At 37.8% G+C, this 72089-nt stretch overlaps 1 protein-coding gene across 3 annotated transcripts; it reads left to right on the forward strand.

Moving 5' to 3' along the window:
- Positions 1-6506: 6506 nt before the first annotated feature.
- Positions 6507-51512, forward strand: LOC131151780 (protein THYLAKOID ASSEMBLY 8-like, chloroplastic). Of its 3 annotated transcripts, none has more exons than XR_009135764.1 (4): positions 6507-7290; positions 16761-17151; positions 43885-44023; positions 51342-51512. XR_009135764.1 is itself a non-coding variant. In XM_058103196.1 (3 exons), exons 1-2 carry the CDS (start codon positions 6922-6924, stop codon positions 17148-17150), a joined length of 759 nt encoding a protein of 252 aa, XP_057959179.1. In that variant the 5' UTR covers positions 6507-6921; the 3' UTR covers position 17151; positions 43885-44417. The 3 variants fall into 3 exon arrangements, 1 of the variants encoding a protein (XP_057959179.1); XR_009135765.1 differs by lacking the exon at positions 51342-51512 and adding an exon at positions 45718-46219; XM_058103196.1 differs by lacking the exon at positions 51342-51512 and having other exon boundaries at positions 43885-44417.
- The last annotated feature ends 20577 nt before the right edge of the window (positions 51513-72089 follow it).

The following is a 72089-nucleotide window of genomic DNA, read 5'->3' on the forward strand; positions in this document are numbered from 1 at the left end:
TCAGGTAGATCTACGAGCTCCCATGTGTTGTTCTTCTCCATTGTTGCAATTTCTTCATCCATGGCCTTTATCCAAATTTCTTCATTTGCTGCTTCATCAAAGAACTGTAGCTCACAGGCAAAAAATGCAACGTCACAAGTTTCATAAATTTCTCTTAAAGAACGTACCCTTCTTGTTAGAGTCTGTGACTCTGAATAACTATGCCTTGAAGTGCTTGACAGTGAGCCTGTAGTTCCTGGAGAACTAGGAGACATAGATGGACTTGGACTTGCTTTTAGGCTGCTGCTTGATTTAGAATTTTGATTATTTAATATTGTGTATGGACTGGGCATATTAAATACTATTGTTTTTTCTGTAGAAATTTCTTCCCAATTCCACGATGCCATTTTGTCAAAAATAATATCTTGAGAAAATATAAGATCATTAGTTTTTGGGTTAAGTAAACGATATCCTTTAGACTTGTTACTATGCCCAAGAAAGATGTATTTTTCGCCTTTCTCGTCAAACTTTTCTCATTGTTGAGAAGGTATATGTGAGTAAGCTATGCATCTAAAAATCTTCAAAAGATTAACCTATGGCTTCCATCTGTGTCATGCTTCATATGGAGTCTTGTTTTGAACCGCCTTTGTAGGAGAACGATTTAGTATATAAATAGTAGTGTTAACTACTTCTGCCCATAAACTATTTGGAAGTTTTTTACCCTTTAGCATGTTTCGGGCCATTTTGACAACTAAGTGATTCTTTCGTTCGACTACTCCATTTTGTTGTGGAGAATATCACAATGTAAGTTTCCTTCTTATGCCTTCCTTTTTTACAGTAATCATTGAATGTTGTTAAAAGAAATTCTCCACCTTAATTTGTTCTCAAGATCTTTAATTTCCTGTCACTTTGTTTTTCTGCAAATACTTTAAACTGAAGAAAAGTGGAGAAGGCTTTTGATTTTTGCCTTAAAAAATATACCCATATCATCATCTACATATAATCATTAACAAATAAAATAAAGTATTTGTTGTTATTAAGAGATGGAGTCCTCGTGGGTCCACAAATGTCAGCATGGATTAATTCTAATGGTGCTCTAGCTCTCCAAGATGTCTTTAGGAATGGTAATTGGTGCATTTTTCCATAAATGCAGTCTTCACAAATTTTTTCTTGCTTAGAAATATTGGACAATCCAAGCACCATATGTTTATCCTTAAATAATTTTAAGCCTTTAAAATTTAAATGTCCATATCTCAAATGCCATAAATGTGAGTCATCATTGGTAAGACTTTGAAGGGCAATTTTCTCTTCCTATGGCATAGCTAAAGGAAAAACTTTGTTTATGTTCATTTTTACTCTAACCACAGTAAAATTTTTCTTCTTATCAATGATGACACATTCTCCATTGTCAAAATTGAGCTTATATCCTTTTTGTAGTAATTTCCCAATACTTAATAAATTATGAGTTACGTTAGGGACGTAAAGCACATCAGATATAAATTTAGAGTTACCTCCAATTGTGTGGACTGCAATTACTCATTTTCCAGCAATTTTATGTAACTTGCCATCTCCAAGTTTTACTTCAGAAGAGAATTTGTCAACAAACTTCACGAACAAATCCTTTTTTCCTGTCATATGATTACTACAGGGACTATTCACATGCCAAATGTTCTCGAACTCTTGTTGAGCATTCATACATGAATAAAATACTTGTCTTGCTTCTTTTTCTTCACTTTCTTCTGAATAATTGGGTTCTTTGTTTTCTCGTTGGTCTTTGTACTAACAATCACTTTGAGAATGATTTGAAATTCTACATTTTCTATACCGAAATTTGCAAACTTTTGTTTCATGCTCATATTTTTTGCAAATTAGGAACCAAAGGTTAGAATTGCTTTTTTTTTTGCTTTTTCTTGAGCTTGAAAATTTGGTTTTTACCACGTCCCCTTCCACGTGAAATTCTTTTAGATGAATCATGTTTATCAAGTTCATATGAAGACTTTCCAATTCTAACAAGTGGCATCCAAGCGGATGGTTCTTAACTTTGGAATAAAAAAAAACCAATGGATGTGTACAAGTAAATTCTTTTGATGTGCTCACACTTGGAGAACTAAGTGTATCATTGAGGCCAATTAAGATCAACTCAGTTAGGTAGATGGATTCAAATATGTCAAAATGTGGGAGGTAGAATTGGTTTGAAGGCACATGGAATGTATGTAATAACCCAAAAAAAAAAAAAGAATAATAATAATTGTCATTTAGTTAGTATCAAAACGAAAGTATTTTTCTGTTAGGATCCTTGATTTCATGTTTGATGCCTAAGAAATACCTTGTCTAAGTAAGTGCTCAGAGACCATTGCGGTTCAGTCGCTCCCTGGAGGTCGGTCTGAGCAAAATGGAATTTCATACGATAAAACATGGTAGACACTGTTTGTATATGTAAATAAGTGCATAAAATAATGTTTTGACTGATATAATTTGTAAAAATATATGATAAAATAATAATAATATAGATATTCTATGCAGGACCTACAAGATCGTGTGGGATCCATATGAGTCCTGAAACCATGTGGGGGTCCACATGAGTCTCGAAATTGTGTAGAGCTCACCGTATGAAGACTATGAGAGTTATGTAGGACCCACTTGGGTCTCGAAATTGTGTGGGGCGCACAAGACCATGTGGGACTCACATGAGTTTTTGAAATTCAAATTTAATTCTTAAAAAAAAAAACTAAAACATGGCTTAAAAATAATTATAATGATAATAATAATAATAATAATAATAATAATAATGATTTTAGAAAAAATAAAAAAATAAAATAAATAATTAATTAAGTAATTAATTAATTAAAAATTAATTAAATGAGAGTGGTGGCAAACACTCCCACATGACCTCCATCCTTATCCCATACTCAACCCATATCTAACCTATCCCTTGCTCATTCTTTAATTTTTTAAAAAATTATAATTTCACCCCTCTCCCCACATTTTTACAAATTTCATTTTTTTTCCAAAATTTTCCTATAAATAGAAAGCTTTCAACCTTCATTTTTCACAAAAAATTTCAAAGAAAAAGAAGTATTAGTGAGTAAAAGAATTAGTGGTGGAAAGAAAATTTTTGAGTAAGTTCTCACTTACCTACTCATTCCGATCTCATTTCTTAGAGATATTCAGTGTGTTCGTAGCACAAGGTAAAAGAAGAGGTAAGTAAATTTGATTATGTTAGATTTTTATTTAAAATTTATACCCGAATTTTTTTTTGTAAAGTAAATTTCGATTATATTAGTTAGTTTCTTAAAATTCTCCTGAGTTTATTTTTATGTATATTTAATTATACCAGATTTATTTTTAATATATTTGCATTTATTTTTTAATTAAGAAATGTTCTACACCTCTCGGGTATTTTACATTCTTAATTTCTATTCAAGAAAATATTTTTAACACGAAAATTGTGTGGCATGAGTTTATTTATATGTTGCATATTTTACGAAAATATGAGTAAAGATTACATGAGTTGATTTTTTTTACATTGAGTACTTCATGAAAATATGAGTAAAAATGAGATTTTCATGATATTATTTTAATTGTATAAATTATATAATAAGATGATTTTTAAAATCCCTTATGGCAAAGGAAGTTCAAAGTTACAGATGTTCGGTACCGCAGCTTAAAGTTTAAACGGATCAAAGTGCACTCATACTATTTACAGAGTGATTATTTATGTTAGTGGATTTTTCCTGAGTGTACACCTGGTTCCGGACCAGAACTTAATAAGGAAAATCTTACTTAATGTTTACGTACGTTGATTTAGTTTGGTCGGCAAACAAGCTAAGTCCAGCCTTCGGACCGCACAACCCAGTCATGGGGGTAAACATAACTTACGGCAAACAGACCTAATGGTGGTTTTTACAATATATGTTTATATATATTTAATTACGTGTATAGAGTTATTGGATTTGAAAGAAAAATATATGTTTATGTAAAAATAGACATTCTTGTGCCTAAATGACGATCTAAAGGAAACGTATAAGGAAAAGTATATATATGTAAATAATTAAATATTTTTACAGTTTTAAAGTTAAAAGTTTAATTTAACAGTTATTATATATGATTATAAAATTTTACTGTTATAGTTGATGATAAAAGTTTTATACAGAAATTTTTAAATTTACATTTATTTTTGGAGCAGTTTTGAAGTTGTAGTATTAAATATTATTTTGCGAAATTTTAAAAGCTCATTTTGGCTACACTCTAATAATAATCTTATTTACTTATTGAGTGTCGTCTCATCTCAATCATATTTTTATATTTCAGATAACTCTGAAGGATATATTGGAAATCAGACATAGCAAGCATGCGGGTGGGAATAAAATAGAAAAATAAAGTTTGATTATAAATATTAGTATGGTGTTAGATATTTATACTTATGTAATTTTTCTTCTTTTGAAATAAATGATTGGAATATGAATAATTAGCGTTCTGGTTTAATAATAATTGAGTTTATTTACTTCTACTGTAAATCAATGGTAAAAAGTAAATATCCCAGACCCTTCGGCGTTGAGGTATTACAATGTATCTAAGGAATGTAAGAAGCAGTGGTAAAGCCTAATTGAGCAATTGTTGAAAAATTGAACTTGTGAAAGTTGTTCCACATTGAAAAATTAAGTGGAAGATGTGCGACTTATATTCATAGATGGATTCAAGACCTAATAACTTAATCTTTTGAGTCAAATTGATGCTTAATTATGTATTTCAAGCTTGCATGAAAACTTCCAATGCTAATATTGTGGGTCAATTAAAAGTAATCCTACCTATTATAGGCAATACTAACATTGCAATATTTGTCAACATAACCTAGATGGCCACACACAAACACCGTATTAAGATTCATGGGGGGAGGCCCGTGTTATATGACTAATGAGAGACAAATGCATAGGTTCGAGTGGAATCAAAGAGCAAATATTATGACAATAAAAGAAAAAGTATACAATATTTTTAAATATCTTATTTGTCTATTTCAAAGCCTATGGTATCTAATTAGAAATATATGATTTACAAAACAAAGCAAACATAAGAAAATCTTTGCAAACCTTAGCTTTCTAGGTTAATTGAGGCTCCTAGGAGCTTGGAGATTTTGAGGCTTTTTTTTTTTTTTTGTTAAAGAAAAGAAATTTAGTGTCAAATATCATCTATACTTTCAAAGAACTATTACATTGCCTTAAATTAAATCTTTAATTTTAGACAAATTGAATTTGCCAAGAATTTTTAGGCATTGCTTTGTGAGAAAATGAAAAGAAAATGATCCTACCCTCTTAAAAATGTTGAAACCTCCAAATTTTTTTTTTTTTAATAGTTGAGATGGCAAAATAAAAATAAATAAACAAATAAATAAATAAAGAAGGCTTCATTAAACTCAACCTAATAAAATTCAAAAGATCCTACTTTCTTTTCTTATCTTCTAGTCTCTAATCAACCAAACATAATTAGAGAGAATTTGTATTCTAAAGATAAAGCTAATATAATGCAAAACAACTTGATAATAGAAAGCACATTTTGGGTTTCATTTTGTGAAACATAATTAGGGTTCCTTGCTATTGTTTGGTTCGACCTATTTTTCTCGCAAACAATTGACTAGTGATTTTAGTTGAGAGAGGAAATCCAACTTTTGAGTTAGTGTTGATAGTATCTATTTATTAGGAGAGGAGAATGAGAGCAGATATGAGTAGACCTAGAAAGAGGATCTGCTTGACAAAGAGAATAGAAGTGGAGATGAGTTATAAACCTAAAATGAGCTCTTGAGCGCTTGTAGAGAAGCATGACTGGAGTTTGGGAGAGAAGGGAGCTATTAAGAGAGAAGGAGGGAAAATGGGCATAGGCCAAACTTGTCATCTATTGGGCTGTTCCATATATAGGACTATAATAAGGTAATTTATAAAAGAATTTTTTTTTTTGAAAAAAGAAGAGAAGGAGTGAAACAAAAATTTGAATTGAAACATAATGAAATCAACAAATTTTATTCTATTTCCCTCGAATCCATTTCATTTTTATGTACCAAACATTTAGTAACGTGGAACGTCCATTCCTTTGATTAATGGGGAATAAGTGTTCCTTCAATATTATATTATGTAATCAAATAGCGTAAAGAAATTGATAATGAAATCACTATTTCATTTTAACATCCATTCATCATCAATTTATATGAACTAATATATGTCATAAAAATTTTATAATATCTAACCGTTTATAGTAGTTTAGGGATATACATGTATTTTTACTAAAAACATTTTAAGAATTTGGGTCATTTTAAAAGTATGTACGATCAAGATAGACTTCTGCGCTTGTACAAATAACCTGCTGATAACATTTTGTTCTTTGAAAAATTTGTTAGGACTATTAATTCAGCAAATATGTGGTTATTTTATTTTGCTCAAATACTAACAAGTGTATTTTCAGTTCCATATTTTTTGACCAACTGTAAAAACGAAAAAGAAAAAATCAACTAATATATGTGAGCCCAATGTTTACGAGTCACTTACAGTCCTAGAGCTGGCGTGCTGTCTACTCACAATTTTCTCTTTCTTTCTTCTATAATTCTTCCGCTGGTATTCGTCTTTCCAAAGGAGGGATCCTCATGAATCCTTTTTCAGCTGCTGGTCCTGTTCTTCTATCTCTGCCTCTTCCTTCCTCCTCCAGTCCTCCTCCTCGCTTGCTTGCTTGCTAGCTTCTTTTAATCTCGAATCAATGGGGAGAAATTAAGAACAAAGATTGAACTTGATTGTGGGTCACTGTGTCTGCCACAGGGAAAAAAAAAAAATTCTAGGAAACAGCAAATCTGAAAGTTAGTGCGCGAATTCTGTAATCGCCTCCTCTCTCTCGGATTAACTGTCTTAGTTTAGGGGAGCCCAACGGCCGCCTGCATCCAAGTTGATGTCAAGTTGATGTCTAATGGCAGCAAGAGTCTTTTCGAAACTGAAAATCCCTATTTTCACTTCAACACTCCTGATTAGAGTACCCACTAAAGGGCCTTCAGCGAATGTAATATCCAAAGTTCCTGCTCTGGACTTCGACTCACATAAACCCTTCAATGGGTTTAGGGATTACCATGACGGAAGGCCGAGAGGATCCCTTTGGAGAGGGAAGAAGCTGATAGGCAAAGAAGCTCTTTTTGTGATTTTGGGATTGAAGAGATTTAAGGATGATGAAGAGAGGCTCAACAAGTTCATCAAGACTCATGTGTTGAGGCTTTTGAAGATGGATCTGGTTGCTGTTGTCCTCGAGCTAGAGCGCCAGCAGGAGGTCGCTTTGGCTGTCAAGGTTTTTTTGCCATTTCATACCTCAATCTTCTGTTTTGTTGATTATTCTCTCTCTCTCTCTCTCTCTCTCTCTCTCTCTCTCTCTCTCTCTCTCTCTCTCTCGTTATTTGAACTGTAAATCTGGTTATGAGTTTTTGAGCAAGGTGAGTCCTTGAAATGGTGTGAGAAGCTGCATTGCTGCATAACAATATACTTGTGTTAGTGTTGGCTATTCTGCACGTCGAAATGATGGATCTTTGTCCATTCTTTTAATTTAAACACGCCCCCCATTTTAATTCTTTTTTGGACTATGAGAAATAAGTTGGACAGGGCTTATGGTATGCAAATTACGTGAGGGAAATCGCTTACCAGTATCATGCATTCCCACCAACAATAATGCACTGCACTGTCAATAGCGTTAACTTCACATCACAATAAATAAGCCTTAGTGTTGCGTATCAGTTTTAGAAAATAATTTGTAAACTGCAGAAGTGCTGATGCTTAACAAATAGATTAGTTTGATTACTCTTCATTTTCTTGTTCTTCCAAACTGACAATTTTGTTAGGATGAAATTCGTAGAGCAAGTTTTTTTAGATGGAGTTCTAAATTGATAAGGAGTGTTTAGTGTCATGTTTCAAAAGCACATACATGAAATCCCCAAAAAATCAAGAAATGGAGATGGAAGAAATGTGGAGAATTGGTTGTTTATGTTCTTTTGGAACACAAAATGATATATATATATATATATATATATATCTATGTATGTATGTATGTATGTATATATATATTTTTAAGATCAGAAAAATTAGAAGGGGAGCCTTGACGCAATGAGAGAGTTGTCACTATGTGACTTGGAGGTCACGAATTTGAGATGTAGAATAGCCTCTTGCAAAAATGTAAGGTAAGACTGCATAAATATAGATCCATTGTGGTCCTCCCTTTCCCCAGACCTTGCATATGCAGGAGTTTTGTGCAGTGGATTGCCCCTTTTAAAAATTTTCATCAAATATAAATGACAAAAATAAAATTTGTGGGAACAAAACATCCTTCAGGGGTCCACTAGAAACGATTGTAAAAGTGGTGGTCTCAAATCCCATTGGAGATAAAAAAAATTGAAATCCCCCACAAAATCCACAAAGAGTGTGCCCAGAAAGAAGTGAGGATGACAATTCTATCCCATAACAAGTGGAAAGATGTTGTTTTGACATTGAAAATCCTTGCATTTGTCTTGAGCGAAAAAAGTTCAAAGAATAGCATGCAGTGCACAAGTGCATAAGACCATTCTTTTTTTTATTTTTATTTTTTTTATTTTTTAACTTTTAACGTTTCCCAAAACACCTAGGCCTCATGAATAAGATGTGGTCCACATTTTGTGATACTATCCACGTTTCAAAAAAAAAAAATTTAAAAATAAAAAAATGGTGAAATGATCCAAAGTTGGCTTGCCATCCAACAATGTAGAAAGAGATGTGCGTTAGTTTATTAGACTCTGGAGACACGTCGTGCAAATATCTAGTCTCCTTAAAATGACTCATTTGTAGTAATCCTGTTAAGAGTCAAAATCCAGATGCATGCCTTGATCTCTTAAGGAAAAGGACAACATGTTGAATTTCTCAATAAGTAAAGGAAGAAAGACTGAAGAAAAAAACTTGATGAATTCTCTAACAAAATCCTTGAATCACTCCTCATTTGGGGAACAAAAGAATCCAAAAATGCCCAGCAAAGTGGTAGGCTCATAGACGTCTCTTTCATTAAGACTCCTAAAGAAGTGAAAATACTTGGAAAGGGCGACTCCTTTTGAAGAATAGAAGTATTGACTGGAGGCAGTGGGAATAGATGATAATCTAAAAAGGCAAGGCTCCAAAACCTCTAATGAAAACTCTCTCACCCAAAGATCCTCCCAAAACCAAAATTGTTTTACAATATCCACCTTGAACTATGTAAGAGAAAAGAACAAATGAACCACGTGTGAAAAACAAACTTCTTGAAGCTCACATGTGAAAAGATTGCCACTCTCACTAGCATTCTGCCACTCTCTTTAGTATCCTAACCATTTCAATGAACTCCATACTTTTTATAACATTGTGCCATAGGGAATTAGCCTCTAAGGGGAACCTCCATAACCGTTTCCTGACTAACGACATGTTCTTGGATACCAAATTACCAAGCCCTAAACACCCTTTGACTTAGGTCTCCTAACCTCCTACTCATTTCAATGAACTCCATACTTCTTATAACATTGTGCGGAATTAGGCTCAAATGGGAACCTCCATAACCGTTTCCCAACTAGAGAGAATTCTTGGATACCAAATTACCAAGCGCCCTAAACACCCTTTGAATTAGGTCTCCTAACCACATCCCAGCCAACAAGATGTTCCCTTTTATCATCCCATGTACTATACCATAAGAAATCTCTCATAAGCCTCTCAAAAATCTCTGCAACACTCAAGAAAATCTAAAAAGAGATATAAATAAATGGTGAAATTGGAAAGAAAAGCACTAATGAGAGTAGTATAACACAAACCCCTAAGGACAAGTACACCCTCTTCCAGTGGCTGGAAAGTGGTAAGAGGTTCGCTTTTAACTTGAGCTTCTGCAAATGGACCAAGCTAACCGCTCCTAGATCAAATGAATCTCCTTCATGCTCCTTGTCAGGCTGTACCAGTTTTTCGTAGAAGAACCAAAACATGTTCAACGTGGTGGTACTAAAGCGGATGTTCATGAGAAACATCAACAAACATCCTATGCAGGGATTGTTAATGGGCACTAGGGATTGGTTTGGTGTTTCAAGAAGGTTAAGGCAAGGAGATCCTTTATCCCCTTTCTTGTTGACTCTGGTTGTAGATGTTCTTAGTAGGATGATTTCTCATGCCCAGGACCTGGGGGTTATAAGTGGTTTGTCTTAGTTTACAGGAGGGTTGGAGTGGAGGTGTCTCATTATCAGTTTGCTGATAGTACGATATTGTTCCTTGAGAATAATGGTGTGAAATTTCAGAAGGTTCTAACTTTTCTTAGAATCTTTGAGAAAATCTCAGGACTGAAGATAAATCTATGTAAGAGTGGTATAGTTGGTGTTAATTTGAGTAGTAGGGTCCGCAGGGAGCTTGATATTTTTAGATCTTAGCAGTTAGTGAGTTTTTGGCTTGGCCTTTGTCTCATATTGGTCTTCCTTTTGGGGGTAACCCTTAATAGGGAAATGGTTATGGAAGTTTCCCTTAGAATCTAATGCGCTATGGCGTAAGGTAATAAAGAGTAAATACAGAATACATAAGACTAGATGGGAAATGAAGTGGTAATTCTACTCATGTGAGTCCTTGGAAGTATGTTTCCAGGTTGCTAGTCCTAGAGGACATTTGGGTTGGTGAGTCTTCGTTGGAGTTGTTGGTGCCGTGTTTGTTTAGGCTTTCCATTGTTCCCAATGCACCAATTTCAGCTTTTTATTCTGAGGGGGTCTTTCTTTCTTGGGATTTTCATTTCTTTAGAAGTCTCATCGAAAGAGAGGTTGGTGGGTTAACTTTTTGCTAGGTGTGGTGGATTCTTTCTTGCCAAATTCGTGGGAGGCGGTGGGGTGGGGAGCGTACAAGGCTTTGGATGGGGACGCTTCAGGGTATTTCTCTTCAAATTTTACTTTCCCAATCTCATATCCACAAATCCTAGCGCTTTCCTCTTACATTAAGCTGTTTGGAAAGCAAAGATTCCTTTTTAAACCCAGGCCTTCATTTGGACCTTAATTCTTAACAAGATCAACACAGATGATGTGCTACAAATAAGGAAGCATCAAAAAGCCCTTATTCTAGATAGTTGAATGCTGTGCAATGAGTCTAATGAGACTATTAATCATTTGCTCATTCATTATAAGGTAGCAAGATGCATGTGGAACAATTTGTTTTCATAGTCTGGTGAGGTTTGGGTGGCTCCAGCTACAATTCAGGATTTTTTGAAGGTGAAGTTTTAGGGTTTCAGGAAGGAGGAGAGAGAAAGGATAATTTGTACTGCACTCTTTTTGCAATCTTGTGGTTGCTTTGGCTGGAAAGGAATGCTGTAGTTTTTAAAAATCGGAAGACTTCTCCAAGATTGCTTTGGGAGAAAGTTATTTTTCTTGCATGTTGCATCTGTTTGGGCTCATTCTTTTAGGGATTTTTGGGGGTCTTTGCTGTCTGATCTTCAAAGGGATTGAAAGACAGCTATGATGCAATTTGTTTTATATATATATATATATATTTTCTTTTGCACTTTTTATTGGGGGATTTCTTATCCTCATTTCATTGTAATTATGTTTCTTTTTAATAGACTTGTTTTATTATCTGAATAAAAAATTTGAGGCATTTAGAAATTAGCCTGCCACAACTTAAGGCATTTGGAGTTTGGTCCTGTTCACTCAGCCGGCCCACCCAATACCTTTACTGTCTAATATTTGGCCCAAGTCCAACATAATCATTGTTAGAATACCACGTTGCCTAAAAGCTTAAGCTGTTAGGTTGTAGGCCAACAATGTATATCAAGCTTTAACACTTCTCCCCACGTGCAGCCCTACAGCACATGGAGAGATGAACAAACGATAAATGCCCATTACAGGGAATACAATTATTTTTTGAACACCACACAATAAATGCAGGCAAGAAGACTAGAACCCAGTACCTCTTGGTAAGAAGCTCTTGTACCATGTTAAAATACCACTTTATCTAAAAGCTTAAGCTATTAGGTTATGGGCCAACAATGTATATCAAGCTTTAACAATCATCAAACATCCTGGACCAGTCCACCCCATCTTCAATGCACTTCCATCTCCCAATGAAACTCTAGCCTCCTCTGGCATCATTGCTGCTGACAGTGGTCAAGGTTGTTCCTGTGACTGTTGCTGCTGCGTCTGCTGCTTTGTCTGCAACGTACAACCACATTTTTTGCAAATCTCATTCTTCTCCATAGTCAATACCTGGCTCCATGAATAGATGCCTTGCTGTAAACCTTTTCTGGTTTCTTTACTACCATTATTAAAAACCCTAGCCAATGCACATAATTCCATTTCAAACTCTTGTGAGACATTCCCTTTTGATTCACTAGGAATGAACGATGAAATTCTTTGTCCTTTGCATCCCAACCATAGCTTCAAGAATTTCCCAAGTGTTGTTGGTCAAGTCACCCACCAATATCTCACACTATTGACTCTTGACACTTCAAAAACTCTTGCCCGACTTGCCAAACCTGACACCAATCCCTCTGAAAACCGCTTTGCTGTCATCAAAGAAAGTCTAATCCACCCGTTGCATTTTGGATTACATTTGAGAACAAACAAAAAATCACCCTTGCCTACTTTATAGAGTCTAAGATTGAAGGTTTAATCCCATCCTTTCATTGTGTGCAGTATCCATAGTTTTTTCATGTGTTTTCTTGCTTTGATCCCTCATCAAGAGTTAAAGTTTTTATGTCTAAAAAGAAAAGTATGCCCTCTTTCACCCCTCAATCTTCCACTCAACTCTCTTAACCACTGGATCCCAACAAGCAATGGAAGTAGGGTCATCCCCTAAAGGAAAAACTAGGAGATATAGGCCAAGCCAAAGAAATACAACCAGCTAAAGCCATGAACCTTTCTAAGTCACCATAATTCATGTTTGTACCTCCCACTCCACTCTTGGACATGTTGATCTTCAATTCCAAAATCTTCTAAATTTTTTTTGTTAAAATCTTGTAAAGATTAGTAGGTTGATAGACCTAGAGTCTCTCCTTGGGAATGAGGACTATAAAGGAAGAATCCACACTATTTTCCACCATCCTATTACAATGAAATTCATAAAAAAAAATCATAATATTTCTCTCGAATGACCTCCCAAATATCCTGGAAAAAAGGAATCATAAATCCATCAGGTTCTAGAGGCTAGAGCTTTATCCCTATCCATCTCAAGCACCACCCCATTAACTTCTATAACATCGAAAGGCCTTTGTGACCAAAGAGCTTTGTCCCCCCAGGGAGACTCCAATTAAGTCCCTCTTTCATCAATCTTTGCTCACAGTCCTGTGTGTGTGTGTCTATAAAGTGTGTAATCAGCAATCACCTCTTCAGCTTGTGATCTCTGACAAAACAACCTGAATCTGGCTCCAACTCTTTAATACTTCTTCTCCTCCACTCCTATTGGCCACCTTATGAACAGTCTAGAGTTATAATCCTCCTCCCTCACCCATTTTATCCTTGACTTTGTTGTAAACTAATATGCTCTCACAAAAGAATTACCTCCAAATCATTACTAAGATGAACTCTTCTTGCTCTTATCCTTTTCATCCAATAACTTGCCGCTAAGAAGAATTCACTTTTTTGCTCTTTTATCTTACCAAAAACCTCTTCTTCCACAATTTAAACTTCACTTTTTCCCTGACTTGAAACCCTTTACCCTTGAAATTGACCTTCTCTCCACCAAACCTTAAGACTCTCAAATTGGTGCGGTAACTATATATTCCCTAATCTAAATGGGTAGGGACCCGATTGAACAAGATTGGAATATAAATTTCCAGGCAAGGGTGAGAAATAGGCCTTACTAAAACCTACTGAACGACATAAAAAAAAACATCTTCCCAGGCATTGTTAAACAAAAAATTATCATTATGAGAACTTGTGTCAAGTGAAATGACCATTGGTCAAGGGAGCATCCCTAAGCCCACAATCATGAATGAAGAAATCAAACTTGCTCATACTACTCGTCATCGTAGTCCTTCCCAACCTATATTTACTATTTAGAATTCTGAATAGCATTGAAGTCCCTAATAAGACTAAGTGGGCCTGTGGACTGACGTGAGCCGCCACTCCCCAAAAATTCTCACCTCTAACAACACCGACAGAGAAAAATACTAACAAGACAATCTCTAAGTGAAGCTGCTGTGTATCCCCGCACAACGACTTGGCCTCCAGATGCTGCTATAGAAGGGAGAGACCCCCAATCTTTAATCCTAGAATTCCATATGCTCCTAAGTAAAAAAACACTACTTCTAAATTAGATTCTTGCAAAAATGGAATAACAGGACTAACCTATTGACAACTACTTTAATCAATCTCCGTTTGTTACCACCACCTAACCCCTGCATGTTCCAAGAAAGAGCCTGCTTTAACCCCACTAATGGCACCCAAACTCCTTCCTCTTTTGTTGTAGTTAATGGAAGAAGCAAGCCTAACCAACTTCTTGCTCAATTTTTCTTCCCCAAGACCTTCTTTTCTAAGCTGAACTGCTTACCCACTATGATTCGCCAGACTAAGACCTAAATCATATAGAAGGTTTTAAGCGGCCTGGTTATCCCTCTCTTCCCCTAGAAGATCAACAGTTTGGAAGTACCCCTTGGCAACAGACCCCAGTAGCACACCTGTCACTCGAAACTTGCATGGGGTCATAGCATTGGGAGAGGAAGTATGCCTGCTGAAGTTGCAGTATTTTTCTGTTGAGCCCCTAGCTGATATTTCCAAGGTTCCTGTTCAAAGAACTTTGAGGGGATTCAGGAACAGTAGAATGATCCATAGAATTTGGAAGGCTGCAATTGGACCCCAAATGATTTTAGCGAAGTCCTAGGATCCACACTTCACTTGTAGCCTTACCTCTCTGTGCATGATTAATGCAACATTTGCTAGATATTGGAGCCTCTTAGATTCAACTCTCCATTGTCCTCACCTGTCCTGACTGCCTCTCAGATGTCAGAATTCCCAACATCCAATTGTGCCTTGTCTGTGTTATTTGCTGCTCCTCCTGACCTCTGGAACTGTTGTAGCAATAAATCATCCTCTCAAGGTCATAAGAGGAGTGAATCATCCTCCTCATCTTCAAGGCTGGTAGATAGCTTTTCAAACCTACTTGGCGGTAACGTGTTTTCCCCTTTGTTCTGTGTTGCTGGTTCCCTTACAGGCATCTTCTGGTTCACTCATTCATACACCTCTGATAGCCTTTGACAATGAAAATATGGAAAAATTCTGTCTGTTTAAAATTTCAGCCATTTTCATAGAAATATTTTTTAATTGTTTAAAAAATGCATATATAAACTTGTTCTCCCTGTCATTTTTAAAAAAATTCTAGAATGTGTAAGTGGTTTAGATTGGAATTAAATGCACCCCTTTTAACCTTTTGAAGTGTTATTGCATGGGGAAGATGGTAATGCTTCGTCAATGTGTCTTGGGTTTTAATACGACCTTTCAGATTATGTTTATTGTTATTTCCATTCAAGCATCATGTTACCCCCTGGTACATTCTTCTTCCTACCTTTATGCGAATGCTGGAGGAATGCCAGCCTTATGTCAAATGCTTAAGGGACACACATTTGTTTGGCCAGCTTATGAAACCACAATATTCAATTTAATTCATTGCAAAATACCATGAAGAAGAAAAGACATGGGCTTAGGCCTTAGTTTTTTAACCATTGAATTTTAGGGGCCTTTTGTTTGATCTGAATAACTTCTAAATAGAGGCTGTGCTTTGTTGGTTTGAGAATCAGTGAATTTGGTGGAGCCTTTTAATGGTTCTTTTCTTTCACTGACCTAATAACATGCTTCTATTACTTATCCGGTCAGAGGCTCTCATTAAGAGTCATCTGATGGGAACATCCCCTCATCTAGACATGCCTCTTGTCCCTATCCCTCCTTTCTTGTACATGCTCCAAGGATTGAAGGGGCAAGTTCGTAGATTTGTGGACAAGGGCCTCATCTTGTGATTATGTGCTGCCCTTGATAGTTTGGACTGTATCATTGAGCATGCCTGAATGGCTGAGTTGATCACTGGCAATTGGGTCTGTAATTTTTTTCCCTGCAAGTTCTGATTGTGATTTTGATCTGCAATTTTTTCGTAATTTTTCCATTACAGTTTACAAATTTTGATGTAAAATTGGATGTTTTGTATTGTGATCTGGAATATTTTCTGTAAATTGTGGTTGCTTCTCCAATTGAGTTTCCTTTATAGGTGATTAGGAGTAGGAGGTTTAAGGGCACAAAAGACTCTGGTTGCTGGCGCTCATGCTACAACATTTTTTTCCCTGTGATGCATATATCTTTCCTGTATATTTTTTTTCTATGACTACTATTTGTGATAGAAGAATGGGCTTTTGTAATGCAAAAAATTTCTACTATTACCTATGAATTTGGATAATTTTCACATTTTCTTGGATTTCTCTGTATCTTTTGGGTCTTCAAAAAAGAAAAAAATTCACAATATTGAAAGGGTTAAAATGGTAAAAATTTGGTTATTCAGACGTTTGAGAAGACCAATTGTCAAACAACATAAATTGATCAGTGTTCAGTGGTTTAAATTTTCTTTGAATCTGGTCACTAATTAAGAACATGAATCACTTAATTTTACCAAAAGATCCCTTAAACATTTTTTTTTTTGGGGCCAAATTGCCTAGTGTTTTGCTTGGTTATTTAGCTTGATTATTGCATTTATTCTTAAGTAGTTGTTGAATTCTGTTTAACTTGATTTAAACCTTTTTTTTTTTTCCTTTTTTTGCTTGGTACTTGAAAATTGAATTTGCAGATTTTTAGGGTGCTTCGAAAGCAGGACTGGTACCAGCCTGATGTTTATTTGTACAAGGACCTAATTATTGCACTAGCCAAATGTAAAAGGATGGATGACGTAATGCAGTTGTGGGAAAGTATGAGAAATGAGGAACTCTTTCCTGACTCTCAAACTTATACTGAAGTTATTCGAGGCTTCTTGAGGGATGGGTCTCCTGCTGATGCTATGAATATTTATGAGGACATGAAGAACTCTCCGGACCCACCAGAGCAGTTACCATTCAGGATTCTGTTAAAAGGACTACTGCCACATCCTCTTTTGAGAAATAGAGTGAAGCAAGATTTTGAGGAGCTCTTTCCTGATGGGCATGTTTATGATCCTCCGGAAGAGATATTTGGCTTACGCTGAGGTTTGCCTTTTGTATTGTTTCTTTTATTCTTTTCCCAATTGATTTCTTTACTACTTGCAATAGTTCTTGATTCAGGCAGAGATTCTTATGAACATATTTTTGGATAATAAAAGAAGATACATTAAGAGAGGAAATAGAGATTACAAACTAGGAGAGGTCAAGCAATTCTCATGAAATAAAAACTAGAAAATAAAAACAAGGAAAAAGCCTAAGAAATTAAAGAAGAAAACCCCTCTTTAAACCCTTTCCATCATAATTCACAAAGTACATCAAATGTGCTAATTCGCGCTGACCCTTCTTTGACTTTCTTTTACTTCCATCCAAACGAAATTTGTTACCTTTAGGAGCAGATAGCTACAAGCCATGTTATTCATCAATTATTGAGCTTCTAAATCTTTCCCGTTGACCTCATCTACAGGAGTGGGCAATATCCAATCCATGCAAACTGTTGCTCTTTACCCATTCCATCCTACTCAAATATAGAAATACCTACTAAACTTTCCATTGAAGATGTTGGCACTAATGGTAAATCCCCAAGTAAATCAGATGATTCAGTTGCGTAGCCACATTGTTGATTGTTCCCAAATCTCATCTTCAAGCAAATCACCGCAAAATGCAAACTAACATAATCCCTGTCATTATCTGACAAGTCACCCCATTTTTGCTTATATTTACCCTTACTAATCCTCTCATCTATATCACCCTTATGAATACTCAGAGATTCGCCAATGCACAGATTTCCTTCACAATTTCTTCTTAAAATTTTCATTTATCCCATTAGAATTACTTTGCTTGTCCATCCTGTGTGGAGAAACCTTATGTTTGGTTCACGGAATTCCTAGGAATAGGATGGAACACAATAAAAATATAATGAAAGTTGTATAGGAATACAATAATTCAAAAAAAATTCATGCAAACTTGCAAAGTTTATGTTATTCTTTCCTATTGATGGTTATCTTAGTCATTTAGCCTTGTTAGTGTGTTAGTGTTATGTTAGTAAGTGAGAGTTAGCAAGGATATTATGGTCATTGGCATGTGCTTTGACATATATTATAAATAGAGGGAGAGACTTATCATTTTGATTTGGTCTTCCATTTTATCCATTATTCAACATGGTACCAAAGCATGATTTTGAGACCTAAACCCTAATTGTCGCAGATACCATCAAAACCAAAGTCTAAAACCCTAAATCTGCTGCATGTCTACCATCATAGAAGAATTTCCAGCAACAACATAGCCCTGAAAAACAGCCAGTACCTGTTGGAAGCTAGAGCAGTCAACTGGACATTTCCTAGGCGACACTGCTAGTTCAGGAACACAAAATCCACTATAGATTTTGCAAAAGCAACACCATAGTCACCCATAGACACTGCTGATATGCTCCCCACTGAAATCTCATCTCTAGACTATCCCCCATGCGCTCTCATGCAGTGGTCGAAGGTTCCTAGGGCCGACCCCACGCGTTGGCTTGGAAAGCCAATTTCAAGCATGTTTCAGCGAAGCTTGTTCAGGGCATTATGCTTGCCTTTGATTGCTTGTCTTGTATGCATGAGATGGGTTATCATCATGTAAATACTAGTATACGCTTATTTCTTAAGGGTATTTTTGTCCTAGTGTAAAAAATGGGTGTATGACTCCTTGGACAATTTGGTGTTTTCTAGTGCTAGATCTAGATTAGCGTAGAATGCTTTTTAGGGGAGGGTGAGAGTTCATCAATTTGTAAAATTGACTAGTCATTGTAATCGTGTTTAGCTTCCTTGCCTCCCTCACTAGAGATATGTTGTTAACAAGGTGTTGCCTTAATGAATTTCGTTGCTTCGATGTTTACCGCTTGCTTGCCATTACTTTCATGAATTGCGTATTTGTTCCACTCACATTTCATTCAATTACTATGAATGTGTTTAGTTGGTAAATCGTGGTGAACTTTTGGCTAACTAGTGAAACAAGAGTGCTTTAGTTAGTGTTGCACGAATCTTTACAAAGGTGTGAAATACTCCGCTCATGATAGTTAGTGTCAGAACTCGGTTAATTACTAAGTGAATTTAGTTGCCTTCATTGTGGGATTGTGTTAAGCTATGGTAAGAGACCATGCTAACCAATACCTAAAGAATTGAAGTGCTAGACACATAGGTTGAGAAAACCAACAATGTGGCCATAGAGATGGTTCGACTTGTTCAACGTGTTGATGAATTGGAGGGATCTCAAAAGCATCAATAGAGTTCCATTGTGGAAATTTAATAGGACCTCACTACACAGTAGAGACCTTGCAGGCTCAGATGACTGATTTGACTCCAAAGGTGAACTTGATGATTCTTGCTATGGGAAACTCTCACGCTTCGGAGTTTAGTAGAACCAAGGTGCCAACACCTAGAACGTTGGGATATTGCAATCATGTGCCTGGTTGGTGACGCTAAACTGTGGTGGCGTACCAAGTACGATGAGATTGAGAATGGACACTGTGTTATTAATTGTTGGGCAGACTTGAAGAAAGAGCTTAAGGCCCAATTCTTTTTTGAAACTGTTGAGTATAATGCTAGACGAAATCTGAAAGACCTCAAGAACAATGGGTCAATCAGGGTTATGTGAAATAGTCTTTTGCTTTGATGTTGGATATTCTGGACATGTTGGAGAATGTTGACTGGTGTGACTCATGAAGCTGAATCAGTTTTATTTGTTGCTATTCTTTAGGAGCTGAATCAGTTTTATTTGTTGCTATTTTTTAGGATTATAACCATTTCTTCATGCTGATTTTTAGGCTCTTAGCTGTTATGCTCAACATGTAGCAGATTTTTCTACAATTCAGTTTTAGCAGATTTTTCTGCAATTCAGTTGTCAATATGCTGTATAAATAGATAGTTTGTTGCTCAATAAAAATTAGCCTTATGTAGTCTCTAAATTAGCTTCTCTCATCCTTAGTCTTTGGTTTCTAAAATATCCAACAAATTGGTATCAGAGCCATAGTCTTGAGGGATGTGAGATTGAGAGAGCTTAAACACAACCTATTCAGAATGAATTCAGAAAATTCATTCACTGCAATTGCACCTCCAGTGTTTGATGGAACAAATTAATAGATGTGGGTTGTTAGAATGGAAGCCTATCTTGATGTTAATGATCTATGGGAAGTTGCTGAACAAGTATATGAAGTTCCAGCCCTGCCAAACAATCCAACTCTTGCACAAATCAAAAATCAAAAGGAGATGAAGCAAAGAAAATCGAAAGCAAGAGCAACCTTGTTTGCAGCAGTTTTATCCACCATTTTTACCAGAATAATGACACTGAAAACAGCCAAGGAAATTTGGGATTTTTTGAAGCAAGAATACGAAGGAAATGAAAGGGTCAAAGGGATGCAAGTGCTGAATTTGATCCGGGAATTTGAGATGCAAAAGATGAAAGAATCAGAAACAATCAAGGAATATTTTGACAGACTTCTTGGCATTGTCAACAAGGTAAGACTCCTTGGTACTATTTTTCTGATTCTAGAATTGTTCAAAAAGTCCTAGTCACAATTCCTGAAAAGTTTGAGGCTACAATTTCATCTTTGGAAAATTCAAAAGATTTGTCAAGCATTACCTTGGTAAAATTGTTGAATGCACTGCAGGCACAAGAACAAAGGAGGCTTATGAGGCAAGAAGGATCTGTGGAGGGTGCTTTTCAAGCCAAATCATAGAACAACAATGGTTGAAAGAACAACAATGGTGGCAAAAACAAAAAAACAAACATGACAAAAACAACAAGCCTGGAGGTTATGCAAGCAACAACAAAAATAGCCAAAGCAGCAACACTCAAGTCTTTCCACCTTGCTCCTACTACAAAAAAACCAATCATCCACAGAATAAGTGTTGGTGGAGGCCAGATGCAAGATGTTACAAGTGTGGTCAGTTAGGGCACATGGAAAGGATATGCAAGGCTCAACAGCAACAAGGAGAAGCCAAGGTTGTTGAGGATCAACCTCAAGAATCCTCAACCTCAAGAGGAGCAGTTGTTTGTGGTATCATGCTTTGCCACCAACAGCTCCATAGAAAGTTGACTTATAGATAGTGGTTGTACAAACCACATGACTTATGATCGAGAGCTCTTCAGAGAGCTTGACAAGGAGAAGCCAAGGCTGCTGAGGATCAACCTCAAGAGGAGTAGTTGTTTGTGGTATCATGATTTGCTACCAACAGCTCTACAAAAAGCTGACTTATAGATAGTGGTTGTACAAACCACATAACGTATGATCGAGAGCTCTTCAGAGAGCTTGACAAGATTGCTATTTTGACAGAATTGGAAATGGAGCACACATTGCAGTAAAAGGCAAAGGAACAGTAGCAATTGAAGACCACACAGGTCTGAAATTAATTTCTGATGTTTTATATGTTCTTGAAATTAATCGAAATCTTTTGTGTGTTACTCAGTTGTTGGAGAAAGGCTATAAGGTGCTGTTTGAAGACAAAAACTGTGTGATTAAAGATACAAAAGGCATAGAGGTGTTCAAAGTTCAAATGAAAGGTAAAAGCTTTGCCTTGGATTTGATCAAAGAGGAGCAGACTGCTGCACACAAAGAAGATAGCAATACAGTGCTTTGACACAAGAGATTGGGGCATTTTCATCATGCTGCTCTACTTTTCATGAAGAAGAACAATTTGGTGAAAGACTTGCCTGAATTAGAGGAGGAGCCTCCTAAGTGTGCTGCGTGTCAATATGGGAAGCAAACCAGACTTCCTTTTCAACAAAACAAGGCTTGGAGGGCTACACAGAGGCTGCAGTTAATACACACAGATGTGGGAGGACCAATGAAAACACCATCATTGAATGGCAGTAAGTATTATTTTGCTTTCATTGATGATTGCTCTAGAATGTGCTGGATTTATTTTATGAAGCTTAATCTGAGGTTGCTGACATCTTCGGAAAGTTTAAAGCTTGCGTTGAAACTCAAAGCGGATGCAAAATGTAGGTGATCAGGTCTGATAATGGAACTGAATATACTGCTGAAAAATTTAACAAGTTTTGTGAAGATGTAGGCATCGAACATTAGCTGACAGCACTTTACACTCCTCAACAGAATGGTGTTGTGGAGAGGAAAAACCGGATAATTATGGATATGACAAGGTGCTTGCTTCATGACAAAGGGCTGCCAAAGAAATTTTGGGCTGAGGCTATAAATACAACAGTTTTTTAGCTAAATAGATTGCCAACAAAAGCTTTGCTGAAAAAGACTCCATTTGAAGCATGGTATGGCTATAAACCAAAGTTGCTTAATCTGAAGACATTTGGTTGCCTATGTTTCTCTTACATCCCTTAAGTTAAGAGAGACAAATTGGACAAAAAAGCAGAATCTGGGATTTTTGTAGGCTATAGCTCAATTTCAAAGGCCTACAGGATCTACATACTACAAAGCAACAAAGTAATTGTCAGCAGGGATGTTCAATTCCTTGAGTTAGATAACTGGAGTTAGGAGAATGACAAGAAGCTTGAGGTTTAGGAGGAGAATGATGATATGGATGATGAACCTGTTAGAGGAACCAGATCACTCTTTGACATTTATCATAGGTGTAATGTTGTTGTAATGGAGCCTGCAAGGTATGAAGAAGCTACAACTAATCATAAGTGGATAGCTGCACTGAAGGAGGAGCTAAATATGATTGAAAAGAACCAGAAATGGGAGTTGGTAGACATACCTAAACACAAGAAAGCTATAGGAGTCAAGTGGGTTTACAGGACCAAGCTCAATCCTGATGGTTTTGTAAACAAGTACAAGGCGAGACTTTTGCCCTAGTTGCTAGGTTGGATACCATAAGGATGTTGCTGGCTTTTGCTGCACAAAAAGGCTGGGTTATACATCAAATGGATGTTAAGTCAGCCTTTTTGAATGGATACTTGGAGGAAGAAATCTTTGTGGAGCAACTTGAAGGGTTTGTTTTTCAAGGACATGAGGAGAAGGTATATTGATTGAAAAAAGCCCTATATGGTTTAAAACAGGCGCCAAGGTTTAGGTATAGTAGAATTGATGCATACTTAGTGAACTTAGGCTTTGAAAAAAGTCTTGAGTGAATCTTCTTTATATATCAAGAAGACTGATAATGAAATACTGGTGGTATCTCTTTATGTTGATGATCTACTTGTTACAGGAAGTAGCAAGGAGCTGATTGACAAGTTTAAAGAAGAAATGAAAGAAGTCTTTGAAATGATAGACCTTGGGAGGATGACATTCTTCCTTGGTATGCAGGTACGTCAAAAGCAAAATGAAATATTTCTATGCTAGCATAAATATGCAAAGGAAGGCCTTAAGAAATTCAACATGGAAGAGTGCAAACCAACTGCAACTCCAATGAATCAAAAGGAGAAGTTTTGCAAAGAAGATGGAGCTGAAAAGGTGGATGAAAGGCTGTGCAGGAGCCTAATAGGCTGCCTAATGTATTTAACTGCAATTAGGCTAGATATCATGCATGCAGTAAGTTTGCTATAAAGGTATATGCACTGTGCTAGTGAAATTCATTTTCAAGCAGCAAAAAGAATTCTTAGATGTATTAAGGGCACAATTGATTATGGAACAAGATTCAGTCAAGTTAAAAACTTCAGTCTCCATGGTTATTCTGATAGTGATTGGGCTGGATGTGATGATGATATGAGAAGCACCTCAGGTTACTGTTTTAGCTTTGGTTTTGGAATTTTTTCATGGTGTTCTAAGAAGCAAGAAGTCATAGTTCAATCAACAGCCGAAGTAGAATATGTAGCTGCTACTGTTGTTGTGAATCAAGCCCTTTGGATCAGGAAACTTATGACAGATTTGCATATGGAGCAACAAGAAGGCACACAATTATTTGTGGATAACCAAGCTGCAATTTCAATTGCTAATAATCCAGTGTTCCATGGCAAAACGAAACACTTCAAAATGAAATTTTATCTTCTAAAAGAGGTACAAAGGGAAGGAGAAGTGCAGCTGATCTACTGCAAAATAGAAAATCAAAGTGCTGACATCCTAACAAAGGCACTTCCGAAGCTTAGATATCAATTCTTGAGGCAGAAGCTTGGTGTATGCAGCTCCAGAGTCAAGGTGGAGTGTTGACTGGTGTGACTCATGAAGCTGAATCAATTTTATTTGTTGCTATTCTTTAGGAGCTGAATCAGTTTTATTTGTTGCTATTCTTCAGGAGCTGAATCAGTTTTATTTGTTGCTATTCTTTAGGAGCTGAATAAGTTTTATTTGTTACTATTCTTTAGAATTATAACCATTTCTTCATGCTGATTTTTAGGCTCTTAGCTGTTATGCTCAACATGTGGCAGATTTTTTTGCTATTCAGTTTTAGCAGATTTTTGTGCAATTCAGTTGTCAATATGTTGTATAAATAGATAGTTTGTTGCTCAATAAAAATTAGCCTTCTGCAGTCTCTAAATTAGCTTCTCTCATCCTTAGTCTTTGGTTTCTAAAATATCCAATAGAGAAAGACAAGTTGTTCTATTTTCTAGAGGGATTAAAGCTATGGGCATGGGTAGGACTTCATAAACAAAGAGTTCAAGACTTGTCTACTGGACAAGCTGCCGTAGAACACTTGACTAACTATGTTGGAGAGAATTTCGCAATGTCCAAAGAGAGTGGCGTAAGTGAAATGGTAGAAAGTATTTTAAGAAGGGCATATCGAAAGGGAGGGGGTCAATAGTAAGGCGTCAACTTCGAAAGAAGCTTCGTCATCTCAATCATTCGACACATCTAATGGTATAGGTAAGATGACCTGCTTCTTGTGTTGAGGATGGGTGCAATGCGGTTAGTGAACACGTTAGGGAGGCAAAAGAAAGAACTGAAAGTTACATAGGCAAAAGGGTTGATGTTTGTTGACTCGAGGATCAATGGGAAAAGCACCCTGCTATGGTTGATATTGAGGCTACCTTTAACTTTGTTTGACAAGCAAAAGAAAAAAGACTCAACTTATCCTTCAAGAAGGATTCATGACGCATGAAAGTGGTTAACTCCATAGCTTAGCCTACTCTGGGAGTAGCCAAGTAAGTCACTGTGAATCTTGGGTGGTGGATAGGAAATGCGAATTTCACAGTTATGCCTTTGGGTACTTCTAAGTCATTATGGGAATGGAATTCTTGAGAGAGACCCAGGCAGTGTCGATGCTGTTTGCTAGTTCCCTTTGTCTAATGGGTGACTAGCCTTGCGTGGTGCAAGTTTTTACAAGGAAAGGTGATGACAAGAAGTTTCTTTCGACCATGCAACTCAAAAAAGGGATGGAAGAGGGGTGATAAAACATATCTAGCCATGCTGGTGGTAGATGAAGAAGTAGGTTGAGAGTAGGTGCCTACAACCATTCAAGCTGTGTTGGATGAGTATGAAGTTGTGATGCCGGATACCTCACAACTTGCCTCCATGAATGGGTTTGGAACATGAGATCAAGTTGTTCTTGGGAGTGAAGTTTCCTGCTAAGGGGCCATATTGGATGGCGCCTCTAGATCTAGCAGAGTAAAGAAAACAACTTGATGAATTGTTGAAAGCGAGATATATACGTTCTTCCAAAGCACCATTCGGAGCACCGATGCTATTTCAGTGGAAACACGATGGGAGCATGCGGATGTGTGTGGATTACCATGCGCTCAACAAGGTGATAGTGCACAACAAGTGCCCTATTGCAATGATTGTCAATTTGTTTGATCAATTGAGTTATGCAAAGTTCTTCACCAAATTTGACTTGAGGTCAAGTTATTATCAGGTGAGGATAGTAGATGGGGATATACTGAAGACGACTTGTGTGACAAGGTATGGGGCATATGAATTATTGATGATGCTATTCTGGTTGATGGATGCGCCTGCGACATTCTGTAGTTTAATGCACCAAGTATTTCATGAGTACCTCGACAAGTTTGTTGTCGTATACCTAGATGACATAGTTGTTTACAGTTCCACTCTGGAGGAACATAAAGAGCATCTATGGAAGGTTTTAAACAAGTCGAAGGAGAGCAATCTCTATGTGAAGAAAGAGAAGTGTTCTTTTGCTCACTGGAGCATAGAATTCCTTATAATGTGATCGAACAAGGTCATATAAGAATGAATATGGAGAAAGTAATATCCATTCAAGATTGGAAGATCCTAACGACCGTGAAGGAGCTGCCTTTCTTTCTTAGTATTGCCAATTACTACAGAAAGTTTGTATAGGGGTATTCGGGGAGGACTGCTCGTTTAATTGAATTTCTAAAGAAGGGTCAGGGGTGGAATTGGATAGGGAAGTGCTAGGGAGCCTTTGAAAACTTGAAGGATGCTATGCTGAGAGATCCAATACTTGCTTTTTTGGACATCATGAAACCCTTTGAGGTACAGACTGATGCATCAGACTACGCCCTTGGAGGAGTGTTGCTGCAGGAGGGACATCTTGTTGCGTATGAGAGCCGTAAGCTTAGTGAAGCTGAACGGAGGTACATAGCTCAAGAGAAGGAGATGCTAGTGGTGATTCATTGTCTCCGTGCGTGGCAACATTACCTACTTAGGTCAAAGTTTGTGGTGAAAATATGTAACTCAATTGTTAGCCACTTCTTTACAAAATTGAAGTTATCACCCAAGCAGGGTTGATGGCAAGAATTTTTATTTTGAGTTTGCTTTCTCATTTGAGCATATGGTGGGGCGGATGAATCAAGTTGCAGATGCACAGAGCAGGAAGGTTATGGTGGCGGCCTTATAGATGATAACTCACTTGACGTTGAGTATGGTTACCACGATGATGCAGGAGTGCTTCAAGGAGCACCTTGCCAAAGATCTAGTAGCCCAAAACCTCATAAATTTGACGGACGAAGGCAAAGCACACCAGTTCTGGATAGAAGACAGATTGCTAAAGACCCATGGTAGCCAACTCTGTTGAATTACCACATTACCTAAAAGCTTAAGCTGTTAGGTTGTGGGCCAACAATGTATATCAAGCTTTGATACTCCCTTGCACGTGCAGTCTGACAGCACGTGGAGAGATAAAGACACAATAATATCAGCCATTATAAGGAATACAATAATTTTTTAAATACCACACAATACATGCGGGCAACAAGACTAGAACCCATGACCTCCTGGTAACCAGCTCTGATACCATGTTGAATTACCACTTTACCTAAAAGCTTAAGTTGTTAGGTTGTTGGCCAACAATGTATATCAAGTTTTAACAAGCTCTTTGTGCCAGGAGCTGGAGACTTGAGGAAGACACTGCTAAGAGAGTGTCATGATACCATGTGGGTTGGACATCTAGGGTGGCAGCGTGCTTTGGCATTGTTGAAGCAGATGTATTATTGGTTGCACATGTGTGATGTTGTGGTTGATTATACTTGAAATTGTCTCACTTGCCAACAAGACAAGGTGGAGTTGAAGAAGTTTGCAAGGCTGCTAAAGCCCCTACTAGTACCAACTAGATTGTGGGAGAGTGTCTTACTAGATTTCATCACCAACCTGCCTAGAGTGAGAGATGCAAAGTTTATATTTGTGGCCATCGACAGGTTTTTGAAGTATGATACCTTTATTCTCACACCAAAGTACTGTTTGGAAGAGGAGACGACACAATTGTTTTTTTAAACATATTGTGAAATATTGGGGTGTTCCCCAAGACATCATCAATGATTGAGACTCAAGATTCATTGACAACTTTTGGACAAAACTTTTCAGAATTCTCTGTTCACAGCTTGATATCTCTGCGAGTTGCCATCCATTGACAAACAGGCATATGGAGAGATTCAATGGGCTATTAGAAGAGTACTTGCACCATTTCGTCAACACCAACTAGAAGAATTGGGTGCAACTACTTAATGTGGCTTAATTCCGTTTTAATGCCCAAAAGAGCTCAACAATCAACAAGAGCCCTTTTGAGCTTGTTACAGGCTAGCAACCACTCTTACCTCACATAATGGACTAATTGTGCAGAGGAACGAGTCCCTGCGCATATGTCTTCACCAAAGAATGGAGATAGAATGTAGAGAATGCCCGAGCCTACTTGGAGAAAGCTTCAAAGTGGATGAAGACGTGGGCTAATTAGGGGAGAAGACTATTGCACTTTAGTGTGGATGATTTGGTGCTTGCTAAGCTCAATCCTAAACAAGATTAGGTCACTATGATGTCAAGATAGGACACTATTTCGTAATATGAAGGACCAGTCACCGTCTTGGCCAAAGTTGTTAATCCTCCGAGTTCGATTAAAGTGCATCTTGTTTTCCATGTCAGTTGCCTCAAGCCATTCAACACCGACACCAAATATCCAAGCAAAAGTCAGTCAACCAAAGCATTAGTGAAGACAATGCAACCTAATAGAAAAGAAGTTAAAGTCATCCTTGCAAATAGAGAGTTCAAATCATTATGGAAGAAGCGACACAAGTTCTTAGTGAAGTAAAAGGGCCTCGGAGACAAAGAAATCAGCTAGATTTTTGCGGAAGACATGCAATTGTTTGTGGACAAAGTTGAAGAGTACCTAGCGTCAAAGTCTACGAGAAGGTTGACCGCATACATTGGGGAGCGTCATGAGCGAAGCTTGTTCAGGACATTATGCTTGCTTGTGATCGTTTGTCTTGTGTGCGTGGGGTGGGTTGCCATCATGTAAATACTAGTATAGTTTTATTTCTTAAGGGTATTTCTGTCCTAATGTAAGAATGTGAGTATGACTTAGTTTGATGTTCCCTATTGCCAGGGCTAGATTAACATTTAAAGCTCTTTAGGGGAGGGTGAGTGTTCATCAATATGTAAAACTCATTAGTCATTGTAATCATATTTAGCCTACTTGCCTCCCTTGCTTCACACTCGTTGTTAATGGAGGTGTTGCCTTAATGAGTTACTTTGCTTTGATGTTTACTGCTTGCCTTGCCATTATTTTCATGAATTACTTACTACTTCTACTGCTATTAATGTGTTTTGTTGGTAAACCATGGTAAACATTTGGCTGATTAGTTAAGCAAGAGTGCTTTAGCTAGCATTGCACAACCTTTCACAAAGGTGTGAAATACTTAGCCCATGATATCACGCGCTGGCATGTGAAGCCAAATTCAAGTATGTTTTGCTTGAATTCATCTAGCAGTGCTCGGATCCTTCTAATAAACATGCTATCGAGAAGTTTTTTGTGATGTTTTTTTGTCCAAAGATCTCTCCTTTTTTAGTTGCTCATGTGCAACACCCAAGGAATGGTTGTTGGATGCTTCCCAAGCTGTTTTTCAATGTTTATTGAGTTTATTGGGCCTGAAACAGTAGTATTTGTGTGTTTTTTATTTGTTTGTTGTGGGCTTGTGGTTTCGATTGGTTGTCAAAGGTTATGTTTGTTGGGATTGAGTTTATTGAGGTCGTACGTGTGTTGGGATGGAATTCCCAAATCTCCCAATAGTGTGTCTCCCTTGTCAGTTACTTGTTTGAGTGAACAATGTACTATTACTATCTTAGTGGAGGAATATTCAAGGTTCTTGTAGTATTAGGCATCCCAACAAGAATCTCATCACATTGCATCTTTTGCATAGAAAAGTAGCCATACGGTCTGCATGTCATTCGTTATCTCTTCCACTAATCCCTAGGTTATCAACTTTGCTGCTAATGACCATATGACAAGTGTCACCAACTTCTTTTCTACTTTCTAGTATTCTAAAAATCTACCTCAAGTTACCCTTGTTGATCTGTCCACTACTGCTGTTAAGGGAATCGGAACAGTAAATCCTACTCTCTCCATCACCCTTTCTTTTGTCCTCTACATTCATAAATCCCCCTTCAATCTCATGTCTGTTGGTAAATTTCTGAAGTCACTAAATTGCTCTATATGTTTCTTTCCTGATTCAGTTCTTATTTAGGAATTGAAGACAAGGAAGACGACTGGGGCAGATTGTGAGGCTGGCGTACTTGCACTACTTTGAGTCACTCTTTTCTCCTTTTTCCTATAGTGCTGCTGCCACACTACATCAAATCCATTGTCACCTTGGTCATCCATTATTGGTCAAGTTAAAACAACTAGTTCCTACTTTGAGTTTTGTGTCTAACCTTGATTGTGAGTCTTGTCAATTAGAAAAGCATCATCTTGTTCCCTTTGCCTCTTGAGTCAATAAAAGAGCTGTTAGCCCTTTCATGTTAGTCCATTGACTCCATTTTGATGTTTGGGTCCTAGTCATGTCATATCAAAGTTGGGGTTTTTATACTTTGTTACATTTGTTGATGACTACTCCGGAATGACTTGGTTGTATTTAATGAAAGATTGTTCTATGTTGTTTATTATCTTTTGTGCTTTCTGTTCTCAAATAAGGACTTAGTTTGATATACGGTTTGGATACTTCATAGTGGTAATGCTAAGGAGTACTTTAGTACTCAATTTACTACCTATATAACTAACTTTGGCATGATACATTAGTTATCTCGTGCCCACACTTCAAAACAAAATGGAATTGCGGAGCAATAAACATTACCCTATTATATCAAATGAATGTCCTCAAAGTTTTTGGAGTGATGCTGTGCTCATTGCTTGCTCGTTCTTCAATAAAATCCCATCTTTTGTCCTTTGGTGGTAAAATCCCATATTCAATTATCTTCCTTAAGGCTCCTTTGTTCTTCCGTTCTCGTATATTCGGTTCCATATCCTTTGTTCATCAGTTAAATCTAGGAAGGGGTAGATTGGATCCTCGTGCTATCAAATTTGTTTTTTTTGGGGCTATTTCTTTACTCAAAAAGGATATCGATGTTATAGCCTCACTTTACATCCATTCTTTGTCTCTTTTGATATCACCTTTTTTGAGTCTACACCGTACTATTATGATTCCTCAAGTTTTGTTGACCTTGATAGGTCCCTTCCTTTGGCCAGCCTTCCAAATCCTAATTTATTTCATCTGTCACTGTACGGAGGGTGACACGTGGCGCGCCCAGGATTGCTTGTTTAGAAAGCGACGTGGTGTGATCTCGGCCATCCAATGTGTGTTTTCTATGGATGGCCGGATCGCTACCACGTTAGCGATCCGCTTCAAAAGCTTCGGGCCTTTTGTGTCCTACCACGTGGTGAGTGATGTCACACTGATGTCACCTTGTTGCAATAAATTAAGAATAATAATAAAAATAAAAATAAAAATCTTGCGCCACGTGTAGCTAGTCCGTCTGAACTAGGTCAACCCAATTGATCATTTGACTCGGTTCAGACCGATTGAACTGGTCTGACTCGTACCCAACCGCCGGTTTTTTTTTTTTTTTAAATTTTAAAATTAATTTTTAATTTTTTAAAAATGTGAAAAATAGTAAAAAATCAGAAAATTAATAATTGTTTTTTTTTTAAATAAAACTTATTTGTGTTATTTTGACTTAGATAACAAAAAAGAGGTTACATAAAAAGTATCAAAAATAAATAAAATGGAGAGAAAGTCTTTAAAAAATCCCAAAGAATTGCAAAAAAATATTGAAATTTTTTTAAAAAATTCTTAAATATTTTTTGGAAAACTTAAGAATGTTTTAAATACTCTTTGCTCAAATTTGATGAATTTGTTTGATTATTATCTGTATATATATATATATATATATATATATATATATTCTATTTTTATGCATGTGCTTCTCAATGATTAAATAAAGGGTAAAAAGGTGTTTCAGACCTCACCTATATTACTTCTGAGGGAGGTTTATCTAATAAGATCCTCTCTTTTAGAGGTCTTATTAGACATTACTAAATTGTACCTTGTTTTACATTTTATTTTTAAAGTTTTAATATTTATTTGTTTTTTAAGTAGTTAATTAAAGACCACTAGATTCAGTTTAGGGATAATTTATGGTTAATTAGGTATTATTTGTAGAACGGGTGTGTAGGGGGTGCTAGTACCTTCTTGCATAACTGAACTTCTGATCCTAACTTTGGTAAATGTAGACTCAGACTACTAGTTCCTTGGCTTAGGATTAGTCTAAAGACCAATCAACAAGTAGTAATTAGATGAATTAACCGCACTTAGGAAAATAACAGGTTAGTGGCGACTCCATTGAACCTTTAATATTATTATTTCTCGTCATTACGGACCTTTCTCCGGGACGTTGTGACAAGTCTCCAACCTTTACATTGTTAAAAATATTGTAGAGATGATTTGGAAAAGAGCTGGTGAAGTTGAAATCTATTCACTGGCAAGTGGTGCTTGTTCAAAATAAAAAATGCAAAAGATAAAAAATGGATACTTGATAATGGTCCTTGGTTTATTGGAAACACTCCGATGTTCTTGGAAAACTGGTCTACTTTGGCTGAATGGAGCAACTATTCAAAGATGAGGTACCCGTGTGTGTTAAATTTTAGAATGTACCTTCAGTTTATTGGACTACCATCGGACTTAGCCATGTTGGAAGCTCTGTTGGGTACCTCTTTACTTGGATTCATATACTAGACGAATGAGGAATTTGACATGTGTCAGGATATGCATTGAAGTCGACAATAATAAGCAGTGGTCTGATTCTATTGAATTATTAACAGCAGAGGGAGACACTGAAATAATTGATCTTGAATATACTTGGAAACCAGAAAGATGCACCAAGTGTTCTATGTTTGGTGACAATGAGAACCAATGCAAATAAAAGAAAGTCTGGGTTAAGAAGCAAAAAACATCGACTGATTTTATTTTATCAAATTCTTTTGCTGCTTTGACTGATGAGAAGGTAAAAAAGGATGAAAGTCTGTGTCAAGCTTGGAGTATGACGACAATGGTGATAAACTGATAAAGAAGAGTATTCCAGAAAGTGACAAATCTTGCAAAGATGCTTCATATTCTGGAACATCTTGCAGTATTACTACCAAACATGATGGAACACAGAGTACCACTATATTGGTTTTCAAAGATCATCAAACCAGCAAGATTAGAAGAGCCTCGATACTGCTTGCAAAAGCAACAATAAAACTCTAGCATTTGAAAACATTCCTATTCCTGCAGTTTCTGAATGCAACAATGGTTTTAATCCTGCCTCTGTTGCTGAGGTACACTGTAGCTGAAACATCTCTGGTAACTCTGGAGTGCAAAAGACTCAAAATCGTTGTGGCAAAAATAAAGTCTGCATCTCTGATGATGGGAAACAGAAAACTGATAATTGTGGAGATAAAAAAAGTGAAGACGAACTGCAGACCTCCTAAAGGTTGCCTAAGGCTGAAGACAGTGATAAATCTATTGATAATCGGAATGTGGGTTGCTGGAATATAAGCGGGTTGAATGACCCTCTAAAACAAAAGGATGTAAAAGAACTTATTAAAGACCAGACACTCAGCTTGCTTGGTTTATAGGAAATAGAATCTTTGCGAGTCATTGTCCCACTAGGCAAGAATTGGCTCTTTCTACACAATTATAGTCCAGACTCATCATTTGGAAGAATTTGGGTGGGCTACGATCCCCACAAGATAAATATTTTGGAAGCAATTACAACGCATCAATATGTTAGTATGAAGATCAAATGTGATGATATTTGCTGTTGGGTAACTTGTTTATGGTTTGAACTGTATTCAAGACAGAAAGCTTCTTTGGAGAGATCTGGTAGGGTTAGCTAATGACATTGAGGATTTCCCTTGGATGGTTCTTGGTGACTTCAAGACTATTAGCAAAGAAATATCTGAAATGGCATGGAGGAAGCAGTTTCTCATTCAAACAGTATTGGATGACTTCCCCTTCATGTAATTAGTTATTCTATGAAAATATGTTTGTATTGCTATTGTTATGTTATTATAGTAGTGCGTGTTCAGTTGATGACATCTTGTACATGGTTTTAGAAATCTTCGAACAATAGTGTACAATCATGCCTAGGTATGTTCCACATAATTGTGAATCGGATAGGGAGGTGGAGACAAATACTTTGGAGAAACTCCCATTGGAAAAAGGCTATTGTTCGGATGATGATTTACATGTTCCGCTTGTTAAGTTGAAGGATATTAATGGTCAAAGTGAGAAGAAGTCTTAACGAGTTATTACCCGTCCAAAGAAACTTGATTTATGATTAATACAATCCTAGTGTGGAACATGTGGGGTTTTGGCACGTCTAAAAGCCGTTTACAAAAGTTAATGAGGAAATTTTCGCCTTCTATTTTGGTTCTTTTAGAGCTATTTTTTTGATGAAAATTTGATGTTGCAATGGGCTGGCTTTCTAAATGTTTCAAATTTTTGTGCCAATGCATCGGTGGGGGGTAAACTTTGGATGTTTTGGGAAGAGGAAGTGCACTTTGAGTTAAAACATATGTCTGATCAAGTTATTTAAGGTACTTTTAGTTCTGTGGATCAGAATTTCTTGGTTTCATTTGTTTATGCTAAATGTCGTCAAACAAATTGCCGGGAACTTTGGAATGATTTGGAGTTTGTAAAGAGGGATGATTTCCCTTGGTTAGGGGCGAGAGATTTTAATATCATCCGTTCTTTCATGCATTTGTGAACCAAAAGAGGAGGAAGGCTGTGATTCATTCATTGAAGCTTTCGAATGGAGAAGAGTTGGATTCCATGGAGGCTGTTCATGAGGGTGCACTAAGGTATTTTCAAACTTTCTTAACAGGTGTAGGACCTAGTCGAATAACTTACCTTGATGATATTATATCTCCTATGGTTTCTGAAGAGTAGAATATTGCTCTTTGTCGTGTTCTGTCTGAGGTGGAGGTAAGGGATGGTATTCTTTTTCTCCCGAGAAATAGTAGCCCAGGTCCGGATGGTTTTGGTTCGGCTTTTTTCCATGATTGTTGGGATATTGTAAAAGAAGAGGTGATTGATGTAGCTAGAGATTTTTTTGCTGGGTCTCCTCTTCCTAGATTTTATTCTGCATCTTATATTGTTCTAATCCTAAAAGTTCAGAATCCCCAGAGTTTTGATAAGTTTAGGCCTATTAGTCTTTGTAGTGTTATCTACAAAATTTTTTCAAAAATTTTTGTTGCAAGGATGACTGGTTTATTGTCTGCATTGATATCTCCAGAGCAGGGAACTTTCATTCTCGGTAGAAGTATATTTGAAAATATTACATTGACACAAGAAATTGTTCATTCTTTGCATAAGTCTAATGGTGGAAATGTACTGATCAAAGTAGACATGACTAAGGCTTATGATAGGGTCGATTGGGAAATTTTAAATTTGGTTCTGAAAAGCTTTGGATTCTCCTAAAGATTCTGTGGTTTAGGGGCGGAATGTGTTTCCTCTCCTTGGTTCTCCATTATGATTAATGACACTTATAAAGGTTTCTTTAAACCTTCTAGAGGGCTTTGCCAAGGAGACCCTCTATCTCCTTATCTGTTTGTTATTTTATAGGAAGTTCTTTCTCGGCTTCTAAAGAAAAAAATTATGGAGAATAAGGATAGGGGCTTGCTATCATCCTCGTGGGGCGCCTTTGGTATCTCACCTACTCTATACGGATGACATTCTTATTTTTACCAATGGTAAGAGAAGTTGCATTCGAATGCTTATCAAGACTTTAAGAAATATGGGGTTTGGTCTTGCCAAATGATAAATAAAGACAAGTCAAGTATTTTTTTGTCAAAGAGAATTGCTTATGCTCGGAAGCGATCCTTGTTAAGGATGACTGGCTTTGCGGAAGGAGGGTTCCCTGCTACATACTTGGGTGTTCCTTTGGTATCGGGTCGTCTTACGGCTCGTAGTTTAGAGGCTCTAGTTGCTAAATTGAGGAAAAAGATAGCGGGTTGGAAATTTAAGCTTTTATCTCAAGGGGGCCGCTTAGTTTTAATTAAGCATGTATTATCATCAATGGCGGTTCATCAATTGGTGGTAATTGACATTCCTAATATTGTCTTCACAAAGTCAAATTCTATGTTATCGATTTTTTTTTGGAGTGGAGTAAATGATAAAAGAAAATGGAAATGGTGTTCTTGGCCTAATATATGTAATTCTGTTTGTGAGAGTGGTTTGGGTATTAGAGATTTTGAGGAAGTAAAAAAAATCATTGCATATGAAGTTTGTGTGGAGATTGTTAATTATGGATAATCTATGGACTCAATTCTTTAAAGTCAAGTATTTGAATAATAGACACCATTTGAGAGAAATACAGCCAGATAAAGGAACCAGATTTTGGAGATCGATTGCTCGTGTGATACCTGAAGTATTAGAGTATGTTTGTGTTCAAATTAAAGAAGGATCAGCCTCTTTTTGGTTTGATCAATGGTTAGCCTCCGGTCCCCTTTGTGCTAAGGTTTAGGAAATCAGAAACCATAAGTTACGAACACAAGATTGTTGGGATAGGGATGGGTGGAATGTTGATTTATTAGTGGATCTATTGGGTGAAGAATAGGCTGAGGAAGTAATGAACTCTGCTATTTCTTGCGAGGAGGGTCCAGATACAATAATTTGGAAACCTTCAACAGATGAGAAATTTACCACGGCAAGTGCTTGGGAAATTATAAGGGAGCGTAAAGAGGAATTCTTAGTTTCAAAATGGATCTGGCATCTTATGTTGCCAAAATGAGTATCAATTTGTATGTGGAAGTCTTGATTTGTTTTTCTTCTGGTTGGTACTCGTATTCAAGAAGTAGGTGTTCAGATGGCCTCTCGGTGTAATTGTTGTTCAAATGCCAAGATTGAATTTCTAGACCATGTGTTTTGCACGGGATCTTTTACTCAGGAGGTATGGAAACAAGCAGCAGTGGCGTTGGGTGTTAGATGTATGACAACGAATACATGGAAAGACAGAGTCAATTTTTGGTTTAGTTGTGCAAGACGGGCCTCACAGTTAGGCATTTTGATAGGTCTCATACCTAGTCTCATCATTTGGAGACTTTGGACTCGTCGATCTAGAGTTAGGATGGAATCAATTCATGATTCGGTGAGAACTGTGTGACTTGATATTAAATATTGGCTGAGATCCATTTCGGACAAGTTAACTAAATGTACACCTGCTTCTTGCATGGATATTGCAATCCTTTGTGCTTTGGATATTCAAGTAAAAAATGTGAGGGTTCGTCTTCCTCGTGTAGTCAGATGGTGTAAACCTAGGATAGGTTGGGTTAAGTTGAATGCGGATGGAAGTTGTAGAGGTAACCCAGGTAATTGTGGTGGTGGAGACGTGATAAGAGATGAAAAATGATTATTTAAAGCATCTTTTTCCTCATTACTGGGTTATGGAACCAATAATATGGCTGAATTGAAAGCGATTATTATAGGGATTAATCTGTGCAAAGATCTCGGATTTTATCAAGTGGAGATTGCCTATGACTCTGTTTTGTTGGTTCAGTGGATTAATTCTGGGAATTGTTCGGCTTGGAATTTATGGGAATTGTGGGAAGAGCTTTTGTTAGCATTGAGAGACAAACATTACAAAGTGGAACATGTTTACAGGGAGGCGAATCAAAGTGCGAATTTCTTTGTCAAGTAGGGTAAATCTGCTTATATAGTTGCCAGGATGAGCTTCCACAGCAAGTCAGGGGAATGATTCGATTGGATTTGTTGGAATTTCCTTCCTTGCGCTCGTGATGCTTTGTGCTGGTGTTTGTGAAGGTTGGAATGGTTGTTTTATTCCTTGAGATCTTCCGGAGTTTTGTTTGTTTTCCACTTATAGTTTGTTTAGTTCTTATTTATTGGTTTGGTTGGTGGACATTGGTTTTTCGGTTTTGAATTAGTTGGTTAAGTCAGTTTTAGATTCTTGGGGTTTGATTTTGTTTTCCCCAAGTCTTAAGGTTGGAACCACGGTATTCCTCCGCCATAAGTGAGGGGTTTTCTAATAAAGATAGGAGGTGCTGCCCTCTTTTTCCGAAAAAAAAAAAAATAGAGTATTAGGAAACCTAATAGTTTCAATTTACAAATCATGTTTTAACTAGACTCCCCATGGATATTGGAAATTATTTCAAACTAGACTCAACATAGAAACTAGAAGAAGGAATTTGTCACAACAAATGACTGCATTTTTCGAAAAGAAGTCTACAAGGACTAGGAGATTGCTCTAACGTCAGGCAAATCACTAGGTTCAATCCCTTCATATGATGTAAGCATTTTCCAAGTCGCATTAATGGACCCTGTTAGGGATTATTGATGTCTTTTAGTAGTATTATTATTAACTGTGTTATTATGTTAATTAGTAAGGGTATTATTGTCATTAGAATGTATTTGATTTGTATTATAAATAGAGGGAGAGACCTATCTTCAAGTTAGGTCATTTATTTAATCAAAATCTCAACATGGTATCAGAGCATGATCCAACCTAAACCATATCATACTCGACCGTTGCTAGAAAAACACATTCTTGTCACCGCCCTGCTCAGATCCACTTTCACCCTTCATTATTTCTCAAAACCAACCATATAGCCAAAAACAAAACCCTTTGAGATGGATGAGGTAGAGGCACTCCTTGCAAGTGCACTCATTGTGGACAAAGTAATCATATTATTGAGAAGTGTTGAGATCTCCATGGTAGACCTTCACGTGTTGCCAATGCAACCACCACCAACTCCACACCTCTAGGGCCAAGTTTTTAAAGGGGGGGGGGGGGAACGTACTGTATCCATGTTAGAGAAATAGTATTCCAAGTTCTAGCAGTATCAAACTCACAACAATCTTCTCTTCCCATTGCTTCTCTTGCCTAAATAGGTAATCCTACAGTATGCCTATCATCCAGTACTTCTTGTCCTAGTTTTTGGGTCATAAGACTCCCTGCCAATGATCATATCACGAGTATATCTAATTTCTTCCCCCCTCTTCAATATCTTGCAATATTATCTTGTGTTACTTTTGCTGATGGATCTACCATTGCAGTCAAGGGAATTGGGACTAAAAATATCACTTCTTCTATTTCTCATCCTTCGGCTTTGTATATTCTCAAGTTTCCTTTCAATCTTATGTCCGTTAGCCAGATTACTAAATTCATGAATTGTTCAATAACATGCTTCCTTGATTTTGTGGTTATTAAGGATTTGAAGACGAGGAAGACGATTAGTAGAGGGCGTGAAGCTAGTGGGCTTTATCATTTTGAGCTGCTATCTCCTTCTGCCGCCTGCATTGCTATTGTCACGCCTCTCCAAATTCATTGTTGTCTTGGTCATCCTTTACTGGAAAAGTTAAAATGCTTGGTTTCTAATTTGAGTTTTGTGTCTAGTCTTCATTGTGAGTCTTGTCAATTGAGAAAACACCATCGTGTCCCTTTTGCTTCTTGAGTCGATAAATGGGCAAGCTTTCATATTAGTCCATTACGATGTTTGGGCTCCTAGTAGAGATGTTTCCAAGTTAGGTTTCCAGTACTTTGTAGCCTTTGTGGATGGTTATTCAAGAATGACTTGACTATATTTAATAAAAGATTGTTTTGAGTTATTTCATATATTTTGTGCCATTTGTTCTAAAATAAAGACTCAATTTGATTTTCCAGTTTGAACACTTTGAAGTGAGAATGCTAGAGTATTTTAGTTTACAATTCACTACTTGTTTGACTCAATTTGGTATTGTCCATCAATCATCCTGTGCCCACAATCCTCAACAAAATGGGGTTGTAGAGAGGAAAATAGATATCCTTGAAATCACTCGCACCTTACTTTCGCAAATGCATGTACCCAAAGTGTTTTGGAGTGATGCTGTACTTACCTCTTACTATTTAATCAACAAGATGCCATCCCTCATTTTTAGTGGTAAAATTCCCTACCCCATTCTCTTTCCTAATTCACCTTTATTCTCTTTCCCTCTTTGTATATTTGGGTTTGTGTCCTTTGTTCATCAACTAACTCTTGGAGTGGATAAGTTGGATCCTCATGCTATAAAAAATTTCTGGGTACTTACATATATTTAAAAAGGGTATCGTTGTTATAGTCTTGTGCTGCATCGCTTCTTTGTTTCTGTTGATGTTACCTTCTTTGAGTCTATACCTTACTACACCTAGTCCCTGAGTGCTTTTGAGCTCAATGAGTCTCTTTCTCTGCCTAATCTTCCAAATTCTACTTTGTTGTTCTTGCCCAACCAACCATTCTGAGTCTCGATGTAGTTCAAGTCTTCCTTATCGTCTTGATCATCCTAATTTGTAGGTGTATTCACGACGGCAGCTCCTAGGAGGAGAATCCCCTGTACCTTCTACTACCATGCCTTTGGTTTCCTTGTCTTATGATCATATTTCCCATGATGTTGATCCCCCCATTGTTGTTTGGAAAGGTAAATGCACATGTGCTCAACATCTCATTTCCAACTATGTTTGTTGTGACTTCTTATCACCCTCCTATTATTGTTTTGTTACTGCTTTATCATCTACTACCTTTCCTAAATCTATTTCGGAAGCTTTAGCCCACTCTGAGTGGAGGAATGCTATGGTTGAAGAGATGAATGCGTTATAGGACAATGGCACTTGGGACTTGGTATCTCTTCCTCCCGACAAGTCTGTGCTTGGTTGTCGCTGGGTATACACTGTGAAAGTTAACCACGATGGTTCTTTGGCTTGTCTAAAGGCCCTTCTTGTTGCTAGAGGGGATACTTAAGTGTATGGTTTGGATTATTCTGACACTTTTTCTAGGGTTAAACTTACATCAGTGTGTATTTTCATCTCCTTGGCTACTACTTGTCATTGGCCTTTGCATTAGTTAGATGTGAAGAACGCCTTCTTGCATGGTGAACTTGAGGAGGAGGTCTATATGGACCAACCACCTGGGTGGGTTTGTTGCTTAGGGGCAGTCAGACTTAGTGTGTCAGCTCATGAAGGCACTATATGGTTTAAAAGTTAAAACAGTCTCCTAGAGCATGGTTTGGTCGTTTTAGTGTTTTAGTACTTGAGTTTGGGCTTCAATGATGTGTAGTGGAACATTTTGTTTTTTTATTGTCGTACTACATCAGGTAGCATCCTTCTTCTTGTTTTATGTGGATGATATTGTTATTACAGATGACGATGATAAAGATATTTAGAGTGTCAAAGATATTGTTATTACAAATGATAATGATGAAGGTATTTAGAGTGTCGATGTTTTCTACAAACTAAGTTTCAAATCAAATATTTGGGACCATTGAAATACTTCTTGGGTATAGAAGTATTTGGATCTTGTATGGGAACTATTTTGTCACAGAGGAAGAATGTTCTTGATCTATTGGATGAAATTAGATTGTTGGGATCTAAATCCGTTGATACACCCATGGATCCTAACAACAAGTTAGTATCGGATATGGGTGATTTGCTACCTAATCCTGAACAATATCGGAGACTTGTTGGAAAGTTGAATTATCTCACAGCCACTTGGTTGGATATATCTTTTGTAATAAGTGTTGTGAGTCAATTTTTGGATTCTCCGAGGACAAGTCATTGGGACGCAGTAATTTGCATCTTGAGATGTCTCAAAAGTGCACCTGGGAGAGATCTTTTATATTGTGATCAGGGTCACACTTATATGCATGGATATACAGATGTAGATTGGATTGGGTCACCTTTCGACTAGAGATCCACAACTGGGTATTGTATCTTGGTTGGTAATTTGGTTTCTTAGACGAGTAAGAAACAAATTGTAGTGGCTAGGTCAAGTGTTGAATCAAAATATAGAGTTATGGCTCACACTACTTGTGAACTGTTGGTTGAAGAACATGTTGGAAGAATTGGGGTTTTCACATTCTCAGCCTATGAAGTTGATATAATCAAGCTACTTTTATATTACTTCCAACCCGGTCTTTCGTGAGCGAACGAAGCACACTGACATTGATTGCCACTTTGTTCGAGAGAAACTTGTGCAGAAGCTCATTACTATTGCTTATGTGAAGTCTAATATGCAGCTTGCTTATTTGTTTATCAAAGCTTTGGGGGATGCTTGTGTTAAATTTATTTGTAACAAGCTAGGAGCATATGGCATTTATGCTCCAGCTTGAGGGGGAGTGTTAGAGGTTATTTATGCCTTTTAGTATTATTATTATTATTGTGTCGGTATGTTAATTAGTGAGAGTAAGTAAGGGTATTATTTTTCATTAGAATGTATTTGATTTGTATTATTAATATATATATATATATATATATATATAGAGAGAGAGAGAGAGAGAGAGAGAGAGAGAGAGAGAGAGAGAGAGACCTATCTTCAAGTTAGGTCATTCATTTAATCAAAATCTCAACAGATCCTTGAAGACAAGGCACCTTTGAGCTAGAGGTTGGGAGTTCAAGCCACTTGTTGGTGGGTGTGCTTTGAGGCAGTTCCCAGTTTTATTACATGATATTCCAAGAGTTTTGCTAAGGGAAACTTTCCTGGTTATATTCTTACATTTAATGGATAATGATTTTGCTTTCATTGATTGGAATATGCTATTTTTTTTTTTTAAATGATTACATTGAAAATGTTCATAAGATACTCCTCAACATGGCTCTTTTGAAAAAGGCTGCTGATGAGCTGCATATGTAAAAGTAAGCTGACCATTTACAGCTGCTTCCAAATGAAGTTGGCAGATAAGAAATTGAGAGTTGGCTAGTCAAAGAGTGTAAAAATTTCATGAACCAATTCATGCATTAACAAGAAGTTGTGAAAGATCTCAACAAACTAAAGGTGGAGTGATCGGGGGTTTAACTCTTTTTTTTTCCCCCCAAAAAAAAGATCAACTGCAGCCATTATAGGTGTTGTACTGCACAGAAATTTGAACTGCAAATGGATATTTAGTCAATTGACCTTCATTTAATTAGAGGAGACCAAAAACAGAAAAGAAGAGCACCAGCCAAGTCTAACTTCAAATAACCTGATCAAATCCAAAATATATCATCCAACGAATCAATTTATTGAAAAGAATGTAGAACAGTAGAACACTACCTCGCAAAATCACAATTGCAAATGAGGAACTCCCAATCACATGAATTGCAGGTTGCCTTGCTGGAGATTGCAGGCTGTAGCCTTCCCGGCTCTCTCTCACCTCATTGATTCACATGAACTGATGAAAAGCAGGTTGCCTTGCAGTCATAGGAGATTGCAGATTTGCAGCCTTCTCCGCTTGCTCTCTCACTTCTTTGATTCACAAGAAAATGGAAAACCTCCGTGAAGTGTAGTCTTCAATTCACACGAACAGTTAATTCGCTCAGTTCGTTGGGTGGGGTTGCTTGTGGCTTGCTTTGGATTTCTTTAGGGTTGAAGAAGCCCTAAGCTGTGGGCCTGCGCCTGCGGAATGGGATGGCTGTCCTGGGCTGGGCTGGGCTGGGCCTGGGGCAGGGTACACCGGTACAGAGACTTGGGTTGGGCCTTGGGGCTGTCGGCCTGCGCTACGGAGAAATTCAGCCCCCCCCCCCCCCCCCTGGGGGGTTTCTGAGCCAAAATCTATCAAGGAAAACTGAAAACAGAACTGAAAATTTTGTTATAGAAATTAGAACCGAAACAAACCGATTTAAGTCCAGAATCAAACCTGGCCCAAACTGGTTCATTTCACTCCATTATTGTGGTCTGCACTGATTTGTGCACACCCCTAAAATGAATAATTGAACAAATGAATCAAGTTATCCTTAAGTGGCCATCTTTCAATCTCATGTACAACCTTTAAGTTTTCAAAGTAGTCAAATAATGCGCACAATTTGAGGTTTGACAAAACTAGGTGTATTAACTAGTTTTGTTAAACAGGACAAATCATTAGCCTGTTCTATTCTGTGCTGTGTTTCTCACGACTGGCTATTTTGTAGCTTGAAATAAACTTTGTGGTGCCATCTTTTATTTTTATTGAACATCCAGGAGCTGCCACCTTTTTTGATAAACTTTCTTGATGTAAGGAGTCCTTAAGAGGGGAATTCAAAATGCTTTATAATTTGGGTCCTAGTCCTGGACTTCCATTCTGCAACATGCATCTTACAGACAATAGACCAGACTTGGAATTATTTGAGTTTATGAGCTTTGATGAATACTGCTTGCTCTGCAAGATATTATTCTTACTGCGTTTTATTGCTTGCAGGGATTTATAGAATTCCCTACTTACAGTAAAATTCATGATTGTGCATCAAAACCTGATGTAACAGCAAGTAGGATCAAAGGAACTTCTGTTCAACAAAATCAACATAAGCAGAAGAGTTCTATCACAGAAGATCATGGAGGTATTTTCCTTTTGGTGCTTCAAGTTTTGGAAATCCTCTGAAATGAACTGTGATGCAATCTGAGAAATGATTTGTTCATGGAGAAGGGACTGCTCCACTTGTTATTGAAATTGATTTCTCGTTCTGTGGACAATTTACATTTCTAACTGGTGGCCTGCGGGTTTGTGCCATGATGGAGGTACTGGGTTTGTACACAATTTATGCTAACAAAGAGAATGGTAATTGGTTATTTGAAAGGCCATTCCATGTTGGCATTTTAGGTGCTTTAATTCAAAGTTGATAGAGCTCTTTGCACTGCAACAACCTTGTTTGATAGAGCTCTGTTTAATTATCATCAATACTCTGGTGAAATCTCTTTTTAAGTAGGAAAAGTTATTGATTGCTTTGTTTAAAATTTTCTTGTATAAATATTGATTTTTTTTTTTTTTGTAAGTACTTAAATAATTATAAGTAAAAATAAGTTTCTAGCCATAGGGTGATGGATAAAAATTTAATAATGATTATTTTTTTTGTTAGAAAGAGCTTTCTTTACTTTCTTTTAAGAAACACCTACCCAATTGGGCTTAAAAATATCAATAGAAATCATTTTGCATTCATCTTAGAGGTTCCTCCACGTGACTTAGATTATTGGGATTGGGATAGGGAAGAATCGCAATTCTGGAGAGTTAAAATGCTCTGCTGCTTGATTTATAGGCAGGCTGTCTTGCACTGTTGAGAAGAATGTATCTACTGTTGAACTTCATAGAGAAAAGTCTTACTACTTGTTTGGCTTTCGGTATACTTATTCTTTTGAATAATATGAGATGTAGTGAAAATTTTTTTAGTGTAGGTAAGAGTTATTTTTTATATGTTCATTATTATTTCATTCAATGCATGATAAGAAAGGAATAAGCATTTTTTTGATGAAATTTGGAATAATTATTTTTTATTATAGATTCATAAAATGTTTCATATTGTTATTTATTTACTGCATTAATATTTTTTTTGTATAGTTAATTATCACTCATTTATTTCTATGAATAAATATCCCGTGAACCAAACATATGGTTGTTAAGGCTTTGTTTTGTTTGCTTAATATCTATTTCTAAGAATATATTAGTTACACGATAGTAATTTGATAGTTTATATAAAAAATGTTATTATAAAGAAAATAAAAATCTGAATTTGTTTTTATGAATTCATAAAAATAATATATTTGGAATAGTTATTTTTAAATTTAACCGTCGAAATGTTTGTATTTTTTTTTCCATTACAATATATATATATATATATATATATATTAGTATGCATATCTTGTTCAATGACTCCCACAAAATATGTCATTCGTAATAATGAGCAGACATATAAAATGGATTTAATTAAATTATGAAATAAAAAATTTTAAAATTAAAATAATTATATGTAATAATAAGTAAAAACATATTTGAGGTGCACTGTGCATAACGAGTGCCCACTTGTTTATTTTATAGATAGTAAATTAATTCTCTAGTGAGTGTCAAAATGTGTTGGTCAGATGTAAAGTGATGCATGGCCTAAAATGAGATCGTACATTGCAAAGGAATTCATTATGATCTATCAAAGTAAAAAATAACAATTGAACAAATATTTTTTGTTGTTATTGATAGTGTGTGTGTTGACATTCATTTTTATCTTAACTAACAAGTTGTCCACGATCGGTTGAATATCTTTCGCAGAAATCCAGCTGATTTCTTTGTTATCAATGCATTTCCATTTCACTAAGAACTTCTGCCGCTTCTTCCTTGAGGATGTGAATTTTCTGTCTGCAAGGATCTCTTCAACGTCATGTTTGTCAGATTGCAATGTCTTCAACTCTGCTCTATTGGACTAACTTCTGCTAAGGTCATTGGTGTTGGCGTTGAATGACTGGAGGCAGCTGACATGAAACTGCGGTCTTCTCCCCTTATCTGCCCACTTCTTCATCTGCTCAGAAGCTTTCTCCGGATAGGCTTGGGAAAACTCTGCATTCTGTCTCCCTACACTAGTGAAGATGTATGCCTTGGGACTCTTTTGTTTGTACGGCTCGCCCACTGTGTGAGGTAACAGTGGCAGCTGGCCTGTAATAAGCTCAAAAGGGCTCTTGTTGATTGTTGAGCGCCTTTGGGCGTTGCCACATAACGAAGCCACATCAAGTAGTTGTACGCCATTCTTCTGGTTGTCATTGACAAAATGGCACAAGTACTCATCTAGAAGCTCTCTGAATCTCTTCATCTGTTTGTCTGTCTGTCGGTGAGAACGCGAAGAGATGTCAATATGTGACTTGAATATCCTGAAAAATTCTGTCAAGAAGTTGTCAGTGAACATTAAGTCTCGGTCACAAATAATAAGTTAGGGAACACCCCAATGTTTCACAACACTCACGAGGAACAATTGTGTCGTCTCCTCTGCCGAACAGTACTTTGGTGCAGCCATGAAAGTACCATACTTCTTCCGCTCCCCCTTTGTTGTTGGCAAGTGAGACAAGTTTTGGTATAATCAACCACATCATCCCGCATGTGCGGCCAAGAATACCGTCCCAGTAGTCCTGTCATTGGAGTCATTCTCCGCGAATACCCCTCAATGAACTTCCTGCCGTATTTAGTAAGGCCAAGAAAGGAACGCAACTCCTTCACTATCGTGGGGATCTTCCATTCTTGAATCATCCTTACCTTCTCCATACTCGTCCGGATACGACCTTGTTCAACCACTTGACCAAGGAATGTGTTGCTCTGCCGAGCGAAAGAGACATTCTCCTTCTTCACATCCAAACTATTTCCCCTTAGCCTGTCGAACACCTTCCGTAGATGCTCTTCATGTTTCCTCTGAAATAACACCGATGCTCCCAACGGTGTTTTGGAAGGGCGAACACCTCCCGCTTCCAATTCATCAAGCTGTTTCCCCAACTCTACTATCTCAAGAGGCGTAATCCGACATGGCCCTTTAGCAGGTGGTTTCACTTCTGATAACAACTTGATCTTATGCTCCACAGTCCGTCGTGAAGGCAAATTGTGAGGCAGCTTATTCGGCAACACCTCCTTATACTCATCCAACACTGCTTGGATGGTCGTAGGCTCCAGCTCTTGGCCTACTTCTTTATCTACCACCACCGTGGCTAGACGTGTCTGCTCACCCTGACCCAATCCATCATTGAGTTGTATGGCTGAAAGAGACTTCCCGTTGTCTCCTTTCGTTGCAATGACTTGCACCATGCACGAGTGATCTCCCATCAGACACAAGGAACCAGACGAAGGCATCAGCATTGCCCTCGTCCCCCTTAGGAACTCCATTCCTAGAATGACTAGAAAGTCATCCAATGACATCACTGTGAAATTCGCATGACCTACCCATTGTCCAAGCTTCACAGTAACTTGCTTGGCTACTCCCAGAGTGGGTTGGGCTACAGAGTTCACTGCTTTCATGCATCCTGTATCCTTCTCTAAGTATAAGTTGAGTCTCCATACTTCCAACTACGAAACAAAATTATGAGTAGCCCCCGTATCCACCATAGCGCGAGTACTCTTCCCGTTTATCCTCAAGTCCACAAACATTAACCCCTTTGCTCGTGCAACTTTCGGTTCTTTTTCTTGTTTTTCCAATGCGCTCACCAGCCGCACTGAACCCACCCTTGGGGTATCATCCTCTTCCTCACCGTCTTCCACTGCCTGCTTTGCAATGGAAGCCTGTAAAACATTAAGTGATCCTTTCTGAGGGCACTTAAAAACTCTATGAGGACCTCGACATAAGAAACACTCAAGTTTACCCTTTCCCTTGGGTGTGTTGAATCCTTGAAACGACGAAACTTCCTTTGAGGTTGATGAATTAGAGTTGGCTCCCCCACTCTTGGGTTTGCCATTCTTGAAATACTTTCCACCGTTTCCCTCTCTGCCAAACCTTTTGGACGAAGCGGTATCATCACTAGTGTAGTCAGTCAAGCGTTCTGCAGCCGCTTGTGCGGTTGACAAGTCTTGAACCCTTTGCCTATGAAGTTCAGTTCTTACCCACGGTTTCATCCCCTCAAGAAAATAGAGCAACTTGTCATTCTCCGACATATCCCGAATATCAAACATTAAAACAGAAAATTGTTTCACATATTCGCTGATCGACCCCATATGCTTGAGATCTCTCAGTTTTCTCCTTGCATTATACTCAACATTCTCAGGAAAAAATTAGGCCTTGAGCTCTCTCTTCAAGTCTACCAAACTATCAATGACACAGCTTCCATTTTCAATTTCTCTGAACTTGGTACGCCACCAGAGTTTGGCATCACCAATCAAGTACATGGTCGCAATATCCACCTTTACCTGTTTTGAGGCCATCCTCACAACGCGAAAGTACTGCTCCACATCAAACAAGAAGTTCTCTAACTCCTTGGCATCTCGAGCACCCCATATGTCCTGGGTTCTGGCACCTTGGTCTTGCTAACTCCTGGAGTGTTGGAGTTTCCCATAGTAAGAACCATCAGATTCACCTTTGCATCCAGATCAGCCATCTGTGACTGCAAAGTTTCAATTGTGTGACAAAAGTCCTCTGACATGTTGCCTATCAAACTTGTTTGATGTTTTTGTGATCCCATCACCTCATCAACAAGCTCTCTCATCTGGGCCACCTCCGCGGCCATAGTGTTGGCTGTTGTCTCAACCTGTGCTTCCAGTGCAGTAGTTCTTTAAATGTTGTTTGGTGCTATGGTCACTTACCAAAGCTTCCCAAATCCAGCAACAAAGGCAATCGAATTCATGTAGCAACTCAACCTTGGGCTCTCACCAAATGTCACCGACTTGGCTTTGATACCAAATGTCACGGTCCGACTATTTTCACACCGTTGTGAAGGGACGTGCGGCGCTAGCAAAAGCATTCTTGCTTAACTAGCCAGCCTATCGTTTACCAACATTCATCCACCAAGCACTTTCATTAACATTCATTCATTTAGCAGCGGAAACAGTAATCAATTCATGAAAGCCGTGGTAAGCAAGCAGTAAACATTGAAGTAAACGTAATTCATTAACAAATTCTCTGTTGACATGGTGTACTTAGCGAGGGAGGCAAGTAGGCTAAGCACATTGACAATTGCTAGTGATTTTTATAATGATTAATGAACACTCACCCTCCCCTAAAGAGGTTTTTATGTAATTTTCATCCTGACACTAGGAAACATCAAAGTGACCGAGGAGTCATACTGCCTTATTTGACTTACAAAGACTCTACTAGTAGAAAATAACCCTACACTAGTATTTACATGATGGAAACCCATCCCAAACACACGAGATAAGCGGTCACAGGCAAGCATAATGCCTTGAACAAGCTTAGCTCGTGACAGACAAGGATAAAAAAGACAAATAAACAAATAAGTTAGGCTACCACACATGCAAACATAAACTACATGTAAACATGCAAACGGATGTACGAACATGCACCTGATCATTTCTGCAAACATCTGTGCCAAACATACATGCAAGGTATGCACTGAAATAAGAGAGTCTAATAGAACCACTAACAAGTAAATTCAAAGTGATAATGTTAGATTGTCCATCTCTCAAGAGATGATTAAGGACTATGTAACCCCATTTTATTAGATCCCTCCTCATAGGGGTAGGCATGCATGCACACAAGCACCCGAGCACACATACACATAATGAAAAAGAGCACACATATGCATCATGCAAGATCAGGCAATGAAAGGCCACAAAAGAGTCAAAATATACTTGAAAAAGACCAAAATCAAGTAAAAAAGGTCCTAGAATTTTTTCAGGCATTTTATTTTTATATTTTCTATTTTTGTTTGCAAATTTTAAAAATTCCTCCAATTGGTGTGATTATTATTATTATTATTATTATTATTTTTTTTTTTTGGAAACTAGATTCGTTGATAAGTCAATATGAATTTTTATAGAATTTTATTTGGTATTTACATGACCGTTTGTGATTTTATAAAATATGTCATCTCACTTTAAAATTAGATTTCTTGTCATATCATTGATTGTTTAGCTCAAAATTTAATCACATGGAGCCAAAACCTCTCCAATATCTAGTGGACAATTTTGGCTATAAAAAGATTCCAATTTCAAGGAAGAAGGACAAAAGGAATTGCTATAAAAGTGGTCTCCCATTCTCCTCCATATTTCTAAGTGATAGTGTTGTGTTCTTACTTAAAAGAGCGCTTCCTTGTAAGAGTTTTTTCATTATTTTAAGCTCTCTTCAAGCTCCAAGTCTCATTATTTTGAGAGAGTTTTAGTTTTAAGCTTGAGTTGTGGCGTCAATCTACTTAGAGATACTAAGCCACATATAATTTTTAATTTCTCATCCTTGTAAGTGGTGTTTAAGCTCCAGTGAAATGTTCCGACTCTCTTTTTGTACGAAAAGATTGGAATCACGTACTTATATGCCCCTTCTGGCACAACACACATTCCCACTCACAAGAGCAAACCTAAAATTAGGATAGAGCACACCACCTTAATCCCTAAACCAATGAAAGGACCATGGTTATACTTTTAAACGAGATGGCCTGACACTTGGGGCGATTGATCAATTCTCTTATTGACTCGAATTCTTCGTTCCCGAAGGATACTAGTACCAAACTAATATAATTGATTAGGTCTTGTAATTGTACTCTTGCCTTAGTTGAAAGGCAAAAAGTTTGCTAGTGGAACCTCGACTTGGTTTCGGTCAAGAGAGTGGACGTAGGTGCTTGTGAAGGAGACCAAATCACTATAAAAGAGTTTGAAAATTTCTCTCCCTAGTCTCTTTACATTACTTATTATTTGATTGAATTAATTATTCAATTGTGTTTGTGCATATTTTATACATTATCTTGGATTATTGAAGCATGTATGGTGAGTTGTGAGTGAGTATAAACTTATTCTTATCTAAGCTTTTGCAATACATTCCCTAAAATATACATACTAGACTATTACTCACCAAGAGTTTGATAAAAGGAGTAAGGACTCAATTCACCCGCCTCTTGGGTTTCCTAAAGGACCAATAGGGAGCAGGGTAGTGGTGCAAGGAAATTAATTGTCTATGGAGGGTCTTGAGTGACATGATTGGGAGGAAGGAAAGGGGAGTTAGTGGGTTAGGTTGGGCTCCAAACACCAAAAAGGAAAGACCCGCAGTGGGCCTTAAAAATAGAACACTAGCCCATATTGGACTGCCACTTCAAGCAAAGACACATAGTGGGCCTTAAATCAAAAAATTGGCCCATGTTGGGCTACAATAAAAGTAACAAGCCCACAATTGACCTTAATCACAAATTAATCCAAATTGGGATGCAATTTCAAATTGGAATACCCTCCTATGAAACTAACTTTGAGACATGCCATGTATGCAGGTGAATGCGGCTGAAGAGGCTTCAATGCAAGAAACCTAGGAATAAAGCTCGAGGCCTTTTTTGTGCTAATTTTTTGCCTATCTTTGATTATATTTTACTTGTAAATTATTGCAAAAGGATTAATGTAAATGGTATTTTGTTATACAAACCTAATGGATGGATGATTATTTTAGACGGGTGAGAGCAAGAGAAATTAAATTGATAATAAGAGCTCTCGCTTAGGCGAAGGCCTTATAAGGTACCCCCACTACCTTAGAAACATTTTTTTTTTTCAAAAACATGTTTTAATGATTTCACAAAGAACTAAATGAAAATTTATTTCAAAAGAAAAATGCTTTGATCATGCTTACTTAAAAACTCAAAATTTATCAAGGACCTAAACAAGCAGAAAGTTTTGCTAATAATTTTTAGACAAAATGGGGTGTCTACAAGAAGTAATAAAATAATCTCGTATATCCTTCATGGTTTTAGCAAGTATATTTTGGGTTTGACATATTTTTGAACTTCAATTTAATGTTTTAAAATATTGTTCACCTTTTTATTGGTATATGTGGATATCATGAACTCATTTAGACTTTTCTTATTAAGAATTATATAAGGGTATTGCTTAAACATCCCTTTTGCACAATGAAGAAATTTCCTTTTATTTTAAGGATTTTTGTAAGAAAGGGATTATAAAAGCAAAATCCTAACCCTTTTGCTTATTAAAAAGAAGCTTGGGGAGGCTTGAAAAGGGAGAGGGGACGTTCAATTTATAGGAGGATCTTACGTTGTTGAGTCTAAAGTTTGAGGGATTCATGTGGAGCACATTCAAAAGGGGAAATTTAAAGTTGATTGGTTTCCTTGGGTATTCGTGGTGATCTTCGTATTCTCGATAAGCTTTTGGTGTAGTCATTGTAAGGTATGATCTTTAAACTTTCTTCGATGATTTTAGGTCTTCTTGCATGATAGCATGAATAAAATAGCAACAACAAGAAGCCTCAAGTCCCATTGGGAGAGGGGGGGTCAACTACATGAATCATTTTTTTCAAATTCACTCGATCAAGAGCATTTTCCTCCTTTAACTTAAGAGCTTTAAATCCTTCATCATTACCTTATTCTAGGTCATTTTAGGTCTATCCCTACCCTTTTTAATACAAAAAATAATAACTAATGTACTCCTCCTCACATGTGTGCTACTAAGCATGCGTCCAAATTCTCAAACCATCTAAGTCTCCCTTCCCCTGTCTTGTTGTTGGCTTGTGCTATGCCTAGTTTATAAGTATAATGTTCATTCCTATTTATCTTTTAATGTTATACCACTCATCTACCTTAATTTTCACATTTCAACGACTTTCACTTTTTTTACATGTTTTTTAGTTGTCTAACATTCTAATCCATAAAGAATGGCAAGTCTTATAGCCGTTTTATAGAAATTTTATTTTAATTTTAAGGGTATTCTATGATCATACAACACACCTTTTGCACTCCTCCATTTTACCCAACCTGCTTTAATTTAATGCATTACATCCTCTTCAACTTCCCATTCAACTTACATAATCTAAGATATCGAGATCTACTAATGCTATTAATTTCTTAATTATCAAGTTTCACATTCTCTCCAGTACTCCCCCTCACATTATTGAAATTATATTTCATATATTATGTCTTATTCCTAATTATCCTAAAGCCTTTAGACTCTAAAACAATTCTCCAAAATTCTAACTTGAATTCCACTGTGCTCCTACTTTCATTAATCAAGACAAAATCATCAACAAACAATATACACCAAGTTATTTTGTTTTAGATATTCCTAGCGAGTTCATCACTCGTTAAAGCAAAAAAAATATCATTATCATCATATTATTATGATTATAGTTATTGTTTCTACTATTATTATTATGCATGTTGTTATTTGTGGCTCTTATACTTCTGTTTTGATAAGCAAAGAAGGAAGGAGGAAAAACATGAATGAGGTAGCACAGCAGGACTCGTCGATGAAGAGCCTATGCTCGTCAACGAGGAAACAGTAGAGGTTTGTTGATGAAGGCTCTGAAGCTCGTCAACGAATAATTACCGAGAGCAGGAAATTTCAGACTTTTGGCTTCGTTGACGAGAGCTCTGTATTCGTCAACGAAATTTCTTCTTGGTCTCGTCGACGAAGCTCCTGTGTTCGTTGTCAAGGGGCGCCTGGGCTGCGGCAGTTTGTCTGAATTTTTGAATTTTGAACGTTGGGTGGTTGGGAAAACGAGGGGAAATCTCCGAGGAAACTCTATATATGTCATTTAGGCTTATTTTGAGAGAGAGGGTGATCATTAGAGAAGTGTATTGTGTACATTTTGATTTTCTTAGTGAAATTTTTGTGCCATTGCTTCCGTGCATGTAGGTTTTGCTGAACCACGTAAATCTTCGTGATGATCTTGTTCTAGTTGTGTGTGTTATTTACATTCACTTGTTGTTTATTCCGCTGTGCATCTTCATTATACGATCCATATCGCAACAAATTGGTATCAGAGCGATTGTTGTTATGGCATTGGGATCATCTTCTGCAAGATTTGACATTGTCAAATTTGATGGAACCGGAAACTTCAGTTTATGGCAGAGGAGAGTGAAAGACATTCTTGAGCAACAAGGAATAGTTAAGGCTCTGCTTGATACTCAACCAGAAGGAAGGAATGGATGAGGAAACATGGTTAGATTTGAAAGCAAAGGCAGCGTCGACAATCTGCTTGTGTTTGGCCGACGAAGTTCTCTATCAGGTGATGGAGGAGGATTCTCCAGCGGCTATCTTACGAAAGTTAGAAAGTCGGTACATGTCTAAATCCCTCAATAACAAACTTTTTCATAAGTAGTGTTTATATTGACTTAAGATGGTAGAAGGATCTAGTCTAGATCAACATATCAATGCGTTTAATCAAATCATAAGTGATCTTAAGAGAGTTGATGTGAAGTTAAATGAGGATGATAAGGCTTTGATGGTGTTAAATTCTTTGCCCTCAACTCATACCTACGAAAATCTTGTGTCCACTCTTACGTGGGGAAAAGAAACACTTGATTTGGAAGAGGTAACAAGTGTTTTGTTAAATTTTATCAAAGGTTGAAAATATGTGATGAAGGAGAAGGACTTGTGATAAAGGGTTGTAATGAGCGAGGTAAAGGAAGTTTAAAAATGGATATAACCAGAAATCCCATAATCAATCCAAGAAGAATAAAGAAATCTGGTGTTATAAATGCGGTAAAAAGGGACATGTGAAACCAGAGTGTCCCGATTGGAAGAAGGGAAATGCTAATAAGCATGAAGAGATTTCTAAATCTGTGAATGTTGTTCAAGAAAAGGATTCATTGGATGGTGATGTTCTATCAGTTTAGCGAAGTTGGATAATCTAATGGACTCTTGGATACTTAACTCGGCATATTCTTATCATATGACTCCAAACAAGGAGTGGTTCAGCACTTATAGGTTAGTAAATTCTGGAACAGTTCTTATGGGTAATGATGCTTCTTGCAAAATCGTTGGCATAGGAAATGTAAAGATAAAAATGTTTGATGGTGTTGTAAGAATATTGTGTAGTGTAAGACACATACCTAAGCTGAGAAAGAGTTTAATATCTCTTGACACTTTGGATTGTAATGGCTACAATTACAAGTCCAAAGGTGGAGTCTGGATGGTATGGAAAGGTAATTTGACTGTGATGAAAGGACAGAAACTAGATGGAAATATTTACAAGTTGCTGGGAGCTACCGTTGTAGGTGGAGTTGCAACCGTGGATGCTAAATCAGATGAGATCGTCTTATGGCATATGCGCCTTGGACATATGGGAGAACATGACATGAAAGAACTACACAAAAGAAAATTATTGAAAGGTTTAAAATCATGTCAGTTGGAATTCTGTAGATTTTGTGTTCTTGGAAACCAGAACAGGGCAAAATTCAGTTTAGCTACTCATAAGACGAAAGGAATTCTTGACTATGTACATTCAGATGTTTGGGGCCAAGTAAGAGTTGCATCAAAGGGTGGACATGTGTATTATGTGAGTTTCATTGATGATTACTCACGGAAGGTTTGGGTTTACTTCATGCATCACAAATTTAGTACGTTTGTCAAGTTTAAGATTTGGAAAGATGAAGGGGAAAACCTGACAGGGAGGAGAATCCAATACTTATGGTCGGATAATGGGATTGAGTACGCTGATTCTCTATTTATTGAGTTTTGTGCGGAGCAGAGCATTAAGAGACATTTTACAGTTTGTCGGACACCTCAGTAAAATGGTGTGGCAGAACGGATGAACCAGACTCTTGCTGATAAGGTTCGGTGTAGTGACCCAAAGAATAATAGTATTTAAATAATAAAGAGGGAGAGAAATGGAAACAGTAATAAAAGTAGGCAGTCGACTTTGTCGATGAACGCTTCGCCTTCGTCGACGACATTGCATTTTGGAGGTGAAAATTTCCCAGGAATTTCCTAGGCCTCGTTGATGAAAAAATACCAAGAGAGGATTTTTGAAAAGTCTGAAATTCGTCGACGAGGTGACATGGCTCGTTGATGAATCCCGTAGTATAGATAGTGCAAAACTTCGGACTAATTCAGAAATGCAACGCCGCTTTCTTTCCTCTCTCTCTCTCTCTCTCTCTCTCTCTCTCTCTCTTACGGCCCCTCTTCTGTCTCTCTTCGATTTTGGTCCCGTCAGTCGTCGGATCGATGATCTGAGGCCACCATGACGCTCCTGGTGGAGTTATCTTCAAGTCTGCCAGAGCGGATCATTAGTGGAACGAAGTTGGAATTCATCCCAAATCTAGGGTAAGGTCTTTTATTCAAATTTTGACTTTCCAGAAGTTGTAAGAAATGATGCAGGAAAATAAATATTGATATTTTTTTGTGGGATTTATGGTTTTCAGGGTGTGAGTGGAGAACCTTGCAGGTGTAGGACCCGTTAACACAGTTATAATTTATTTCAGTGTCATGGTTAATACATTTATTTCAGAATCATGGTAAATTAGATAGTTGTATATAGAGATGTATTATATAGTATCAGACCTTGTTGGACCATACAGTTACAGAGTAGCTACAGATATTCAGTTTAGAGTGCAACCACCTATTTAGATAATATGTGGTAGTAGGTGGATCGTATAGTGTCCTGACGTGGACATGCTTCCTATCAGATATGGATTGAGGAGGGCAGATCATACCAAGAGAGTATAGTGGTTTACCCTGGCCGGCCAGCCATGGTAGATGTTGCCTACGGGCCGCACAACACTGTCATGAGGGGTTAAATCATGACACACAGTTATCCATAGGGAAGTTTTCAGTTATTATTATTATGTATATACAGATTTACAGAGATAGAGAATATACTTATGTACATTAGAAGTATTTTGAATAGCAACCTAAAATACAGATATGTTAAGCAACATGGAAATGGTGGTGGTTTTTATTACTTGTACTGTATTTACAGATCCAATTATACACAATTATATAAAAACAAATTTTCATAGTATTATGACTCATTTGCCACACACTAGCAATAGTATATTTCGTCTTACTGAGTGTTGACTCATCCCATTACTTTAACATTTTTTACGTGACCCAAGTAGGTGAGCAGACTAGGCTCGCAGATAGAGGGGCTGCAGTACTGCCCTGTCAGTAGATAGTGAGTATATTTTTGGAGTATTTTTGTATAACCTTAGCCTAGTTGAGGGTATTTTGGGGAATAGACGTACATGTATATTTTGGGAAACAATTTAGCACTCTGGTATTGTATATAATTATATGTGGTTATGTTTATTTAATTTTCCGCTTCTCACTGCTTAGGTTGATAGTTGGGTTTAATTCAGTTTGGTATCAAAGCATTGTAAATGTTATAGTATAGAAAAAAAAAAAAAACCCAGTTAACTAGCGGGTTGTTATAATCAGTGCCTAGGTTGCTAGGTTTTGTAGACTTTAGAGTGCAATGCATTTGAGGTTTGTTCTGTTGTCTGGGTACAGGATTTTCGTGGTGGTTTCTGTGTTTTTCCTGGGGTGAGGATTTCAGGAAAATTATAGTAAACTATTGTTGGGTCATGTGTCTAGGTGACAGAACTAGATATTGAGTTAAGGTTAGGGAAGACAGTTAATTTTGAATTGGTATATAATAGGTCAGTGTAGGAGATGAGGTAGTTAAGTGTGTTTCTTGTTTCAGGATGGACACAGGAAGCAGTGGCACGAATGTTGGGGAGAATAGGCCAGGACCTTCCAGCATAGGTGGAGGAGATACAAATGCTGTGCTGCACAGTGTCACTCAGTAGGTGATGGCTGAGATGGCCAGGAGCTCTGGGGAGCATGGCTGTTCGATCGAGTAGTTTACGCGGATGAAGCCCCCATCCTTTGTTGGAGGATAATCCAATTGTAGCTGAGAATCGGGTCTAGGATATTGAAGAGACGTTGGTAGTGCTTCCTTGTTCGGATGAGTAGAAGGTACTATTTGCAGCATTTAAGTTGACAGGGGAGGCGAAGCGCTGGTGGAGATCAGCGCGATTGATAGAGGAGCAGAGGCCGGTTCTAGTGCTAGCGATGTGGGACCAATTCAAGGAACTGTCCTTCGAGCGGTATTTCCCTCTTGTCGTTCGGAGTGCGAAGGCAGCAAAGTTTATACACCTGGTGCAAGGGCAGATGATCATATCTCAGTACATGACTCAATTTATCGATTTGTTGCGTTTTGCTCCACATTTGGCACCTGATGAAGAGAAAAAGGCAAGGAAGTTTGAGGAAGGGCTGAGGCAGAACTTGTTTGAGCAGGTGATTGGTTTCATGGCTCATACATTCACAGAAGTTGTAGATAGAGCTGCGGTTATTGAGAGTGGTATTCAGTGGGGTTTAGAAGCTCAGAATCAGTGGAAGAGGCCTGCGCCTCAGGGTTTTCAGGCTGGCTTCAGTAGGGGTCCATGGAGAGGAGGTCGTGATAGGGGAGATCAGAGGCAAAAGACAGGACCTCTTGGGATTCAGGGTACGCCGACTTACCTGGTGTGTCAGACGTGCGGAAGACATCATTTGGGGGAGTGCCGAGTAGGCAGAGGTGTATGTTATTGCTGTGGGAGACCCGGCCACATGGTATGTGAATGTCCAGGTTAGTCAGACCAGGTCCCAGCTCCTAGGCCTTATCAAGGAGGACATCGGGCAGCTCGAGGAGGATATCAGGCGCCTCGTGGTGGCTAGCAGAGGAATGTGGCCCCAGTGTGAGTATACGCTTTGACACCAGGTGATGTAGAGGCTACTACGGATGTGGTGATAGGTACATTTACTGTTTTATCATATCCAATTATTGTTCTTTTTGACTCGGGTGCTACTCATTCTTTTATCTCTGCATCTTATGTTAAATTATTTAAGAGTGAGACCCAATCATTAGATATAGCGCTGTTAGTAGCTACACCATCAGGGTCAGTGATCAGATGTCAGAGGGTACTTAGGGGCTCTTCGATAGAAATTCAGGGGAAAGTGTTATCAGCTGATCTGATTGTATTTGATATGTGTGGGTTTGATATAATACTGGGTATGGACTGGTTGGCTGCCAATCACGCCAACATTGATTGTTGTAGGAAAGAGGTAATTTTCAGACCCCTTGGTATGCAGGAATTCAGATTTGTTGGTTCACGGGTATGTGCTCCAACGCAGCTGGTGTCAGCCGTACAGGTGAGAAGATTACTCCTGGACGGAGGTCAGGGGTTCATAGCATTTGTGAAAGAAGTATCAGAAAATGAATTGAAGATTAACAGTACCGCAGTGGTACGAGAATTTCCAGATCTTTTTCCAGAGGAGTTACCTGGGTTGCCTCCTGAATGCGAGGTGGATTTTCCTATAGATTTACCTCCAAGGACCACGTCGATTTCTAAGGTTCCCTACCATATGACTCCAGCTGAATTGGGAGAATTAAAGGAGCAGTTGCAAGTCTTGCTGAACAAGGGGTTTATACGATCCAGTGTATCACCATGGGGAGCTCCAATGTTGTTTGTAAAGAAGAAAGACAGGTCTATGAGGATGTGTATTGATTACATAAAAATCAACATGGTTACTATTAAGAATAAATATCCTCTACCCCGTTTTGACGATTTTTTTGATCAGCTCCAGGGTACACGGGTATATTCCAAGATCGATCTTAGATTAGGTTATCATTAGGTGAGGGTAAAAGCAGAGGATGTTGCAAAGACAGCTTTCAGGACCAGGTATGGGCATTACGAATTCCTCGTTATGCCGTTTGATTTGATGAATGCCCCAGCCGTGTTTATGGATTTGATGAATAGAGTCTTTCACCAGTATTTAGATCAGTTTGTGGTATTTTTTATTGATAATATACTGGTCTACTCAATGAGTTTTTAGGATCATGAGGTGCATTTGAGGCAGGTACTACAGACACTTAGGGAAGAGAAACTCTATGCCAAGTTTAGCAAGTATGAGTTCTGGCTTGAGAAGGTTACATTTTTAGGCCATGTGATCTCAGGAGATGGTATATTAGTGGATCCCAGCAAGGTTGATGCAGTGGTAAATTAGGCCAAGTTGAGGAATGTGCAGGAAGTCAAAAGTTTCTTGGGATTGGCAGGTTATTACCATTGATTTATGGAGGGATTTTCGGTTTTGGCAGGATCACTCACGCGGTTGATCAGGAAAAATGTCATATTTGTGTGGGATAAAGAATGCGAGCAGAGCTTCCAGGAATTAAAGCAGCGGCTCGTCACTGCACCAATATTGATGATTCCATCGAGAGGTGATGGTTATGTTATTTACAGTGACGCGTCTTTGAAAGGGCTTGGTTGTGTACTGATGCAGCATGGTAGGGTGGTGGCGTATGCATCCAGATAATTGAAAGAGTATGAAAAGAACTACCCTACTCACAATCTGGAATTGGCTGCAGCTGTACATGATTTGAAGATCTGGAGACATTATTTATATGGTGAGAAATATGAAATATTTTCGGATCACAAGAGCCTAAAGTACTTCTTTACACAAAAAGAGTTGAATATGCGGTAAAAGAGGTGGTTAGAACTCATTAAGGATTATGACTGCACCATCAGTTACCACCCAGGAAAGCAAATGTGGTAGCTAATGCACTGAGCTGTAAATCAGAAAATACAGCACAGTTAGCTACAGTAGTTCAGCACCCAATTCAGATGGACTTAGAAAGACTTGGCGTAGAGTTAGTAGAAGATGATCCTCAGGCACTTATTGCTAGTTTGGTTGTACAACCTGTACTATATGAGAGAATTAAAGCTGCTTAGAGAGATGATCCAAAGTTAGTGGAGGTGCTTGCCAGAGTATAGGATGGTCAGGGAGAAGAATTCAACATTTCTGATGATGGGCTTTGAGATTTCACACCAGATTGTGTGTACCTGCAGATGATAGCATCAGAAGGGCGATTCTAGAGGAGGCACACAGATCTCTATACACTGTTCATCCTAGCAGTATGAAAATGTATAGGGATCTATGAAAGTATTTATGGTGGAGTGGCATGAAAAGGGAAATAATAGAGTTTGTGCAGCAGTGTTTGACATGCCAGCAAGTTAAGGCTGAGCACCAGAGGCCGGCTAGGCAATTGTAGCCACTTTTCATTCCTGAATGGAAGTGGGATCACGTATCCATGGATTTTGTTACGGGGCTATCGCCGACGCCATATGGTCAGAATGCCATCTAGGTAATAGTTGATATTTTGATGAAAACAACGCACTTTTTGCCCATTAAGGTTAGCTACCCTATGAACAGGTTAACAGAGATTTACATACAGGAGATTGTTCGACCCCATGGAGTGCCAGTATCCATAGTCTCAGACCGTGATCCACGTTTCACATCACGGTTCTGGAGGAGTTTACAGGAGGCACTAGGGACTCAACTAGCATTCAGTACCGCTTTCCATCCTTAGACCGATGGTTAGACTGAGAGAACAATCCAGGTATTAGAAAATATGCTTCGCATCTGTGTGCTAGACTTTGGAGGTAGCTAGATTCAGTTTTTGCCGCTAGTTGAATTTTCTTATAATAACAACTATTAGACTAGCATCGGCATGACACCCTACGAGGCATTGTATGGTAGGAGATGACAATCTCCTCTTTTCTGGTATGAAGTAGGTGAAAGGTGAGTTTTGGGTCCATAGATAATTCAGCAAGCGTGTGATAAAGTCTGACTTATTCGAGACAGGATTAGTACAGCACAGAGTCGGCAGAAAAGCTACGCGGATACTCGCCGCCAAGAACTAAAATTTGAAGTGGGTGATCATGTATTTCTGAGAATAACTCCACTGAAGGGGATCTTGAGATTTGGGAAGAAAGGTAAGTTGAGCCCTAGGTTTATTGGCCCATTTGAGATACTTGAGAAGATTGGGTTAGTAGTCTATCGACTAGCTTTACCGCCGTCTCTATTTAAAGTTCATGACGTATTTCATATTTCTATGCTAAGGAAATACATCCTAAATCCTTCTCATATCATCAGCCATGCAGAACTGGAAGTCAGTGAGGCTTTAGCATATGAAGAAGCTCCAGTATAGATCCTAGATAGAAAAGAACATGAATTGCACAATAAGAAGATACAGTTGGTAAAAGTCCTGTGGAGGAATCACACAATAGAAGAAGTTTCGTGAGAGCTTGAAAGTTGAATTAGACAGAAATATCCCCACTTGTTTAGTGGGTCATAGCAGTGATGTGTAATTAAAATAGTGATAGTTTTGTTTTGTACAATGTAAATGTAATTTAGAGTATAGGATAGGTAGTATTTCGGTTTTGGGAGAATTTTCATTTATATTTGTAATCTCCCAAAACTACCCATGTAACCACGGTATTCCTCCGCCATAAGTGAGGGCAAGTAATAAAATAAGTAGACCATTTTGTCCTTAAGGGATTATGAGCTATATGAATAGTAAATTTTGAGGACGAAATTTTATAAGGAGGGGAGAATGTAGTAACTCGAAGAAGAATAGTATTTAAATAATAAAGAGGGAGAGAAATGGAAACAGTAACAAAAGGAGGTAGCCGACTTCGTTGACGAATGCTTCATGTTCGTCAACGGCATTGCATTTTGGAGGTGAAAATTTCCATGGAATTTTCTAGGCCTCGTTGACGAGGTCCCGTCTCATTGATGAGAAAATATCGTGAAAATATTTTTGAAAAGTCTGAAATTCGTCGACGAAGGTGCAGGTTCGTCGACAAACTTTCCATAGGACTCATTGACGAGGTGACGTGGCTCGTCGACGAATCTTGCAGTATAAATAGTGCAAAGCTTCGAATTAATTCAGAAATGCAACGCTGCTCTCTCTCCTCTCTGTCTCTCTCCTACGACTCCTCTTCTATCTCTCTTCGATTTTGGTCCTGTTAGTCGCCGGATCGACGATCTGAGGCCACCACGACGCTCGTAGCGAAATTATCTTCAAGTCTGCTGGAGCGGATTGTTTGTGGAATGAAGTTGGAATTCATCCCAAATCCAGAGTAAAGTTTTTTATTCGGAATTTGACTTTTCAGCAGTTGCAAGAAATGATGCAGGTAAAGAAATATTGATATTTTTTTGTGGGATTTATGGTTTTCGGGGTGTTGAGAGGAGAACCCTGCGGGTGTAGGACCCATTACAGTAGGGGGATTTTAGCAGAAATAAGGTACGGGGAATATGCTATACTAGGGAGTTTTAAAATGATTTCCAGAATGAAATGTATATTTTTACCTGGATATTATTCATAGCAGGACTTTATACAGTTTATTAATTATGAATATTATGTATTAAATTAGTGTGTGGCTTGAGAATATAAATATAGTACAAAAGCATGTTATACAATATTTCAAGGTATGTTTTACAGAATATACAACCAGTGGATATGTTTTATAGTAATTATAGAATACCATGATTATACAGTTTTCAGTACCACGATTATACAATTTTCAGTACCATGACTTACAGATTATAGTTTAGTTTAGAAATAGAGTTGACACAGTTACAGTTTATTTCAGTGTCATGGTTAATACAGTTATTTCAGAATCATGGTAAATCAGATAGTTGTATATAAAGATATATTATATAGTATCAGACCCTGTTGGACCATACAGTTACAGAGCACAGTATCGTAGTTACAGATATTCAGTTCAGAGTGCAACCACCTATTCAGATAATACATGGTAGTAGGTCGATCGTATAGTGCCCTGACATGGACAGGCTCCCCATCAGATATAGGTTGAAGAGGGCAGATCAGACCAAGGGAGTATAGTGGTTTACCTTGGTCAACTAGCCAGGGTAGATCCCGCCTACGGGCCTCATAACCCTGTCAAGAGGGGTTAAATCATGACACACAATTATCCACAGGGAAGTTTTCAGTTATTATTATGTATATATAGATTTATAGAGACAGAGAATATACTTATGTACATTATAAGTATTTTGAATAGTAACCTAAAATACAGATATGTTAAGTAACATGGAAATGGTGGTGGTTTCTATTACTTGTACTGTATTTACAAATCTAATTATACACAATTATATAGAAACAAATTTTCATAATATTGTGACTCATTTTCCACACACTAGTAATAGCATACTTCATCTTACTGAACGTTGGCTCATCCCATTACTTTAACATTTTTCAGGTGACCCAGGTAGGCAAGCAGACCAGGCTCGCAGATAGAGGGGCTGCAGTACTGCCCTATCAGTAGATAGTGAGTATGTTTTTGGAGTATTTTTGTATAGCCCTAGCCCAGTTAAGGGTATTTTGGGGAACAGACGTACATGTATATTTTGGGAAACAATTTAGCACTCTGGTATTATATATAATTATATGTGGTTATGTTTATTTAATTTTTCTCTTCTCGCTGCTTAGGTTGATAGTTGGTTTTAATTCAGTTTGGTATCAGAGCATTGTAATTGTTATAGTATAGAAAAAAAAACCCAGTTAACTAGCAGGTCATTACTTTTGGTGTCTCAGATTGAATGCATGGCTACCAAAGAACTTCTGAGCCAAGGCAGTTAGTATGGTTTGTTTTCTGGTTAACTGATCACCAAGGGCATCACAGGCGGGTAAAGTGGCAGAAGAGGTTTGGACAAGAAATGCAGTAGACTACTCTGAATTGAAGGTATTCAGATGTCGAACCTATGTCCACGTGTCTTGTGAGGAGAGGTCTAAGCTTGACCCGAAATGTCGTCATTGCATCTTCTTGGGATATCCAGAGGGTGTAAAGGGGTATAAGCTGTGGGACCTTGTGGCAAACAAGGTGGTGATTAGTAGAGATGTAGTCTTGATGAGAAGGCTATGGTGAAGCGTACTCAAGAGTTTGATGAATAGAAACAGAAGCCAGAAAGCTGGGGCAGTGATGAACATATCGTGCAAGTGGAGTTGGAAGCTTAGGGCAATGGAAATGATCATGGTCTTGTGGTTGCAGGGAGCTCTAGCTTGGAAAGCCAGCAAGTCGACGATATTTCATTAAGAAGATCCAAATGCGCTATTCGGCCTCCACCAAGTTATGGTTTTGATGAGTTAGTATCTTATGCTTTCCTTACTTGTTGCAATGATCTAACTTCTTTTCAAGAGGCAGTGCACGACCAGGAGAAAGATAGGTGGATGAGAGTAATGATTGAGGAAATGGAATCAAGGCAAAAGAATAAAACTTGGGAGTTGGTGGAGCTTCCAGATAGGAAGAGACCGATTGGGTGTAAATGGGTGTATAGGAAGAAGGAGGCAATATCAGAAAAGGAAGGTAAGAAGTTCAAGGCATGGTTGGTGGCAAAAAGAAACTTACAAAAAAAAGGGATAAATTATGATAAGATCTTTTCTCCAATGGTTCGACATATTTCTATCAGAATTGTGTTGGGGTTGGTAGCTTATTACAATCTTCATTTGGAACAAATGGATGTGAAGACGATGTTTCTTCACAATGACTTGAAGGAACAAATCTACATGGTATAGTCGGAGGGATTTATTGAACTAGGAAAAAAAAATTTGTTTGCAGGTTGAATAAATCTCTTTATGAGGAAAAACAGTCTCCAAGGCAATGGTATAAACGGTTTGATTCGTACATGATGAAGACTGGCTACAAACGGTGTGAGTATGATTGCTACGTATATGTGAATAAACTTGATGATGACTCATTTATTTTCTTGTTATTGTATGTCGATTATATGTTGATAGCTACAAGAGATTTAACTGAGGTGAATCAGTTAAAGGACCTGTTGCATAAGGAATTTGATATGAAGGATCTTAGTTCAACTAAGAAAATACTTGGGATAAAGATTCATTGAGACAGCCCTATAGGGAGATTATGGCTATCTCAGGGTGGTTATGTAATGACCCAAAAATTACACCAATTTTTTTTTTTTATAAAATATAATTTACTTTCATACCTATGTAATATTTTCTATAACATCTTAGGCCCCATATAGGCACCGAGGTATCCCTGTACACAAATTGACACACCTATGCAGTGGAAAAATAGAAAGTCATACACCCATATTTATAATACCATAATTCACTGTTTCTAAACTATACATACATATTTACACATCACCTTAGTACCATTTGCTCAAAAGCATAATCTCCTGAATATACTTACCCTATAAGCAGGGAAAAATAAAAGATCTCTCTATTTGCAAGCCTGATCTGCTCGCCTAACTGGATCACCTGAAAAATGTTAAACCACTAGGATGAGATAATGCTCAGTAAGAGGAAATATGCTATTACTAGTGTGTGGTGACCGAGTTGTATAAATACTACAATGACAATATCTGAAACTGTATAAGCTGGTAAATCAATATAAAGTATAACTCACATTTATCATAGTTTAAAGTATAACTGTATCATTTGAGTTTTCTAATTTTTATACTTCTAGTATCATACTATATTTGCTGAAAATTCTGTAAACCTGTATACATATACATAACTGAGATTTTTCCCTGGAAAACTGTATATCATGATTTAACCCCTCATGATAAGGTTGTGCAGCCCGTAGGTGGGACTTAATTCTAGTTGGCCTACTAGGTAAGTCAACTGTACTATACCAATCCTCAGCTCGACCAAACTGCGTCCTCTTCTAAGTGCGAAACTAGAAACTACCTCGTTAAATCGGGCCCCCTTAACCCAGAGTACTGGGGAGACTACAAACTCTCCAGGCATGGTTGATGGAATCCATATACTATCTGAGATATGTGGTTTCACTCTGATATGAAAATAGCAACGATACCGTGCTCTACTGACTGAATCTATTTGAAGTAATTCATTAGGATCTCATACTGTATATACTATTACTATAATTACCCTACTGTTTTCATCATGTTACCAAAATAACCATAACACTATAAATTTAATCTGTAAATACTGTAATATCTTAATAAAATAACCGCATGTCTGACTGTAATATCTGACTTAATAATCTGTAAAGTCCGAGTGTTATGGTTTTGGAAAACATAGCATTCTGTAATTATTGTAAAATACTGGTCTGTAAAATATCTATAATACTTGTTTGATAAATATTTGTCTGGTAAATATCTATCTATATATGTATATACTATAAATCATGATACTCTGGAAAAAAACTACTTAGATTCTGTATCAGGAAAATATCTACACAGGCCACACAAATAATAAAACTCATATTCTTAAAAAACTGAATAATAAACTAATATATATATATATATATATATATATATAATTTCTTGGTAAATTTTTTAAAATTCCTAACATAGCATATCTCCCTTACCTAACTGGCTGGGATGCTCACCTCCAACTTAATCCTCACGCTCACGACATACTATTCCCCAAAATCTTGAAATAATACACATATGCATATTTTCAATAAATCAACTATTTTTCCCCGAGCCTACATACTCGCAAATTTTCTAGATTATAATTTACCCAAGCTCCTGAAAATATTCACTAGGGTCCCCAACCCATGTCTATAGGGTCCCAAAACTCCGTATTCCTGAAAATATAATACTCAAATTTTATTTCACAAAACTCTAGTATATTTGCATATAATACTAAATCTGACCTCAAATGAATTAGGTAATACTGAAAATGCTTAAATAATCCACTCATTTTGGTTTTGGGATGGTTCCCAAACGTCTCAAATCGACATTTCACTTCGGCTATGTTGTAGAGAATCTCCCCAGGATCACTGTGGTAGCTTTTGATCGTTGAACCGGGGAGAGATGGAGCCGAAAACTTAGAGAGAAGTGAGAGAATCCCATTTTTAAAGAGAGAAAGTAAGAGAGAAAAAAATTCCTTTGCTAAAACCCGTTTCCTGCATATTTATAGATGTCTTGACACGTGGCCTCGTCGACGGGCCACGTCACCTCGTCGACGAGTCCAAAAGGAGTTTCGTCGATGAACCCTTACTACCTTTCGATGAGACACATATCCATGTCGACGATCCTAAGAAGCCTATTCGTCGACGAATGCAGAGCGTTAGTCGACGAGACCCTGCTGACTCTCTTAAAATTCTCCTTTACTTCCTCCTTTCTTTTATTGTTTAATTACCATAATTCTATAGGTCTCTACAGGTTATATACAAGAGGTGTTGGAGAGCTTCAGCATGGCTGATTCAAGATTGGGGTGTACACCTCTAGCGAATCATTTCAAGTTGTCTACTACAGATTGCCCAAGTTCGGATGAGGAAATCTGGGACATGTCAAAGGTCCCCTATGCCCTATGCTAGTGCTGTGGGGTGTTTGATGTATGCCATGGTATATATGAGACCAGATTTAGCTCATACAATGAGTGTGGTGAGTAAGTTCCTCTCTAATCCAGGTAGGCTACATTGGGAAGCCGTAAAATGGATACTCAGATACTGGCGGGGTACATCGAGATATGACTTCATGTTCGGCAAGCAACAGGTTGGTCCTTAAGTTATGGGCTTTGTTGATATAGATTATACTGGAGATATGAATGATAGAAGGTCTATAACGAGATATGTATTTATCCTTGTAGGAGGACCGACATGTGGGAGATTCATGGTACAGTCTCTGGTTGCATTGTCCACGACTGAGGCAGAGTATATGGCAATTACTGAAGCTGCAAAGGAGGCCTTATGGCTTACTGGTTTAGTTAGAGAGCTAGGGTTACAGCAAGATGGTGTGGTGTTCTATTGTGATAGACAGAGTGCCATTTACTTGGTGAAGAATCATATATATCATGCTAGGACCAAGCACATTGATGTGAGGTTCTATAGAGTTCGGGAATTGATTGCTTCAAGTGAACTTATGTTGGAGAAAGTTCACACATCTGATAATACAATAGATATTATGACCAAATTAGTTACTTTAGAGAAGTTCAAGCATTGCTTGGACTTATTCCATGTCTCCAAGTGATAGAAGGGAAACATACCCAACCAAGCGTTTTTAAGTTCAAAGTGAAGCAGTTTATGTTTTTGAGATTCTCCTAAGGGGCATATAATCGCCAAGGTGGAGATTGTTATTTGTCGCTTTTATACTTATATTTTGATAGACAAATAAGGAAGGAGGAAAAACATGAAGGGGGTAGCATAGCAGGACTCGTAGACGAAGGGCCTACGCTCGTCAACAAGGGAACAACAGAGGTTCGTTAACGAAGGCTTTGAAGCTAATTGACGAATAATTACCGAGAGCAGGAAATTTCAAACTTTTGGCTTCATCGACGAGAGCCTTGTATTTGTCGACAAAGGTTCTTCTTGGTCTCGTCGACAAAGCTCCTGTGTTTGTTGATGAGGGGCGCCTGGGCTGCGGTAGTTTGTTTGAATTTTTGAATTTTGATCATTGGGTAGTTGGGAAAATGGGGGGAAACCTCTGAGAAAACTCTATATATGTCATATGGGAGAGAGGGTAATCATTAGAGAAGTGTATTATGTACATTTTTGTTGGAGTGTCAAGGCTTGAAACAAATCTAAGCCCATCTATGGGAGATCCAGTGGTTGTATGTATTTTTTTTTGTTAGTGGAGGGGCATGGATGTAATTGGACTTCATTAATTGTAAATAAAAAGACAAACAGCTGAGGGGTGGGGGATTGGATTTTCACTGGGCAACTTCAGTACAGGAGAGGGGCTTCTAGACTTCACATTATGTTTGCAGCTTCAGAGGGCAGCTGCACCCGAGCGCAGAAGGAGGTCTTCCTCCACCAGCCGCGTGAGAGACACCTGCGACCCGAGAGACAGCACCTGCAGCCAAGAGAGATCCTTCGCCTGCGCACGGGAGAGAAGGAGATGGCAGGAGGGCGGTCGATGCTGGGGATCTGCAGCGGAGGTTCGGCATTGGGGGGATCTCCAACCTTCAGCGGAGGCATGCGCAAGGGTAAGGCAAGGTAAGCTCAGATTTGGTTTCTTGGGAGGATTTCTTGTAGGGAAATCAGGGAGGAATATAGGGAGAAATCTAGGGTTCTTTGCAGGTGCAAAGAGAGAGTTTCTTGGATTATTCTTAGGCTGATTTTTAAAGGAGATCGGTAAGACAAAAAAGGGTAAATTTGTGTGTACTTATATTTATTTCCACCTATTTAATATAGTGTCTCTGGAGGTGAGTTTCTGCCATGGATGTTGGCCAATTTTAGGGTCGAACCGCGTAAATGTGTTCTTGTGGATTGTGCTTGTGGTATGTTTATGCTTTGCTGAATATTGGATTGGTGAACGTATATTTTTCTTGATCAGGCTTAGCACACACACGTGTCAAAATTAACAGGTTTAAGTTTAGGTGTAATTGTGGTTGATGCTTGGACAAATTCAGATTATTATTGTGGCTTGCTTACAATTGATTGAAATCTGAAAATTGGAATTAGCAATCAGCTGGTTATACACACAACAAGTGGTATCAGAGCCTGACTATGTGATGGGGACCGCTAGGTTTGAAATAGAAAAATTCATCGGGAAAAATGACTTTGGTTTATGGAGGATTAAGATGCGTGCCATCTTGGTACAACAGGGGCTTGGGGAGGCTCTTCTTGGAGAAAAGAAGGGAGCATCCACTTCACAAGAGGGGAAACAAGATTTTCCCTCCACCGACAAAGTGAAGCCCAAAATCCTTCAAAAGGCACATAGTTCCGTTATCTTGTCCTTAGGAGACAAAGTGCTTAGGGAAGTTGCCAATGAGGATACGACAGTTGGAGTGTGGTCAAAACTAGAAAGTTTGTACATGACAAAATCCCTAGAAAATAGACTCCATAAGAAGACTAGACTCTGCACCTTTATAATGACCCCTGGAACATTGATTGATGAACATTTAGATGAATTTAATAAAATTCTTTTGGATCTTGCTAATATTGATATTAGTATAGATGAAGAAGACCAGGAAATTATTTTATTGAGCTCTATTGATTCCATATATGACTATATTAAAAAAACTATGATGTATGGGAGATAGAGGCTGACTTTAGAAGATGTGCAAGCCATTTTGCACTCTAGGGAATTGCACACTATGTTTGAGTCTAAATCAGGGTCAGGGGAAGGGTTAAATGTGAGAGGTAGGTCTAAAAATAGGAACAAGAAAGGAAAAGGCAAGAGGTCTAGATCAAAGACTAAGAGTAAGGTACTAAAGTGTTTCGCATGTCACAAGGAAGGACATTTTAGGAGGTACTGCCCTGAGAGGAAAAATGGTGCAAATGTCACCACCTCTGAATCAAAGGGTAAGGCAGCTGTAGTTTTAGATGGGTATGATAGTGCGGAAGTGTTGAATATCTCTGATAAAGATTTGGGAAAAGAATAGATATTAGATCCAGGATGTTCCTTCCACATGTGTTCATTGAAAAATTGGTTTGAGTCCTTTACATGTTTAGAAGGAGGTCATGTTATCCTAGGAAACAATAAGTCATGTAAAATACAAGGTATTGGTACTGTGAGACTTCTAATGCATGATGGGATAGAGAGAGTGCTAAGAGATGTGAGGTACATACCTGAGCTGAAGAGAAACTTGATTTCTCTTGGTAGCTTAGATAAGATAGGGTACACGTTTAAGTCTGAAGGAGGTAGCCTAAGAGTTTGTAGAGGTTCAATGGTAGTGATGAAAGGGGTGCTAAAGAATGGGCTATACACCTTGGTAGGAAGGACAGTGATTGGTGAGGCTTCACCTATCAATCACAGGGTAGAAAATCAGGTTTCCTTGTGGCATAGGAGGCTAGGACATGTTAGTCAATAGGGCCTAAAGGAGCTGGAGAAACAGGGGCTCCTTGGAGATAGGAAACTTGAGGAATTGTCATTCTGTGAGGAGTGTGTCTTAGGTAAGTCTACTAGGGTTAGTTTTAAGAAGTCCACTCACACCACGAAACAGACTTTTGATTACATACATTCAGACTTGTGGGGGCCTGCTACGGTTAGTTCTCATGGTGGTTCTAGGTATTTTCTGTCAATCATAGATGACTTTTCTAGGAAAGTATAGGTTTATATTATAAAACACAAAAGTGATACTTTTGAAAAGTTAAAGAATGGAAAACCTTAGTTGAAAATCAAGTTGGTAGAAAAGTTAAAACACTGAGAACAGACAATGGATTAGAGTACTTGTCAAATGAATTTTCTGAATTTTGTAAAGCTGAGGGCATAGCTAGACATAGGACTGTTAGGGATACTCCCCAACAGAATGGATTAGCTGAAAGGATGAATAGGACTATTTTGAAAAGGGTAAGATGCATGTTAGTCACTTCAGGTCTGCCCAAGACCTTTTGGGCAGAGGCGGTGACCACTGCTGTATACCTTATTAATAGGTGTCCTTCCACAACTTTAAATTTTAAAAGCCCTCAAGAAATTTGGTCGGGTAAGCCTGCTGATTATCAGGGTTTAAAAAATTTTGGGTGCATAGCCTATGCCCACATTAGAACTGATAAATTAGAGCCTAGGAC

Source organism: Malania oleifera, chromosome 3 (assembly GCF_029873635.1).
Source record: "Malania oleifera isolate guangnan ecotype guangnan chromosome 3, ASM2987363v1, whole genome shotgun sequence".
NCBI lineage: Eukaryota > Viridiplantae > Streptophyta > Magnoliopsida > Santalales > Ximeniaceae > Malania > Malania oleifera.

What these genes read in the sequence shown, in the direction of transcription:
- LOC131151780 (XM_058103196.1), top strand. Translation starts at nt 6,922, where the DNA reads ATGGCAGCAAGAGTCTTTTCGAAACTGAAAATCCCTATTTTCACTTCA. An exon ending in AGGTCGCTTTGGCTGTCAAG is followed by an intron (nt 7,291 to 16,760) that starts GTTTTTTTGCCA and finishes TTGAATTTGCAG; the next exon opens with ATTTTTAGGGTGCTTCGAAA.